This window comes from Pelodiscus sinensis, chromosome 30 (genome assembly GCF_049634645.1).
Source record: "Pelodiscus sinensis isolate JC-2024 chromosome 30, ASM4963464v1, whole genome shotgun sequence".
In the NCBI taxonomy this organism is placed as follows: domain Eukaryota; kingdom Metazoa; phylum Chordata; order Testudines; family Trionychidae; genus Pelodiscus; species Pelodiscus sinensis.
The window spans coordinates 3,122,153-3,187,152 of NC_134740.1; the positions used below are offsets into that span (position 1 = coordinate 3,122,153).

At 46.1% G+C, this 65,000-nt stretch overlaps 5 protein-coding genes and 1 pseudogene across 5 annotated transcripts; 5 read left to right on the forward strand and 1 right to left on the reverse strand.

Moving 5' to 3' along the window:
- The first annotated feature begins 9,628 nt into the window (after positions 1–9,628).
- Positions 9,629–10,561, forward strand: LOC102446052 (olfactory receptor 13G1-like). The gene has a single exon (XM_006124811.2). The coding sequence runs from the start codon at positions 9,629–9,631 to the stop codon at positions 10,559–10,561; it is 933 nt and encodes a 310-aa protein (XP_006124873.2).
- Positions 10,562–19,683: 9,122 nt separating this feature from the next.
- LOC102446290 (olfactory receptor 5V1-like) lies at positions 19,684–20,625 on the forward strand (annotated as a pseudogene).
- Positions 20,626–31,074: 10,449 nt separating this feature from the next.
- LOC102446524 (olfactory receptor 10A4-like) lies at positions 31,075–32,013 on the forward strand. The gene has a single exon (XM_006124813.2). The coding sequence runs from the start codon at positions 31,075–31,077 to the stop codon at positions 32,011–32,013; it is 939 nt and encodes a 312-aa protein (XP_006124875.2).
- A 5,061-nt stretch (positions 32,014–37,074) lies between these two features.
- On the reverse strand, positions 37,075–39,528 carry LOC102446765 (olfactory receptor 11H6-like). The gene is made up of 2 exons (XM_006124814.2): positions 39,499–39,528; positions 37,075–38,028 (listed from the first exon to the last, which is right to left on the reverse strand). The coding sequence occupies exons 1-2, from the start codon at positions 39,526–39,528 to the stop codon at positions 37,075–37,077; spliced, it is 984 nt and encodes a 327-aa protein (XP_006124876.2).
- A 10,721-nt stretch (positions 39,529–50,249) lies between these two features.
- On the forward strand, positions 50,250–51,170 carry LOC102447005 (olfactory receptor 14C36-like). The gene has a single exon (XM_006124815.2). It carries the CDS (start codon positions 50,250–50,252, stop codon positions 51,168–51,170), a length of 921 nt encoding a protein of 306 aa, XP_006124877.2.
- A 7,770-nt stretch (positions 51,171–58,940) lies between these two features.
- LOC102447264 (olfactory receptor 14C36-like) lies at positions 58,941–59,861 on the forward strand. Its single transcript, XM_006124816.3, has one exon. It carries the CDS (start codon positions 58,941–58,943, stop codon positions 59,859–59,861), a length of 921 nt encoding a protein of 306 aa, XP_006124878.3.
- Positions 59,862–65,000: the final 5,139 nt, after the last annotated feature.

A 65,000-nucleotide genomic window follows, 5' to 3' on the forward strand; every position in this document is an offset into this window, starting at 1 on the left:
AACTTGTGCTCTATAGAGTGTGGGGCACCAGAAAATTCGGGCCCAGGTTAACTTGCGCTCTATAGAGTGTGGGGCACCAGAAAATTCGGGCCCAGGTTAACTAGCGCTCTATAGTGTGTGGGGCACCAGAAAATTCGGGACACTTCTGTGCCCCAGGGTAACTAGTGCCCTTTACTGTGTATGCCTAATGCTGGTGCAAACAGCCTCCATCTTCTATCCCCACCTCCTGCTCTGCCCCCCGGCCCTGGGGGTCCAATCTCCCAGCCCCTCACCCCCTGTCTCCCTGCTCCGGCAGCTGAATCACCCGCCTCCCACCCTTGGCTTCCAGCTCTGGAGGCCCCAATCCCTCACCAGCCTCCCTGCCCGGTTCCCGCCCCCACAGAGTGGCGGCCCTGCTCCCTGGCGGGGTGGGGGTGGGGATCGGGCTGTGTAGGGCACCAGAAGTCACAGGGACGCCCGAGGGCGCTGGTCTGTGGCAATGGCCATGCGGGGTACAGCTGCCCTGGGTTGTATCACTCGCACAGCCGGGCTCTGAGCCTCGTTCTGCAAACGCAGGGGCATGGCGCCTCCTATGGCATTGAAACAACTCGGCAGAGATTGTGTCTCAGGCTGGAGCCAGGCTCTGAACACACACAGACACACACGCGCACAGACACAGACATGCAAACACAGACATACACACGCACATGCACAGGCAGACACAAACACACACTCATATGCAGACACCCACAGACACACAAATGCACACACCAACACACATGCACAGACACCCTCACAAACATACACACAAACACACGTGTACAAACACACACACAGAGACACACACAGACACACAAACACAAACACAAACACACACCTGCACAGGCATCCACACACACGCACACACTCATATGCAGACACACAAACAGGCATGCACACATGCATGCACGCACAGACACACAAATGCACACACAGACAGATATGTACAGACACACTCACAGACACACATACAAACACATGTACAGATACACACACATGCACACACACAGGCACACACACACTAACAGACACACAAATGCACATAGGCACACACACAGTCACACACACAAATACACATGTACAGACACACACACACACACATGGAGACACACAGACACACAGACCCACATACAAACACACACACAGACACGCAAATGCACACACAGATATGCACACATGTACAGGCACACACAGACACACATGTACTCACACAAAAACTAAGCAGATCCTGTACAGTCCAGCAGGGGGCAGTACCACATTGTAAGTACTCACATTGGGGCAGAGTCATACATACAAGGAAGAGGCCTCAGCAAAGGCCTAAACACACACACACACACACACACACACACACACACACACCCCTTTAGAATCTATGCCACTGCCACAGAAGAGCATTTTAAAAGGAGATCCCAGAAGTCCCCTACCCCCAACCTCCACGGACATCCAGTCTAACTCCGGTGCCTAATTCCCTTGGGCCCCATTGCAAACCCCAGCCTCATTCTTCCATGCAGCTCGAAACACCCACATTGCCCCGCATTCCCCACAAATCAATGCATCAGCCCGTTAGTACATGCAAAAACCTTCCTCAATCAATTCATTTCGGGGGGAGTGGGGTTACAATTTTCATTTACACCCAGGGCGCTCCAGGCAAAAGGAATATTTTCCACGTGTATTTTATCTCTTCTTCTCCCAGACCACGTCTGCCCTTGAAACCTCACACCTTAACCCACAAAACTAGGCCGAAAAACACCTCAGGGCAGGACCTCGGTTGGCACCGGCTCTGGGGTGTACATCTGGGGTCCGATTTGTAAAGATCTTTACACACCCAGTGTTATTTTCTAAACTCTCGAAGCACCTGATCCCCATTTAGGAGTCTGAATCATAGAATTATAGAACACTAGGACTGGAAGGGACCTCGAGAGGTCATCGAGTCAAGTCCCCTGCCCTCATGGCAGGACCAAATACTGTCTAGACTATCCCTGATAGACATTTATCTAACCTGCTCTTAAATATCTCCGGAGATGGAGATTCCACAACCTCCCTGGGCAATTTATTCCAGTGTTTAACCACCCTGACAGGTAGGAACTTTTTCCTAATGTCCAACCTGAACCTCCTTCTTGTGATACCGTTTTAGATGTCTGAGGGGCCAAGGCCCTTTGTGAATTCCCATTAGGCCCCTAAATACCTTTAAAATCTGGACAGAGGCTTTCACCCAGCTGTTCCAGCCTGGAGGTGATACGTATCTGACTTGGAAATCTCAGATCTGGCCCAGGCTTGGCCCTGGACTCCCGGCGTGACCACGAGCAGAATCTTTAAGCTGACAATTTCAACTTAAAAGGAATGGGGATCGGGTGTCCAAATCCCCTCGGCGGTCTAGAAAAAAAAAACAGACTCTAATCCTGTGGGCCATCTCCCCAGCTGGTGTTAACCTGCCTTGGTACCATGTGTGACCAAGCGAAGATTGCATTCTCCCGGTGATATTGCATGTGGGTTCAAGCATCCTTGAATAACCCCGTATGTGTGTGCGTGCCTCAGTTTCCCCCGGGCGCGGCACCGGTGCCTAGAGGCGGGTGGGAATTGCGGTGTGAGCACCTGTTCCGTGTAAACACAGCGGCTGAAGCCGTTTGCAATCTGAGCCGGGGAGGGGGTGCGATGGGGTGACCCCGTTTGCCCAGGTCGCAGGACAAAGGCTGGAGGAGGAGCATGAATGGGGGTGGCTGAGTCTCGCTGGCTTGGGGTCCACGGGAAGGGGATCAGGGCCCCCGTTTTGGGGCCCCCGTCTCCCTAAAACGGATGATCCGGGCTGCTCCTCGTTCCTGTGCTGACAAGTCTGTTCTACGCTGAGTCCCTGCGGACTCATAAAACTCCTGTTTTCCCTGCCAGCTCAGAGTCCCATCTGTGCCCTCGGTGACACCCTTAAAATCACTGAAGCCGGATCCCAACTAGCGTAAATGGGCTGTAGCGACTTTGGAGTGCACTGACATAAATCAGCCATTGCCCCATTGAAATCACGGTGCCAGACAACAGCTGATATCCACCAGGCCTACCTCCATTGGTGTAAAAACTCGAGATCCCTCAACTGGCGTACACGACCCCTAAATCCATTTGGAGTCAACAGGACCTGAGGGCGACCAGGGTGACAGCAGAAGTCACTGAATCGGCCCGTTACCTCAGTGTTCCCAGCTGGGAAATGGGGATAAAGTCTCTTCCCTTAATCTTAGGGGTGTGTTGGCAGCAAATCGTGCATGTCAGTGACTGACAGGCCCTAAGACACCCCAACGCTGAGGTATGTGGCTAGGAAAGGTGGATTTGCAGCATCTGAGGAAACAGCGTGGGTGCCTCAGAACCTCAGCTTCTGGTGGTGGAGTGATTCAGTGGCTGGAGCCCATGACCTATGAGGAGAGGTGGCAGGATTCGGGCTTGTTTAATCTGCAGAAGAGAAGAGTGAGGGGGGATTTGAGAGTAGCCTTCAACTTCCTGCAGGGGGTTCCAAAGAGGATGGAGAGAGGCTGTTCTCAGGGGTGGCAGATGGGAGAACGAGGAGCAATGGTCTCAAATTGCAATGGGGTGGTCTACGTGATTAGGAAAACGATTTCCCGAGGCGGGTGGGGAAGCACTGGGATGGGTTCCTTAGGGAGGGGATGGAATCTCCATCCCTAGAGGTTTTGAAGTCCTGGCTTGACCAAGCCCTGGCTGGGTTGATTTAGTTGGGTTGGTCCTGCTTTGGGCAGGAGGCTGGACTCAGTGCCTCCTGAGATCTCTGTCAGCCCTAGGGTTTGATGTGGGTCCTCAGACGGCTCAGAAACCATTAGCTTGACCATCTCAAGACATTGCAACCCCAACCATTGGACTCCAGAACTGATTCCCATTGGCCCCAGCGTTACCAGGATTCAGACCCATGGGCTATGCCCTCTTGTAGATTAACGATAAAAAAAAAAGCAAATCTTGGCAGTGATGGGATACTGCTATCTCGTCCAAATTCAGCAAGTCCCATTGTGGCTGGCGTGTGGAATTACCACTGACAAACGTAGTGTGGTAATAGAACAGTCGCGGATGGATCGAGGCATTTTGCGATTTCGAAATAGCGCGTCCACACTGAGTGGACCCTGAACCGAGGTTAAGGCTGGCTGGAACCAGTGCCGGCAGGGCATCAGGTTAGGACTTAGTGTGTGGGGCTGCTGCCTGAGGCTAACTGAGCTCTGTGCTTAAAGGGACCCGACCCCGGACAGACAGTTCTCCGGGTTCCCCACTTGCTTGTCTACCTCGATGAGGGACAGCAAAGCAGTCCTGGCTTGGAGTGCCCTGAGTGCCCGCACTTGGGACACCACAGCACTCGGCCACATGGAGCCAGAGCTGCCCCGGGCACGTGCATCTCGTGGGGTCGTTGCCATCAGCCCGGCTGCACTTGCTGCAGGCTGCCATCCGAGGGGGTCCATCGAGGGGCTGTCAGGATCCAGGAGGCCCTGAGGGAGAGCGTTCACCCCAAGAAGCCCTCAGAGCCTCCCCGGTCCTCCCCACCGGGGGCTCGTGCCCCATTCCTCCCTCACGTCCTTCCACTCACCCCTCCCTAGCCCCCCTTCCTGATGTCAAATAAAAGACACGTATGTTCAAAAACAGAAACTGGGTTTATTGAACAAAACTGGGGGGGATGGACCTTTGGGGAGACTGGGAAAAGGAGGTGGGAGAGGGGAAGAGAGAGGGTGGGAGAGGGGTGGGGGAAATCTGGGAGGAGAGAGCTGGAAGGGGGAAGCCAGTGGAAGAAGGGGGAGGGGAAGCTCTGGGCTTAGAGTTGGGGGGTCTCACCGGACCAGCCTGACTTTCATGCTCCTGGGTTCACATGTGGCCTTTGGTGGCCAGGCTGGCAGCTACCCTGCCATAGGCGGCCTTGTTCCTCCATCTGGGGCTGAGATCATGGAAGTTGGGGGCATCCCCCTCAAACCTGAATAAGGTCCGTGATCTCCACCCTGGACCAGGAAGGCGCCCGCCTTCTCCAGCCCCTGTCAGGCTCCTGGGAGCTGGCAGACTGCTCCTGGGGAGCGGTGGAGGGCTGGCTGCCAGTGGCTTGCTGGCTCCTGTTTTGGGGCCACTGGATCAAGTGCCCCGGTGGCCACTGCTGGCTCTGGGCTGGCAGGCTGGGAGCTGGCACAGGCCCTGTGGCCAGGGTCTACCCCTTTAATGGCTCCGGGGCTGGGGGAGAGGAGAGTAAGTTTTCCTGGTTGTGCCCAGAGTGGCCACCAGGGCTCCCTGGGAAGGGCTGGAGGCCCCCTATTTCGAATGAAGTGTCTACACAGCACTTAATTCGAAATAGCTATTTCCAATTTGGTGTTACTCCTCGTAGAATGAGGTTTACCAAATTCGAAATAAGGGCTCCGCTATTTCAAATTTATTTTGAAATAGCGGTTTGGCTTTGTAGACGCTATTCAAGTTCATTCGAAATAAAGAGTGTTATTTCAAATTAACTTTGTAGTGTAGACATACCCTTAGAGAAACAAATTCAAACCAGGCCACTAGTCTGTGAAATGAGAACGAGGAATATGAATAAAATGTATTGACCACGCCAATATAGCGTTGATGACGATGATGATGATTATACCACCGAAAGGCCCAACTTGAAATCAGGTTTCATTGGTACTCTTCATGGTGCAAAATCATGGAACACTAAAACTTCAAGGGACCTTCCAGACCAAGCACCATCTAGACCATCCCTGACAATATTTTATTGATGGAATTTTGGTGGTTCCTTTCCTTTTCTATGGTTAAATCTACTATATATTTTAGAGAGTGTGCTGTTTTTATCTCACACAGTACATTCTTCGACCACCAAATTCAGTATATAGCTTCGTCTTATCGTAACTGAAGGGAACATAAGGGTTTGGTTGTGCCAGGAAAACGGGATGTACCTAGAATGGGACTGTTCTCCTAAAACCATACAGAAAGGAGACAGACTCACCAAATCAAGGACAGTCCTCAAACTGGACATAACTGAGGAAATGCTGAAAGAGGAGGAACCAAGATTGAGACAGAAAAATAGGATATCCCTGGAATAGGAGTGCCTCTCAATAAATCTTACATACAATGGAGACATTTGGAGTAAGTAGTTAGTCAGGGTTGGTCCTGCTTTGGGCTGGAGGTTGGACCTGATGACTTCCTGAGGTCTCTTCCAATTCAGTGTTTCTGTGATTCTAGGGCTCTGTTTTGATGCAGCTAAATCAGTGTTTAAGATTTGAAAACTAGAAGTAAATGTTATCGGAGACCAAATTGTCTAGAGTTCTTTTTTTGTTAAAACATAGTGACTCATAAAAGTTTACAGGGGGAAGAAAAAAATACAGTGGATGGAATTCCTATTTTAAAAACACGTACTAAACATTAGGTGGAAAAGTTGTTACAATCCCTTTTTAAAGTATTCCAAAATAAAAATTAATGTAATCAAAATAACAGTGTTATTTATATATATATACAAGAAATTATTTAAATAAAGCATGCACATTTTCCTTGTACATTTGTATTTTACAAAAAAAAAAAAACCCACCCTTTACTTGAGTTAAGGATCCGATCAATATTGGGTAAATTTGCTAATTAGAAATACACAGAGAACTTCCACATATATTCTGCATATTAATCCAGCAAAGACAATATAAAAACAAGCTGCTGGAAGCAAAAGCTTTATACATTAAAATTAAAAATGACTGTTTAATATGGAATCTATAGGTACCAGTATATTCAGACAGAAATACATGGGTGGGGAAAAAATGCTTTCTCCTGGAAAATGCAGAAGACTATATATTTGAACTTCACTTAGGGTACGTCTAAACTGCAGAGGAACACGTCTGCTCTTGTGAAATATTTTTTCGGAAAAGCAGACACATTTTTTTCAGCATCACTGTAAATCTCATTTTAAGAGGAAGCAGGGAAGTTCCAAAAGGGTTTTTTCACATCCTTTGGCCCAGTGTAGACGGGCCAAATGTCGGAAAAGCCTCTTCTGAAAAAAGAAGCAGAAAAAGCTACGCAATTGTGGTTTGCAATGTGAGTATCTTTTCCCAGAAGAACTGTGTAGTCTAGACACAGCCTTAAAGAGGATTTTTGCAAACTTAATGTGGAAAGTTTCTTCAAACTGATTTAGGTGAGTCACATTTGACTTCTCCTTTGAGGCTTTGTTTGAGCATTAACTCTTGTTCAGATTCACAAGAGATTCATGATCTCTTTATAGAAGGCTACTATATATGAAGAGGAGTGAGTCATAAGTCAGTCTTGGTGTTTAAATTATAAATTGGTCCATTATATTAGATATTTAAGTGAAAGGCGAGAATCCTTCTCTTTCTCATTTGCTTGAGTTTTTGATTGTTCATAAGGGGCGCTTCTAACTCAAGCTTTCTGACCTTTTTAGGCTGGTATTTCAAAGTTTCTAAGGTAGGTACCTACTGCAATGCAACAAGTTGACTGATGAATCCCTATATATGCTTTCGAAAATGGAGCTCAGTTGAACTTCTGTGTTTTGTTTTAATTTTTGTTCCTTGTCCAAATGCTTTTTGCAGGAATATGCATTTCTACCGCTGCCATTACGAGCAATGAATACACTGTTGAAAATGGAACTAAGATGAATTTCTGGGTTTTGCTTTAATTTTTGTTCTTTGCCCAAAAGCTTTTTATAGGACAACACATGTTCAGCACTGCTTTGGGGAATATTGGATCAAGTTCTGATCTCCAATTTGATGAATGAAAATCTGATGTAAATTCACATCCATTAGTGGAGTTCCTTTGAATTTAATTGTCATTGACATTAATGTCCATTGTGATATAATACAGACGCTCCCCAAGTTACGAACGAGTTACGGACCAACACTTGGTCCGTAACTCGAAGTATTCATAACTTGGATCCCATAGAGTTACATGGCGACCGCGCTGTTCGTAACTTGGATCGCCATTCTTAACTCGGATCCGCATTTACGATCGCTTTGGTCCTAAGTGTGGATGGTCGTAAGTGGAGCTGGTCATAACTCGGGGAGTGGCTGTATTGTAATGCTGATTTTTGATACACAAGAGTCACCGCTTTTAGTTTGTGCCGCAAAAGTTGGCAATTGAATTCAAAATATAATGCAAAGGGTGTGGTTTCTTTAAATGACTGTAATATGCTTAGGGGCATCATGAAAGTTCCTTCAATGGAGGTATTTAAATGAAGGCTGAACAGCCATCTGTCTTAGATGTTTAGACCCAACTAATCATGTACGTTGGCCGGGGAATGTGGGAGGGAAACTAGATGAGCGATGAGGTCCCCTCAAACTCTATCATTCTATTATTCTAACTTACTCTACTACGATCTCATGCATAGTTCAATTTCTTGGCCCCGATAATTTACTGTGGGAGTGAGAGAGAAATTGACAAACAGTAAAGCAGCAATTAGGACTATAAGATCGGAGAGGTCCAAAGACAATAAATGGAGGCTTAACAGTGGTGCAGTAGGGAAGACCCTCCGTATAATTTTGTAGTGAATGGTTCCCCGCTGCTTTACGCAACTTTTATACCAATGTCATTCTACTCATTTGATAATCCACCTTCTCCATCCCCATTGACAGCAATGGAGTTATAGCTAATTGACAGTGATGTTAGTTAAAGAGGCATCAAACCTTTCATTTTGTCCACCTTGATTCCACTTAAACATGCATATTATTATGTTATTTTTTTGTATATTGTGTGCGGTGTGTACATACTGAACATCTCCCAGGTTGCAACAGGTGAAATTTGTGAAAAGAGTTTGCAAAGTGCAGTCTTGGTTTCTAAGACGACTGGCGTAGGAAAGATTGTGAAGATCATATTGTGAATTCCTATGTCTTGCGGTTTTTGTGAACAGTCCAAAAGTCTTTGTGCACCTGTAGTTGAGAGCATCAGAACAGTTCTGCCGACCCTTCTATGCTCAAATGTTGGGAGAATATAGATCCAGTTGCTGAGGTAGATTATTGTGCTAATGTATTCTAAACTTAGGTTCATTTGTTTCTATGATGGGTTAAATACTTACTGTACCTCGTCAAGAGGATCTATCTGTCTGTCTGTCTGTCCCTGTACTGACCTGTACATCCATCCATCCATCCATCCATCCATCCATCCATCCATCCCCATACTCACCTGTCCGTCCATCCGTCCATCCATTCATCCCTCCCTCCCCATACTCACCTGTCTGTCCATCTGTCCATCCTCATACTCACTTATCCATCCATCCATCCATCCATCCATCCATCCATCCATCCATCCCCCCATCCATCCATCCATCCATCCATCCATCCCCATACTCACTTACCATCCATCCATCCATCCATCCATCCATCCATCCCCATACTCACCTGTCCGTCCATCCATCCCTCCCTCCCCATACTCACCTGTTTGTCCATCCATCCATCCACCCATCCCTCCCCATACTCACCTGTCCATCCATCTATACCAATACTCACTTCTCCATCCATCCATCCACTCACCTACCTATTTACCTACCAACTTACCTGTTTGGCTAGCTAGCTATATTGCTCTGTCTAGTTGTTTCTTTTGCCATATTGCTGTAGTTTCTCATGCAATTCCTGACCAAAACGTTCATCTTCCTTGCTGCAGAAGGAGAACTCAAGCCATGGGACCCGGTAACCACACCAGGGTGACGGATTTCATCCTGCAGGGGCTCTTGGAACATTCGCACCACCAGAGGCTATTCTTTGCACTGTTCCTGGGCCTCTATACCACTGTCCTCCTGAGTAATTCTCTGATCATTGTGGCTATTGTCCTCCACCCACCTCTCCACACCCCCATGTATTACTTCATCACCAATTTGGCTCTGGTTGACATTTTGTGTACGTCCTCGGTTCTACCGAAAATGCTGGAACACCTGATGCAGGAGAAGAAAACCATCTCCTTTGGTGGCTGCATCACCCAACTCTTTGTCTTCACGGCATCGCTGGGGACGGAGCTTCTTCTACTCACTGTCATGTCGTATGACCGCTATGTTGCCATTTGCCACCCCTTGCACTATGTCAAACTCATGAGGAAGGAGATTTGCCTCTGTTTAGTGGCTGTTGCCTGGGCGATTGGCACTGGCAGTTCCTTCATCAACATCTTGCTTGTGCTGCGCCTGGATTTTTGTAGATCCCGCCTCATCCAGCATTTCTTCTGTGAGTTTCCCACCGTGCTGGCCCTGTCCTGCAGCTCCACCTACCTCAACGAGGTCATGATGTTCCTGGCGGACATATTCCTGGCCATGGGGAACTTCCTGCTGACTGCCATGTCCTACAGCTTCATCATCATCACCATCTTGAAAATCCAGAGCACCAAAGGGAAGCAGAGAGCCTTCTCCACCTGCTCTTCCCACCTGCTAGTGGTCACCTTGTACTACTCCACCCTCATCTACATCTACATCCGGCCGACCTCCAGTCACTCACGGGCTAAGGACAAGATAGTGGCCGTTCTGTACACCCTAGTGACGCCCATCTTGAACCCTCTAATATACAGTCTACGCAACAATGAAGTCAAAGTGGCCTTCAGGAAAATCCTTCCCTTCATCAGAAAATAGCATTTTTTTCCAACAGTGAACCCAATTCTTATCTTCCTTGTTTCTGCTAAGTCAGGCCCACAGGTGGTGTGAATTAATGCACAGCGATAGACTTGGAGAGACATAAATTTACCCTATCGTTCTTCCATGTCACTGTAACGACAATGATTTGCACCCTGGACAAATCTGTCATACTGACAGCAGTAGGATGGTGCCAATTTACATTAGTTTTGGACAGAAACTGTTGGAATGCATTGGTCATGCTAGCTGGGAAAAGTCATGTGGAGTCAGAATTTAAAAGATATTGGGACATTCTGTGGGATTTTCAAAAGCATGTAGGCACCTAAAACGTATTTTTAATGTATATTAAGTGACCTGGAAAAATTCTTTTGATGCTTTAATAGAAATAAATATTTGTCCCATGGTGTAGCCCTATACCTCACATGCAGTATTACTGGTCATAGAATCACAGAATAATAGGACTGGAAGGGACCTCAAGAGGTCATCGAGTCCAGCCCCCCACCCTCAAGGCAGGACCAAGCTCCGTCTACACCATCCCTGACAGATGTCTATCTATCTAACCTGTTCTTAAATATCTCCAGAGAGGGAGAATCCACCACCTCCAGAGAGGGAGATTCTACCACACTTTCCACAGTGTTCTGTTTTCTGCCTAAGGCTATATCTAGACTTCAGGCTTCTTTCAGAAGAACCTTTTTTCAGATGAGATCATCCAAAAAATCTTCTTCCAATAGAAAGCGTCCACACACAAAAGCGCATTGAAAAAGCGATCTGCTTTTTTGAAAAATAGCAGCCAGACTGAATCGACACTCTCTCCCAAGTCAGCTGTGATGTCTATGGCCTCCAGAGCACCTGTGCTTTTTCCTCTTTCTTCTTCTTGCAAAAGAACTCCCTTTTCCTGTCCGCACATGCCTTTTCCAAAAGAGCTCATTCGGAAAAAGACTTCTTCCTCGTAGAAAGAGGATTACCAATGCTGGAAAAAAAAACTGTTCTTTCGATTTACCTTCAGAAGAATACAATTGCAGTATGGATGTAACTCAGGATGTAACTCACGTTTTGTCGGAAAACCGGCTGTTTTTCCAACAAAACTCTGCAGTGTGGACATACCCTGAATGAGTAAATATGATACCAAAAAATTCAAATTTTCTTTCTCTCTGATCCTTATTGTCTTATGAGACAGTAACCCCTACCAAATCTTGCAAACACATATCTCTGAGGGTCTGCCAGTCTCCACTCCATGAGGTGTTGTTGTGATATTACTGGGAAAAAACAAACATCATTCTGGGATGCATTAACAGAAGAGGTGTGAGTAACACATGGGAAGTAATTCTTCTCTACTGTGTACTGATCAGTTCCCAATGGGAGCATTGCATCCAGTTTTGGGCAGCACATTTCAGGAAAGAAGTGGAGAAATTGGAGAAGGTCCAGAGAAGAGCTAAGAAAATGATGAAAGATCTAGACAACATGACTTATGAAGGAAGACTGAGGGTACGTCTACCTCATTGCAGGAGGAATACCAGCTAATTCGAGTTAGGGCTTTAAATCGGAATCCTGTTTCACTGCCGTGTGTAGATGCGGCAGTTACTTTGGGCTAGTCGATTTCTAAAATGGCGACCGGCCAGGAACATGAAAATTAAGCATGGGATATTTAAATCCCGGGCTTGATTTGTAATTTCGGTCACCCTCATTAGCCTCCCTAGCTCGATCTACGGGGCTAGTGTAGACGTACCCTGAAAGAATTGGGCTTGTTTTGTTTGGAAAAGAGAAGACATAGAGGGGACGTGATAGTGGTTTTCAGATATGTAAAAGAGTCTTACAAGGAGGAGGGAGAAAAAATTGTTCTCCTTGACCTCTGAGGATAGGACAAGAAGCAATAGGCTTCTTAAACTGCAGCAAGGGAGGTTTAGGTTGGACATTAGGAAAAACTTCCTACCAGTCAGGATGGTTAAACACTGGAATGAGTTGCCTAGGGAGGTGGTGGAGACTTCATCACTGGAGACAAAACTTCTGTCGACAAAACCCTGTAGTCTAGACGTACCCCAATTGTGGCCTCACCAGTGCTAAATATAGGGGAATAATCACTTCTCTAGATGTGCTGGCAATGCGTCTCCTAATGCACCCCATAATGCCGTCGGCCTTCCTGCCTTCTTGCCAGGCACAGAACGGCATGGAAACAGCCCCCCCTCCCCGTCATATCCTGCGCTAAGGGGTCACAGGCGAGACACCTGCCAGCTCCTCTATGGGGGATTTTGTGTGGAGACCAACAGGCTCTGAGCCCAAGTGAGACAGGCTGGACAACCTCTGCTTTCCGCTGGCCGGGGGATTGAGGGATGACATGGGGCCCTGGGTGCCTGAAAGCAGCAGGCCCATGTTCGGAAGCCAAAATGTGGTTGCCGAGGCAACCTGGGCAGCGAACAGTGAGGTGCCGAGTTAGGCCCCTCAGGGGTAGGTGGTCCCTCAGAGGGGTTGTGTGGCTCCCAGGGGGAGCCTAAATCTGGGATTTAAGAACTGACGTCCCAAAGTGGGCCAAGGTGTTGCTCAGAGTCCGGCAGAATCTGGCTTCAAGCTCTTAAGATGCCTCTCCCTTTGGGGTGTCATTCACCCACCCCCGGCCCCCCGACGCCAGTGAGGTTCCTCTGAAGACCTTCTCTGGAGCTTAGTTGGTGTCAGTAGAAAGTCTGCTGGGGGGAATATTGTCCTTAGAGAACCAAGGCCATAGGAAAACATAGAAGAACTAAAAAAGAGCCACCGTAGCTTAAAAAAACATGTACAAGAAGCAGAGAGAGATAAAGAGACATCTTTTAAAAAATGGAAGTCAAATCCTAGTGGAGAGGAAGTTCTTCTTCACACGGTGCATTGTCAATCTGTGGAACTCCTTGCCTGAGGAGGTTCTGAAGGCTAGGACTATTAAGGGTACGTCTAGACTACCGGGTTTTGTCGACAGAAGTTTTGTTGACAAAGAGCGTCCAGACAAGCTGCTTTGTCGACAGAACCCTGTAGTCTAGACGCAACCCTACAGGCAATAACACCTTCTGTCGACAGAACTCTGTCGACAGAAGGTGTTATGCCTCGTAAAATGAGGTATACCAGCGTCGACAAAACTGCTGAGTTCTGTCGACATTATGTCGACAGAACTCAGCAGTAGTGTAGACGCTGGTAAGGTGTTATGCCTCGTAAAATGAGGTTTACCAGTGTCGACAAAACTGCTGAGTTCTGTCGACATTATGTCGACAGAATTCAGCGGTAGTGTAGATGCAGGTATAGTTTTGTCGACAAAAGTCCACTTTTGTCGACAAAACTCAGTAGTCTAGACACACCCAGAGCGTCTAGACTACATCTAGTTCTTTGTCGATATGACAGTGTAGATGCAAAGGACGGTGTAGATGCCTTCTGTTGACAGAACTCAGGGTACATCTAGACTACATGCCTCCGTCAACGGAGGCATGTAGATTAGCCAGATCGGCAGAGGGAAATGAAACCGCGATTAAAATAATCGCGGCTTCATTTAAATTTAAATGGCTGCCCCGCTCTGCCGATCAGCTGTTTGTCGGCAGATCGGGGCAGTCTGGACGCGCCGCGCCGACAAAGAAGCCTTTCTTGATCGGCACAGGTAAACCTGGTTTCACAAGGCATACCTGTGCCGATCAAGAAAGGCTTCTTTGTCGGCGTGTCGCATCCAGACTGCCCCAATCTGCCGACAAACAGCTGATCGGCAGAGCGGGGCAGCCATTTAAATTTAAATGAAGCCGCGATTATTTTAATCGCGGCTTTATTTCCCTCTGCCGATCTGGCTAATCTACATGCCTCCGTCGACGGAGGCATGTAGTCTAGACACACCCTCAGTGGCAGTGTAGACACAGGTATAGTTTTGTCAACAAAAGTCCACTTTTGTTGACAAAACCCTGTAGTCTAGACATACCCCTTCTGTCGACAGAGTTCTGTCGACAGAAGGTGTTATTGCCTGTAGGGTTGCGTCTAGACTACAGGGTTTTGTCGACAAAGCAGCTTGCTTTGTCGACAGAACTGAGTGTGTCTAGATGCTCTATGTCGACAGAAGTTTTGTCGACAGTATCTGTCGACAAAACTTCTGTCGACAAAACCCTGTAGTCTAGACGTACCCTCTTTGTTGACAGAAGCTTTGTTGACAGGATGGGTGTGTCTCGACTACATGGCTCCGTCAACAGAGCCATGTAGTCTAGACACACCCATAGGGTACATCTAGACTACAGGGTTTTGTCGACAGAAGTTTTGTTGACAGATACTGTCGACAAAGCTTCTGTCGACAAAGAGCGTCTAGACTACATCCAATTCTGTCGACAAAGCAAGCCGCTTTGTTGACATAACAGTGTGGACGCAAAGGACAGTGTAGATGCAATAATGCCTTCTATTGACATAACTCTGTCGACAAAAGGTGTTATTCCTCGTAGAATGAGGTTTACATACGTCGACAAAACTGCTGAGTTTTGTCAACGTTATATCGACATAACTCAAAGGCAGTGTGGACGCAGGTATAGTTTTGTCGACAAAAGTCCACTTCTGTCGACAAAACCCTGTAGTCTAGACTACAAACCTAACAGCCACAGCCTACTCCCCAGAACCCTAATTGTCAGGGCAGTGAAACACTGGAATCAATTGCCTAGGGAGGTTGTGGAATCTCCATCGTTTAAGAGCAGGTTGGACAGACACCTGTCAGGAATGCTCTAGACCAGCGTTTCTCGACCAGTGAAAGGCAAATCTTTAGGGGTACTTGAGAGGAGTCTGGGGGCTACGGCCACACAACTGAAATTTTGAAAAAACTGAATTTTGGTTTTAAGTGTTATTATTTTTCTACTTTTTACTCCCAAAAATGTCATCACCAACCCGGCTACAATTAAGCTGTTGAAACAAATGTGTGGCAATGGTAGAAAAAAATGGTGTGTCTTTGAAAACTGTAGGTCCTGGGAGTTCTTAGGATATTTTTTTTAAAAGGGGTACTTTTTAAAAAATAGGTTGAGAAACACTGGGCCCAGAACAGATTTATTATGATAAGATCTAATTTTTGGATTGAAATAATGACTCCAGTTTTCCGCTGGTGTGGCTGGCGTAGTGTTTTTCACTTCATTGGTGCTTCTGTGATTTACAGTCATGCGGGGATCTGAAAACGAATCAATAAGCAAAATAAGGCAAAGTGTAGCGCTCTTTCTAGAACTGCAGTGTAAAGTGCTCCAGTACAGGGTTAACTTATTAAACCAGCTACACGTCCCAGGGGAAACCAGAACGTATTTACACTCCCTAGAAACCATCAACTCTCGGTCTCCCTGCCCGAACATCGACAAAAAGGGTTTTACCTTCCAACAGGGGAGGGGCTGTGACGTGAACCATATAGTACAATTCGATATAAATGTGATCTGCTCCCATGTAGCAACTGACCGATCAGGATAAAAACTGGAGTACCCAATGTGTTTACTCACTCTGCTTGGGAGACAGAGAGGGAGGGGCAGAAGGAAAGTGAGATATTATAGAGAGAAAGAAAGAAGACATGCTGGATGGATGGATAGATAGATAGAGGGGGTGTATGGGGATAGATAGAGAAAAGAGATAGAGAAAGAGAAAGAGAAAGAGAAAGAGAAAGAGAAAGATAGAGATAGAGATAGAGAAAGAGAGAGAGATACAGAGGGTGTATGGGGTTAGACAGATAGATAGATCCAATCCAAGCCCTAACCTAATTATCAGGAATATTAAGGTGGACTGGAAAGACAATCTTGAACAATAACATAGCAATGGAAACATTCATGCGGAGGAGTGGCACAGCCAACACAGATCAAACTCTTGTCTTTCCACTGACTTCAGCGACCTTCCGATCACGTCTTGAGTGAGATGCTCTGTCTGCCGGTCTCCGACTCATTGTGGCTGAGACGAGGTCAAAACCCCAAGCGTCTGGTAGGCTTTGCACTCCAAGACTGGGATATCCAGTCTAGCAACAGCCAAGAGAAAGCAGAAAGAGAGGACGGACTCTTCTGGTGAGTAGACATCTTCCAAGCCAAGTAATCTGGGAAGAAAATGGGGTTGGTTCCCGAGTGGGTGTAAATCAAAGCAGTTCTCTTGAATGGAAGAATCATAGAATCACAGCATCATAGAGTCACAGAATCCGAGAACGGAAAGGGACCTCGGTAGGTCACCGAGTCCAGTCCCCTGTCCTCATGGAAGGACCACCCACCATGTAGACCAATCCTGATAGACGTCCATCCATCTAAAGATCTGAATAGCTGGTTGTGCCCTGCCTAGACTATTGTGTCAAAATATATACTTGAGTGCCACTCAATGGATGGAAAATGTAAACGTTACAATTTGGTTGCATCTTACATACATTTTATGTAGCGTAGATCACTAGACACGAGGCAAAGCAGTGTAGAATCGGACCTAGCCACTTCTAGAGAAGAAGTAAGAATGAGGCTGGTTTGTCTACCTTGGACTTTCTGCCATGGATGTCAATAGCACCATGCAGACCTCGCTCTGAGCACACTAGCATTTTCGGCCAACTCAAAAGCAACTCTTCAAACAGGCAGTCCCCATATGGCCACCGTCCATATGAGAGGTAATAGCTGCAGATAGCCCCCAAATGTCACTGGCTTGCAACGTTTTTGTCTGCAGGTTTATTTTTGTTTTCTGTTTTACTTATTTTTATTAATGATTTTAATGAAGAAAAAAACAACCAAAAGCACCCCCTGAGAAACATTTTAACAAACAAGTAACATTTTGAATGTTTGTAGTGTGTTTAAATATTTCCGTCTGTCGGTCTGTGTCTATCTATCTATCTATCCCCACACACACCCTCTATCTATCTATCTATCTATCTATCTATCTATCTATCTATCTATCTATCTATCTATCCCCACACACTCTATCTATCTATCTATCTATCTATCTATCTATCTATCTATCTATCTATCTATCTATCTATCCCCATACACCACCTCTATCTATCTATCTATCTATCTATCTATCTATCTATCTATCTATCTATCTATCTATCCCCATACACCACCTCTATCTATCTATCTATCTATCTATCTATCTATCTATCTATCTATCTATCTATCTATCTATCTATCTATCTATCTATCTATCTATCTATCTATCCCCACACACACCCTCTATCAATCTATCCCCACACACACACTATCTATCTATCTATCTATCTATCTATCTATCTATCTATCTATCTATCTATCTATCTATCTATCTATCCCCACACACACTATCTATCTATCTATCTATCTATCTATCTATCTATCTATCTATCTATCCCCACACACACTATCTATCTATCCCCACACACACTATCTATCTATCTATCTATCTATCTATCTATCTATCTATCTATCTATCTATCTATCTATCCCCACACACACTATCTATCTATCTATCTATCTATCTATCTATCTATCTATCTATCTATCTCCACACACACCCTCTATCTATCTATCTATCTATCTATCTATCTATCTATCTATCTATCTATCTATCTATCTATCTATCTATCTATCTATCCCCACACACTCTATCTATCTATCTATCTATCTATCTATCTATCTATCTATCTATCTATCCCCATACACCACCTCTATCTATCTATCTATCTATCTATCTATCTATCTATCTATCTATCTATCTATCTATCTATCTATCTATCTATCTATCTATCTATCTATCTATCTATCTATCTATCTATCTATCCCCACACACACCCTCTATCAATCTATCCCCACACACACTCTATCTATCTATCTATCTATCTATCTATCTATCTATCTATCTATCTATCTATCTATCTATCTATCTATCTATCTATCTATCTATCTATCTATCTATCTATCTATCTATCTATCCCCATACACCACATCTATCTATCCCCACGCCCTCGTGGTCGAGTAGCAAACATTGCTGGATTAGGTCTGAGGGGGAAGATGCGGCTGCAGATGGCCCAGGATTCTTCTGGGCTGGTTGGGGTCGGGGCTGCAATCGGCCAGGGAGTCATCTGGTCAAGGGCAGGGTTCTCAAGGTCTTTATGGGCAAGGGATTTGTGGCCCTGGCCAAGGGAGGGACAGGAGGCCCATCGATTGTGTCCTGAGGCCCAGAATTCTTCTCTGCAGACCTCAGTGCACCACCCACTTTGGCAAAGCTTGGCTTGACACGCTACTTTAGAAGGAGGGACCACACCCTGGTTTCCACCTTCCACATTGAACTTCGGGAGCTGGAAGTGGGTGAAACACAACGTTATATCCCGCCCTCTGTGAGTGCCACTCCATGCATCTGATGACATGGTTTTGGCAACCACAATGAAGAGGGAGCTGGAGCACATGACCTACGAGGAGCGGCTGAGGGATTGGGGCTTGTTCAGTCTGCAGAAGAGAAGAGCGAGAGGGAATTCAGTCACAGCCCTCAACTACCTGGCGGGAGGTTCCAAAGATGCTGGAGAGAGGCTGGCCTCAGTGGTGACGGATGGCAGAACAAGGAGCAATGGTCTCAAGTTGCAGTGGGGGAGGTCTAGGATGGAGACAAGGAAAAACTATTTCCCTAGGCAGGTGGTGAAGTACTGGGCTGGATTCCCTAGGGAGGGCATAGAATCTCCATCCCTAGATCTTTTTAAGTTCCTGCTTGACAAGTCCCTGATTGGGATGATTGAGTTGGGTTGATCCTGCTTTGGGCAGAGAGGTTGGACTCGATGACTCCTGAGGTCCCTTCCACACCTCGGATTCTATGATTTCCTTAATAGTTTCCAGCTTCAGCACAGATCCTCTTTCAAAAGTGAGATCAGAAGAAGATATGCAAATTCTCACGGAATTTGCATATCCTCTTTCGAAAAAGAATGTCGGTTAGACGGACCCGTGGTGAGAAATATTCGAGAACAAGGAGTGGACCTCTGTGTAACTGAAGAAAATACTAATGTAAACCCTGATGTAATAAGAGAAACCTTATTTTCACGCCCCTCGGAGCATGGGATGTGAATATGGACATGGACACCGACCCGGTGGCTTTGAAAAATCTCGTTTCGATTTTCTATGTCAGAGAATTTCCAAATACGGATACGATATCGATGAACTGTAATTTTCCCCCCTCTTTCTACAGGTGGCAGAATTCACCATATGTGAATGGAATTCCAAACTAATGTGACTGAGTTTTTTCTCATGGGATTTACTCATGACCCACACCTCCAGATTTTTCTCTTCTTGGTCTTTTTCATTATTTACCTAATCACGCTGGTGGGGAACATGGCGATCATGCTGGTGATAAGAGTAGACCCTCACCTCCACACGCCCATGTACTACTTCCTGTCCCATTTGTCGTTTATCGATCTCTGCTACTCCTCTACGGTTGTCCCCAAGATGTTGGTGAATTTCTCCGCAAAGCACAAAACTATTTCGGTCCACGGCTGCCTTGCCCAGATGTTCTTCATCCTCCTCTTAGCAGTGACGGAAATTTTCCTCCTCTCTGCCATGGCGTACGACCGGTACGCGGCCATATGTCACCCGTTGCGTTATGTGGGGACCATGAGCCCACGAGTCTGCAAACAGCTGGTAGGTGGCTCCTGGATTATGGGGCTCATGTATTCATTGGTCAACACGGTCCCTGTGTTGAAGTTGCACTTTTGTGGGCCCAATGAAATCCGCCATTTCAGCTGTGAGCTCCCTCCGCTCTTACCCCTGTCTTGCTCTACGACCTTCACCAATCAAGTCGCTCTTCTTTCTTCCGCGGTTATATTTGGTTTCAGCTCCTTCCTCCCCACCCTGGTCTCCTACATCTTCATCATCTCCGCCATCCTGCGGATACAGTCTGCAGAGGGCCGCCGTAAAGCCTTCTCCACCTGCAGCTCTCACCTTGTCGTGGTGGGTTTATTGTACGGGACGGCAATTTTCCAATACACGAAACCCAGCTCGGTTTCTTCACTGGTTGTAGAGCAATTTTTCTCCGTCCAGTACAGCATCCTGACCCCTATGTTAAACCCCATCATCTACAGCCTGAAAAACAAAGACGTGAAAAGAGCTGTGAGGAAAATACTGGTAAAAAATCCTCTTTACCTTAGATAAGAACATCAGAACGGCCAGACTGGGTCAGATCAAAGGTTCATCTAACTCAGACTCCTGTCTTCCAGGTATCCCAGAGAAAGTGAAATGAAACTAATGGGCAGCAGGTTTAAAGCAAATAAAAGGAAGTTCTTCACAAAGCGCATAGTCAGTCTGCGGAACTCCTTGCCTGAGGAGGTTGTGAAGGCTAGGACTATAACAGGGTTTAAAAGCGAACTAGATAAATTCATGGAGGTTAAGTCCATTAATGGCTATTAGCCGGGATGGGTAAGGAATGGTGTCCCAAGCCTCTGTTTGTCAGAGGGTGGAGATGGATGGCAGGAGAGAGATGGCTTGATCATTATCTGTTTGGTTCACGCCCTCTGGGGCACCTGGCATTGGCCACTGTGGGCAGACAGAGTATTGGGCTGGATGGACCTTTGGTCTGACCCAGTATGACCGTTCTTATGTTCTTATGCGTGAACAGAACAGGGATTCATCCACCAATCCATCCCGTTCCTAGTTTCTGACAAACAGAGGCTAGGCACAGCATTCCTACCCATCCATGCTAATGGCCATTGATGGACCTAACCTCCATGAACTTATGTATAATTTATTAATTGTGCACTTTGTCTTATTTTATGTTTGACTCATTTTTTTAGGGTAGCATCTATATTGTTGTACAGCCCCTGATGCTGGTGTTCAGCCACACCTCATAAGAAAACTCCTCAGTAGAAGTGATAACACAATACAAAGTTTTCCCACCCAATACATAATGGCCAATCTGCTTCTTTTCATATCAGCCCACAGTTGAATCCTTTTGCTTTTTTTATATTATCAACAATTTTACCATGTCCATCGAGTAATAAGTCTGCACCATTTCAATGACTTTTTTCCAGATGCTTTTGAAAATGTCCTTCTTTTTCTTTGCCCGTGGATGGTGTTGACCATGATGTCTTTAGCTTCCCTAATCAATGTTCTACACTTTATAGCATCTAAGGATACATCTACATGCCATAGCTATTTCGAGATACCAGAGCTATCCCAAAATAACTACCCCACGTCTATGCAAGCTTCCTGTTATTTCAATATATGATTCTATGATTTAACTTCTTTTCAAAGAGCAGAATTTATGCAATTCACATCAAATATATGATAGAAAGACTTTGGAAGAGAAGATAGATAGATAGATAGATAGATAGATAGATAGATAGATAGATAGATAGATAGATAGATAGATAGATAGAGGGGGGTTGTGGAGATAGATAGATAGATGATGAGGGCTGTAAGGGTGTGTCTAGACTACAGGGTTTTGTCGACAAAACGATACCTGCGTCCACACTGCCTTTGAGTTATGTCGACATAACGTCGAAAAAACTCAGCAGTTTTGTCGATGTATGTAAACCTCATTCTTTGAGGAATAACGCCTTTTGTTGACAGAGTTCTGTCGATAGAAGGCATTACGGCATCTACACTGTCCTTTGCGTCCACACTGTTATGTCGACAAAGTGGCTTGCTTTGTCGACAGAACTGGCTGTAGTCTAGATGCTCTTTGTCGACAGAAGCTTTGACAAATCTTCTGTCGACCGACAAAACCCTGTAGTCTAGACGTACCCTAAGAGACCTCAGGAAACCATCTAGTCCAACCAATCTAGTCTATTCAAAGCAGGACCAACCCCAAATAAATTATCCCAGCCAGAGCTTGGTCAAGCCGGGACTTAAAAACCTCTAGGGATGGAGATTTCACCCCCCTCACCTAGGGAACCCGTCCCAGTGCTTCCCCACCCTCCTCGGGAAATCGTTTTTCCTCATCTCCAACCTAAACCTCCCCACTGCAACATGAGACCGTTGCTCCTCATTCTGTCTTGTGTCACCCCTGAGAACAGCCTCTCTCCATCCTCTTTGGAACCTCCCTTCAGGGAGTTGAAGGCTGCTCTCAAATCCCCCCTCACTCTTCTCTTGTGCAGACTAAACAAGCCCAAATCCCTCAGCCTCTCCTCGTAGGTCATGTGCCCAGCTCCTGAATCATTTTTGTTGCCCTCCGCTGGACCCTCTCCAATGCGTCCACATCCTTTCCAAGAACTGGACACAATACTCCAGATGTGGCCTCCCCAGTGCCGAATAAAGGGGAATAATCACTTCTCTGGATCTGCTGGCAACGCTCCTCCTAACGCACCCTAATATGCCATTAGCATTAGACTCTCTCCAATTCGTCCACATCCTTGCTGCCGTGGGGGTGGGTGGGGCAACTCTGGCCTGGCTGAAGGGTTGCAAATTAAAGAGCGTTGGCAAATCTGCTGGAGCCATGGACCATTGTCCACCGGAAGCAGGCCTGTGCCTCATTGCGCATGAGTCATGGCGCAGCCAAAGGAGTCGTTCCTGCCAAGGAAATTCCCATCTCTCTCCTGGACAGAACTGAACTGTTGAGCTAGAAATTCCTCCGGAGCTGCCGTCCCTTGGAGGAGGCTGTCCTTGGCTTCGAAGAGATCCGATACGCCCTGGGAATGCCTGTGCATTTGCCTTACACCCATGTCTTACCATTGTGCTGGAATGCTGCCTTCTGGGCATGGGAGGGGTACTGGGTATTCTTAGACCCCATCCCATGACAGAGGATCTAAGCCAGGGTTGGGCAAGAGGTTCCCAGCGGGTTGGATCCGGCCTGCGGCTGCCTCGCTGGCTCCCTTAAGCCCAGCCCGGCGACCGCCACTTTAAATGGGGCTGCTGGATTCTGGGAGCGAGGTGGGAGATTTTATGCTGTGCCCCGCCCCTCAGCAAAATCTCTCAGCTCCCATTGGCCCGTTTCTGACCAATAGCAGCTGAGAGATTTTGCTGGCGGTGGGGGCTGCCAATGAAGCCTCCTCCCTCCCTCCCACGTCCCTTCACCCTGCTGGATCAGAGCCAGGTGGAGCAACTTGTGACCGCAGCCTTCAGGTTCCTGCAGGGCTGCTGGCTGGGAGCTGCCGAGGTAAGCTCTTCTCAGCCATAGTCTGCCTCTGGTACCCCCATCCTCTCTCCCCCCACCCAACTACCTGCCCCAGGTCATTGCCACGAATCATGAGCAGTGTGAATGGTTGGCATGAGTGAATTAACAGGAAGGGTGTGTCTAGACTACAGGGTTTTGTCAACAAAAGTGGACTTTTGTGGACAAAACTATACCTGCGTCCACACTGCCTTTGAGTTACGTCGACATAACATCCACAAAACTCAGCAGTTTTGTCAACATATGTAAACCTCATTCTACGAGGAATAACGCCTTTTGTTGACAGAGTTCTGTCGATAGAAGGCATTATTGCATCTACACTGTCCTTTGTGTCCACACTGTTATGTTGACCAAGCGGCTTGCTTTGTCGACAGAACTGGATGTAGTCTAGACGCTCTTTGTCGACAGAAGCTTTGTCAACAGTATCTGTCGTCAAAACGTCTGTCGACAAAACCCTGTAGTCTAGATGTACCCGAAGTGAGCTGAAGAGAGGCTGTACTATAGTTCGAGTCAGTGCCCCGAAGGATTATGACCTTGTTTACAACTTTGAGAGAAAGAACTGTGTGAAAGAAGAGACTGGGTGTGCCGAGGAGACAATACGGTACGGAAGGAGGTCACGTTCCCAGATAAGAAGAATTAACAAGGGCGAAAGCTGACCAAGGACATTCCGTTGCTTATCACGCGTGACGAGGCAAGCAGATTTCGGTGGTGCGAACGGCGTGCTTCACGATTGGTCGTGAACACACCAGTGAGAGGAGGGGGTGCCGCTGACAGATATCACCCCACCCAAACTGTGTGAAACCAGTGGATAATATGCCACCTGACTGGTCACCGCCGAGGGGATATATACCACACCGTTTTGCCCCACAAGTTGGAGTCCATCAATTCGGCATATTGGGGTGACGTGCACGTCAGATTTCCACCTCAACCAAATTAATTAACGTTACCCGGGGTTTGGCCAGTGCCAGAGGGTGAGTGGTATGTGTGAATATGTTTGTGAGAATGTGTGTTACAATTGGATTAAGAATTAGGCTGCTAAAATGGGGTTAAGGATTAGACGGAGACTGTTAAATAATGTTGAATTGCTAATTACTAGATATATATAGAATCAGAGAATCAGAGAATATTAGGACTGGAAGGGACCTCGAGAGGTCACCGAGTCCAGTCCCCTGCCCTCATGGCAGGACCAAATACTGTCTAGACCATCCCTGATAGACATTTATCTAACCTGCTCTTAAATATCTCCGGAGATGGAGATTCCACAACCTCCCTGGGCAATTTATTCCAGTGTTTGATCACCCTGACAGTTAGGAAATTTTTCCTAATGTTCAACCTAAACCTCCCTTGCTCTGCAGTTTAAGCCCATTGCTTCTTGTTCTATCCTCAGAGGCCACGATGAACAAGTTTTCTCCCTCCTCCTTGTGACACCGTTTTAGATACCTGGAAACTGCTATCATGTCTCCCCTCAAATCTTCATTTTTCCAAACTAAACAAGCCCAGTTTTTTTCAGTCTTCCTTCTTAGCTCCTGTTCTCTAGACCTTTCATCATTCTTGTTGCTCTTCTCTGGACCCTCTCCAATGTCTCCACATCTCTCTTGAAATGTGGTGCCTAGAACTGGACACAATCCTCCACCTGAGGCCTAACCAGCGCAGAGCAGAGCGGAAGGATGACGTCTCGTGTCTTGCTCACGACATACCTGTGATATATATCTATATCTTTTAAAATTGCTCCTGAATTGCTTGCAATAAAACGTGTTAAAGGTATATTTGGGCCACTGTGGATTTTTTGTTCTGTGATGCTGAACAAATGCCCCGTCCTGTGACCTGATCAACCGTACAACATCGCCCTCTTGTGACACCTTCACCCAAACCCTCTGTACACCTTTCCCCCAGCTCACAACTCCCTCCCAGACTCTGCACCCCCTCCTAGAGTCCCTCTCTCAGGCCAGAATCCTCTCCTGCACCCATACCCCCTCCCTGACCCTGCACCCTAAGCCTCTGCCCCAGATCACAACCCCCTTCTTCACCCAAACTGCCTCTCCGACTCCACATTCCCTCCTGCACCTCAGTCCCCTATTTCAAGCTCTCTTCTGCACCCAGTCTCCATCCCAGACCTCAACCCCCCTCGGTAGAAATGTGGCCCGGACCACTTGCAAAATCTTGGAGTGCCCCTCACCTAAAAATTATTGTCCGCCCCGATCTAAGCTCTTGTCATCATTGGCAGAGATCTCTACATTTTTTGGTTGTGAAAAATGTCAAGATGCAACTCTTACACCGTTCTGCCACGTCCTTTGGGGTTTTATTACTCAGAAGCTGAGAAATTCTCCTTCAAAATCAGCACCGAATCCCGCAGAGACGGACGATATCGTCATCAGGATGATGGAGGTGACTTTTTCCAATGCTTGTGTGATGGCCATGAGACCAATATTCCTGGTCTCGATCAATAATTGCCCCGGAGGTAATCGACTGGATGAACCCAGTTTCAAGGTAGTTTCTGTATCGTTGAGTTCATCGGCGTGTTTATCAACAGACATGCAATGGCGAATTCTCGCAGGAGGCTAGAGTCGGAGAGGGTCCTGGGGATTTTATCCCAGGGGTCACTGAACAGTGTAGAAAAGACCCGTCTCTTAGGGTCAGCTGCAGACAAGCTTCTGAGCCAGAGGTAAGTGAGTTGCTGAAAGAATGGGCTTGCTATTTTGGGGAAGGGTTGACTGTTCAGAGATATTTACGAGACCATTTGAGATGTTTTCCTGATTCACGTGTGCTTCATCTGGAGCCGTCCTCAACTCTGCCATCTCCAAGAGTGAACAATTTATCTCCGGGTCTTTCCTTTTCACCTAACGATTCCATGTAATTTACTGGTATCCATCTAACCTGTAGAACGGTCCCTCATCTCTCCTTCTCTCCATCTTCTCAAGGATACTGGGCATCCTGTATCCACGCTCACTAAACTTAGGGAAATTCAGAGGGGTAGCCGTGTTAGTCTGAAAGGCTATATCTATTGAAAGATGTACTGAAATTTCAAAATTTTTTGAGGAGTACAGGATCTTTCAAAAAAGGCTTTTCTTTTCAAAAGAACCATGTCCAGTCTGTGGCGTCACTTTCGAAATTCCATTTTTCGAAAAAAACGCCCTGATGCGATTAGGCATATGAAGCACAGGAAATTCAAATGCTGGCTTCATTTGCAATTTTGATATCTCTAATTTACATCCCTCTGAAAAAACTTAAGGAATAATGAATGGTCTTGCTGCACCTTGAGGTACGTTTAGACTACAAGCTTTTGTTGACAAGCTTCCGTTGACAAAGAGCGTCTAGACTACAGCCAGTTCTGTCGACAAAGCAAGCCGCTTTTTTGTCATAACAGTGTGGATACAAAGGACAGTGTAGATGCAATAATGCCTTCTATCGACAGAACTCTGTCAACGAAAGGCATTATTCCTCGTAGAATGAGGTTTACCACTGTCTATAAAACTGCTGAGTCCTGTCGATGTTATGTCGACAGAACTTGGCGGTAGTGTAGACACAGGTATAGTTTTGTCCACAAAAGCCCACATTTGTCGACAAAACCCTGTAGTCTAGACACACCGTTAGGTGTGTTTTGTCAACAGAACTGGCTGTAGTCTAGATGCTCTTTGTCTACAGAAGCTTTGTCGACAGTATCTGTCAACAAAGCCTCTGTCGACAAAAGCCTGTAGTCTAGATGTACCCTTAGAGTATGTCTAGACTACATGGTTTTGTCGACAAAACCGGACTTTTGTCAACAAAACTATACCTGAGTCTACACTGCCGCTGAGTTCTGTCGACATAACGTCGAGTGAACTCAGCAGTTTTGTCGATCACGGTAAACCTCATTCTAAGAGGAATAACGCCTTTTGTCGATAGAGTTCTGTCGACAGAAGGTGTTATTGAATCCACATTGTCCTTTGCGTCTACACTGTCATGTCAGCAAAGCGGCTTGATTTGTCAACAGAACTGGATGTAGTCTAGACGCTCTTTGTCGACAGAAGCTTTGTCGACAGTATCTGTCGACAAAACTTCTGTCGACAAAGCCCTGTAGTCTAGACATACCCCGAGAGACTAACAAAAAACGTTGATGGTATTGTGAGCTGTCATGGGCATAACCCACTTCTTCAGATGTGACTTTCCTTGTTGTGTTGACTCTATACATTGAGGCTGTCATTTTCCAAGACATCTAACAGGTGTGAATCGACAGGATTGTCCCTCATCGAAGCCAGACTTGAAAGTTTAAATGAAAATAAATTGGTCAAGTTATGTTCATCAAATCCTAGGGTTGGAAGAGACCTCAGGACTCATCAAGTCCAGCCCCCTGCCCAAATCAGGACCAACCCCAACTCAATCATCCCAGCCAGGGCTTGGTGAAGGTGGGACTTCAACACCTCTAGGGATGGAGATTCCACCCCCTCCCTAGGGAACCCATCCAAGTGCTTCCCCAGCCTCCTAGGGAAATCGATTGTCCTCATCTCCAACCTAGACCCCGCCCACTGTAACTTGAGACCATTGCTCCTCGTTCTGCCTTCTCTGCCAACACCTGCCATCTCCCACCACTGAGACCAGCCTCTCTCCATCCTCTTTGGACCCTCCCATCAGGTAGTTGAAGGTTGCTCTCAAATCCCCCCTCACTCTTCTCTTCTGCAGACTAAACAAGCCCAAATCCCTCAGCTTCTCCTCGTAGGTCATGTGCTCCAGCCCCAGAATCAGTTTGGTCACCTTCCGCTGGACCCTCTCCAATGCATCCACATCCTTTCTATAATGTTCGGCCCAGAATTCTTGTGGTGGTTTAAGAGGGAAACCAACCTAAATTAGCTCACAGTGAAATGCAATAGAGGACAACACAAACCGTGCCCCTCAGCTGTGTGTTGCTTTAAAAGCTGCCTCGCTCCAGTGTTTTGTACCTTAGCAGTTTCATATCGCATGGTCCTGAGTGGCAGGAGACTGAAAGAGGTAGGGAAGTTGTGAGAAAGTTTGGGGTGGGGGGGGCTCTCTAATAGTGTATCTGGATCTGTGCACCTCACACTATAAGTGTTGCAACTGCATCACTGTTGTGTAGACACTGGCTACAGCACCAGGAAGGGTTTCTTGTTGTTGTTGAGAGACAGTGGATAAGATGACAGAACCCTCCACTGACCTAGCTGGGCTTGTACATGGCTTTGCTAAGTCCCCCAAAGGTGTGAATTTTTCACACCCCTGAACAATAGAGTTAAGTTCTACGGGAGGGATTTGAGCTTGTTTAGTCTGCAGAAGAGAAGAGTGAGGGAGATTTGAGAGCAGCCTTTGACTCCTTAAAATAATAGCCACCTGTGGGCTAGATGTCTATAAAATCATGACGGGTATGGATAGAGTGAATAAGGAAAAGTTATTTACTTGTTCCCGTCACGTAAGAACGAAAGGTCACTGAATGAAAGTAATAGGGAGCAAACAAACCAACACAGCAAACAAATGGGGTGTATTTTGTCCTTTAAAAATAAACCAAAGGCAGTATTTCTTCACACAATACACAGCCCAACCTGTGGAACTCCTTGCCTGAGGATGCTGTGAAGACCAGGACCTTAACACAGTTCAAAAAAGAGCTAGATAAATTCATGGAGGGAAGGTCCATCAATACTTATTATCCAGGATGGGTAGGAATGGTGTCCCTCGCCTCTGTTTGTCATTGGCTGGAAATGGATGACAAGTGAGAGATCACTTGATGGTTCCCTGATTTATTCACTTGCTCTGGGGCACCTGGCTTCGGCCACTGGGGCAGACAGGACACTGGGCTACATGGGCCTCTGGTCTGATCCAGTCTGGTAGTTCTTATGTTCACTGAGAAAGAGGAAAAGGGAAGAGGGATGTGTCTGATCTCCTACCACAGGGAAGCCCTGGAATGCCAGCTCATCCACAAATTCAATTCACATGCTAATGGACTCAATGGTGATATGGGCTGGTAGGGACTCTACCTACTTCATAACCACTGAAGGAGCTAACAGCTGTCTGAGTGGTACCCTTCCTGATTTAGGAATCTATCTATTGACTTTGATTTGTATCTGCTTAGGTTTAAGTACCCATTCTCCAGATACTTAATGATGCTCTCTCTCCCACCCCGCTCCCTTTTTCTCTTTCTCCGCCCTCCCCTTCCCCTCTCCTATTTCTTTCGAATGTTCATATCCCCAATTCACAACTCCGGTCATCTGAAGAAGTGGGCTGTGCCCACGAAAGCTCATGATACCATCTACATATTTCATAGAATCATAGAATACTAGGACTGAAAGGGACCTTGAGAGGTCAACGAGTCCAGAACCCTGCTCTCATGGCAGGACCAAATACTGTCTAGACCATCCCTGATAGATGTTTATCTAACCTGCTCTTAAATATCTCCAAAGATGGGGATTCCACAACCTCCCTGGGCAATTTATTCCAGTGTTTGACCACCCTGACAGTTACAAACTTTTTCCTAATGTCCATTCTAAACCTCCCTTGCTGCAGTTTAAGCCCATTGCTTCTTGTTCTATCCTCAGAGGCCTAGATGAACAAGTTTTCTCCCTCCTCCTTATGACACCCTTTTAGATACCTGAAAACCTCTATCATGTCCCCCCCTCAGTCTTTCAGCCTTCCTTCATAGCTCATGTTCTCTAGACCTTTCATCATTCTTGTTGCTCTTCTCTGGACCCTCTCCAATTTCTCCACATTTTTCGTTAAATGTGGTGCCCAGAACTGGACACAATACTCCAACTGAGGCCTAACCAGCACACAGGCTGTGTCTACACTGGCAAGTTATTCCGGAAAATCAGACGCTTTTCCAGAAAAACTTGCCAGATGTCTACACTGGCCACTTGAATTTCCGGAAAAGCACTGACGATCTAATGTAAACTCATCCGTGCTTTTCCAGAAAAACTATGCTGCTCTCGTTCGGGCAAAAGTCTTTTTCTGGAAAACTGTTCTGGAAAAGGGCCAGTGTAGACAGCTGGGATTTGTTTTCCGCAAAAAAAACCCTGATCGCGAAAATGACTATCGGGGCTTTTTTGCGGAAAAGTGCGTCTAGATTGGCCACGGACACTTTTCCAGAAAAAAGTGCTTTTCCGGAAAAGCGTCCTGCCAATCTAGATGCGCTTTTCCGAAAATGCTTTTAACGGAAAACATTTCCGGAAGCTCATGGCAATGTAGACATAGCCTTAATGTATCTCAGAATCATGTTTGCAACAGCATCACACTGCTGACTCATATTCAGCTTGTGGTCCGCTATAACCCCCAGATCCCTTTCTGCCGTACTCCTTCCTAGACAGTCGCTTCCCATTCTCTATGGGTGAAACTGATTTTTCCTCCCTAAGTGGAGCACTTTGCATTTGTCCTTATTAAACTTCATCCTATTTTCCTCAGCCTTCCTTTTGTTAGTCTATAAAGTGCTACCAGACCATTTGTTGTTTTTGTCTATATAATTATGTCGTCTTAACCCCTAAGGAATGACAATCCGTATGTGACCCCATAGAGATGCAGACATGGAGGGGAACCTCACTGCCATCACAGAGTTCATCTTTCTCGGCTTCTTCGACCTCCAGGACCTGCGACCTCTTCTCTTCATCTTGGTCTTACTCATCTACCTCGTCACCGTGATAGGAAATAGTCTCATCGTCGCCGTCACGGTGGCGGACCTGGTGCTCCAAAGCCCGATGTATTTCTTCCTCAGGAATTTATCGGTCCTGGAGATCTGCTACACCTCGGCCGTCATCCCCAAGACCTTGTCCGACCTCCTCTCCGAGCGCCAAGCCATTTCCTTCCTGGGCTGTGCCGCCCAGATGTACTTCTTCCTCCTCTTCGGCAACTCGGAGTGCTGCTTGCTGGCCGTGATGTCCTACGACCGTTACGTGGCCATATGCCGCCCCTTGCGTTACTCCCTCACCATGAGCCGGAAAGTCACCGTTAGCTTGGCAGCGGCGGTGTGGATAGCAGGCAACATGGTGGCCCTTGAGCAAACGGTGGCCATCTTCACGTTGCCCTTCCATGGTCCAAACACAATTGAGCACTTTTTCTGCGACGTTATGCCCGTGCTCAAGCTGGCGAGCTCCGACACGTCCCTGAACGATATTATTAATGCCCTGCTCACCGTCGCATTCATCATAGTCCCCTTCCTCCTCATCATTGCCTCCTATGTCGGCATCCTCGCCGCCATCTTGAAGATGCGCTCAGGGGAGGGGAGGCACAAAGCTTTCTCCACCTGCTCCACACACCTCATCACGGTTACCTTGTTTTACGGCAGCTGCTTCATCACCTACATGAGGCCCAGTTCCAGCGGTTCTGTGGACACCAACCGAGCGATCGCCCTGTTCTACACCGTCGTGACGCCAATGTTCAACCCAATCATATACAGCCTGAGGAACAAAGATGTCAAGGAAGCGCTGAAGAAACTCCTGGGCTGGAGTAGGACATCTGAGTGCTAAGCAAATTAAGTGTATGTTGGTGATTGTTGAGACACAGTAAACCTGTGGAACTCCTTGCCCCAGTATGTGGTGAAGACAAAAACTTTAACAGGGTTCAAAAAAGATTTAGATAGATTCATGGAGGGTAGGTCCATCAATACTTATTATCCAGGATGGGAAGGAATGGTGTCCCTAGCCTCTCTTTGACTAGAAACGGTGACAAGGGAGGGATCATGTGAGGATTACCTGTTGTGTTCCCTCCCTCTAGGGCATCTGGCATTGGCCACTGTTGGAAGACGGGATACTAGGCTAGATGGACCTTTGGTTTGACCCAGTATGGCCATTCTTATGTTCTTATGAAAGCCTCTCATGAAATGAGAGGAAGAGACCAAGTGGAAAAATGTCTACATAATGTCATACAAATATTATACACAGTTTAAGTTCCCTGTTCAGGTCTATACTGAGGTGTATGTCTACACAGCAACATTATTGCAAAATAACTAACGGTATTTTGAAATAATTTAGTCGGCGTCCACACTGCAGACAGTTATTTCGAAATAATATCGAACTCTTGTCAAGCCGGAGGACTTGTTATTCTGACTTCTGTAGCTCTCAGGCTGTGTCTAGAATGGCCAGTTTTTCCGGAAAATCAGCCGCTTTTCTGGAAAAACTTGCCAGCTGTCTACACTGGCCGCTTGAATTTCCGGAAAAGCACTGATGATCTCGTATAAGATTGTCAGTGCTTTTCCGGAAATACTATGCTGCTCCCGTTCGGGCAAAAGTCTTTTTCTGAAAGACTTTTGCGCAAAAGGGTCAGTGTAAACAGCTCAGATTTGTTTTCCGCAAAAAAGCCCCGATCACGAAAATGGCGATCGGGGCTTTTTTGCGGAAAGCACGTCTAGATTGGCCATGGACGCTTTTCCTCAAAAAGTGCTTTTGCGGAAAAGCATCCTGCCAATCTAGACGCGCTTTTCCTAAAATGCTTTTAACGGACAACTTTTCCGTTAAAAGCATTTCCGGAAAATCGTGCCAGTCTAGACGTAGCCTCGGAGGAAGTCGGAGGAAGCGTGCTGGATTTCAAAATAACTGCCTGCTGTGTAGACACTCCCAATTCCGAAATAAGCGTCGCTCAATTTTCATAGCTTATTTTGAGTGAAGCCCCATTGTGTAGACTTGCCCTGAATGCATAGAGTCCAATTAAAGAAGGGGTAAAGAGGGGGTTTTAAGGAAGTTAAGAAATGTACGCAAATAAATTTGGTGTTTCTAAGGATTGAGGATTGAACCTTTCTAGTCTGGCACCCTTGGGACTTGACCAGTTCTGAACCAGAGAATCTTCTGGACTAAGGAGGTCAATATTGTCTAGCAACGTTACCAACACTTCCACTGTTTACTAGGCTGGTAGAGGACATCGAGGGGGATTGTGGGAAACTTGGCTACTCCCCTGAAATGTCGATATCTGGCTAACTCAAATCATTCTGGATGACGGAGGTTCCCAGACAAGAGAGTTCTGGACCAGAGAGGTTCAACCTGTATGAGTCTTAGAAGGGTAGCCATGTTTGTCTATATCTGAAAAACCAAACAAACTATGACGAGTCGTATGGCCTGTTACACATTTATTTGGTCATATGCTTTTGTGGTTAAAAAACCACTTTGTCAGATGCATGGAGACAAGATGGTTTTTACCCGTGAAGGCGTGTGCCTAAATAAACCTCTTCGCGCTCGTCTACGCTTTGGAGATAATGGACTCTCCAGAGGTCGATCTTCTAGCGGTCGATGTGGCGGGTCTAGCGCTGACCCGCAAATTGAATGCTGGCGTTATGTTCTCCTCATTCTGTGAGTAATAAGTGTTGATGCTGGGGAAGCTCGGCTTAAGGTAGGCTGAATCCAGCTCTGCATTTTGTACACCTTGGATGGCAGACCTTAACCCGACCTGCCTGGTCTAGTGTAGACCAGGCCTTAGTCCTTAAGTTGCCACAAGATTTCTGGTTGGTTTTTTTTCAGGATTTTTAGTGATGATTCAGGCCTATTTCTTTACCTGAGATAGGGTTTTGGGTTTCGTTTCCCTGTATCCCTTTTGATAATTTGCTATACTCTGATATTTTTATGGACTTGAGGACCTCCTGAGATCTCTTCCAGCCCAAGGAAGCTATGGTGCTATGTTTACTCATATGTGTGAACAAAGATCAAAGCTCTTGAACTTCAAGAGCGGAGCTCTCGAACATCAGCCTTAATAGTGCAGCAAACTCCTCAGCCAGCTCTTTTAAAACTCTTGGAAGCAAACTTGTCCAGACTGATGACATTTAAAATATAGAGTTTAGCACTGGAGTGGCAGGCACTTTCCAAAGCCAGGGCCAAGAAGAAGAGGCATGTTGCTTCTGCCTGGCCAGATGGGTGTGTTGGTGTAATGAGAAGAGATAAGGGATGGGTTAAAAGTGTCACAGGGTGTGGTGATAGTGTGATATAGAAGCACACACTGCCTGGCTTCTCTCTCAAGCCAAGGTCAAGATGGGGGGAGACGGTCTAAGAAACAGCAGGAGCCAAAGAAAAGCCAGTCCTCCATTCACTCCTTACCATGGGATAGAAAAGACAGGGCACAAAGTCCCCAGTCTCACTACCCCCCAAACATGGGTGGCGGAGTGTGGGTGGAGTCGTCCCTGGCTGTGGGGGGTGCAATTCATTCACCAGGATTATCTGGCTGTCTCCCACTTAATAATTTCCCATCCCTTCATCAGAATAATACCTTGGTGCCTCTTCTGAAAAAAAAGGTGGCTCATAAGGTTGGCGATATTCCAAGCTTAGCCTCATTTGCATATTACTCGCGCAAGAAGCCGCGAGGGTAGACATAGCCTAGATGTGTGGGTTACATCTACATTACATAATAGCCCAAATTTAAAAGATGTTTAATATGTGACACGAACACTATGATTAGAGAATAAACACGAGACCCAGGAGCAGATGGGGGTAAAAAGAACTGCTTTGTTGCCTATCAATCACGTTTACCTCGGACATTCACACAAAGTCCGAGTGACAACAACCTAGTGTTAATCACACTCTTTGATTTATTTTAGTATGTTAATTCACATGTCTAGCACTACTTCTCCTAATGCTTCGTTTAGTCATGTTAACTCCTGTACAATGCATATTAATAAGCAAATAATGAATGCAATTATACCCGCCCCAATTACTACTTACAGAATTTCTATTTAAATCAACACATTCCTGAGCTACAAACTAACAGGTTACAAACATTACAAAGAATTTGACCCTGAAGATGTTATGCAGAGCCTATGGGGATAAGCAAAAGACACAACAAAACAGAGCAGTTCCATACTCATCTGGATTCCTAGGCAGCAGAACAGAGAGAGAGAGAGCAAGGTTATATATCAAAACATAATACTGGTCTCAACTGGACCCTATCATCCCAAACTACAAATACAAAAGGAAAAACATGCCCAAGGGTAATTTCCACTGTGGATGAATTCTTAACCACTAATACAAAAAGTCCATTCCAAACCTATTAATTCTTTCACCCCCCAACACATAGGACATTAACGTCTAAAAGGGTGTCATAGGGAGGAGAGGGGAAAATTGTTCTCCTTGGCCTCTGAGGCTAGAACAAGAGGCAATGGGCTTAAATTGCAGCAAGGGAGGTTTAGGTTGGACATTAGGAAAAACTTCCTGCCTGTCAGGGTGGTGAAACACTGGTATAAACTGTCTAGGGAAGTTGTGGGATCTCCATCTCTGGAGATATTTAAGAGTAGGTTGGATAGACATCTATCAGGGATGGTCTAGATCGCGCATGGTCCTGTCGTGAGGGCAGAGATGGGACTTGATGACCTCTCGAGGTCCCTTCGAGATCTCGTGTTCTATGATTCTATGAAAATATGACTCAGAGAGGTGGCCATGTTAGTCTGCAACTTTAAAAACAATGAAAAGGCCCGTGGCACCTTAGAAACCTTATAGGATCATGAGCTATCATGGATAAAACCCTCAGATAAATTCATGGGACTTTTCAGTTTAGAAACGAGGAGACTGAGGGGGGATATGATAGAGGTATATAAAGTCATGAGTGGTGTGGAGAGGGCGAATAAAGAAAAGTTATTTATTAGTTCCCTAAATGGAAGAACTAGAGGACACCAAATGAAATTAATGGGTAGCAGGTTTAAAACTAATAAAAGAAAGTTCTTCACACAGCGTGTAGTCAACCTGTGGAACTCCTTGCCAGAGGAGGCTGAGAAGGCTAGGACTATAATAGAGTTTAAAGAGAAGCTAGATAATTTCATGGAGGTTAGGTCCATAAACGGCTATTAGCCAGGGGATAAAACGGTGTCCTTGGCCTCTGTTTGTCAGAGGCTGGAGAAAGATGACAGGAGACAAATCGCTTGATCATTGTCTTCGGTCCACCCTCTCTGGGGCACCTGGTGCTGGCCACTGTCGGCAGACAGGCTACTGGGCTAGATGGACCTTTGGTCTGACCTAGTATGGCCGTTTTTATGTAACTTATATGTAACTTATGTCTCTCTATATATTTTTAGAATCGCAGAACACTAGAATGGGAAGGGACCTTGAGAGGTCATCGAGTCCAGTCCCCTGCCCTCACGGCAGAACCAAGCACTGTCTAGATCATCCCTCATAGATGTTTGTCCAGCCTGCTCTTAGGTGCCACTGGACTTCTCGCTGTCATGAAAATACGATGTTGCCCAGATCTAGAGGGTTCCCTCAGCAGGGTTGGTCCGCATTGACCCCAGAGAAAAGTAGCATAGATGTTTGCTTGCTGGATCTAAGCATTTGGTGGCGCATTTATCGGGGTCACAGTCTTCGAACAGCGCTCGCCTCCCCCACCGACCGTCAACTTGCTCTCCTCCCCACTGCAAACCCACATGCTCAACAGGGATCGATTTCTCAGTCCAGGACACATACATACACCCTGCCTTCTTTGTGGTCTGGGGGTATCATCGGGCATTTCTTTTCACAGTGGTCATGCAAAAATGTGGGGTGTGTTCTGCCTGCCGGATCGGTGCCAGCACTCCCCCGAAGGAGACGTCCCTGTGCCCTATTGTCCATTCTCCTTCAAGGTGGGGGTCACAGCCGAACCCCCTGCTTCTCCCCCATCAGGATCCTCCTCAGGGCTGCCTTCATCTCCTTGTTCCTCAGGCTGTAGATCAGCGGGTTGAGCAGCGGGGTCCCCACCACGTAGACCAGTGTCACCGCCTTCCCGCTGGCCGCCGCCGCTGGGATGACGTAGTTGGCCGCGCCGGCTCCGTAAAACAGGCCCACGACGACCAGGTGGGAGGAGCAGGTGGAGAAGGCCTTGCGTCGCTCGGGCCATGTGGGCAGCCGCATCACGGCCTTGAGGATCCGCCCGTAGGAGGTCAGGGTGAGGAGGAAGGTGGTGAAGATCAGGAGGGAGCTTGTGGCAGAACAGACCTGTTCCGTCCGGGGATCTGGGGTGCACGAGGCTGCCAGCAACGGGCCTGGGTCACAGACAATATGGTCCAGGGTGTAGGGGCTGCAGAAGGAGAGCCGGGAGATGAGGACGATGGGCGTTATAAGACACAGGAAGCCGGTGAGCCAGCAAGAGGAGGCCAGCACCCAGCATCGGCGTAGGGACATGAGGACAGGGTAGCGTAGAGGGTGGCAGATGGCCAGGTACCTGTCCCAGGCCATGGCTGCGAGAAGGAGGCATTCGATGGCCCCCATCGAGATGAAGAAGTAGACCTGCACGAAGCAGGCGTGGAAGGAGATGGGGAGGCCGGGGGACAGCAAATCGCAGAGCATCCGTGGCACCGTGGTGGTGATGTAGCACACCTCCAGCCAGGAGAAGTTCCCCAGCAGGATGTACATGGGCAGGCGCTGGAGGCGGGGGTCCCGCAGCACGGCCCACACGATGCAGAGGTTGCCAGCTAGTGTCCCGGCGTACGCCGAGGAAAGAAAGACCGAGGTGAGCGCACGGCTCTGGCGGTCCAAGGTGGTGAAACCCAGCAGGATAAACTTGGTCCCTGGGGTTGTGATGTTGGCCAGATTTTTCGGAGGGCCCTGGAGTCAAAAGAAAACGATCAACAGGACTCCAAGTGGCCACCCAGAGCTGCGGAAGGGGAGGAGGGTCATAAGAACATAAGAACAGCCAGAGTGGGTCAGATCAAAGCTCCATTCAGCCCAATCTTCTGTCTGTTGACAGTGGCCAACCTCAAGTGCCCCAGAGGGACTGAACTGACCAGATAATGATCAAACAGAGGCTAGGGACAACATTCCTTACCCATCCTGGCTAATAGCCATTAATGGACTTAATGAATCTATCTAGTTCTCTTTTAAACCCAGTGATAGTCCTAGCCTTCACCGCCTCCTCAGGCAAGGAGTTCCGCAGGTTGACTGTGCACTGTGTGAAGAAGAATTTACTTTTATTTGTTTTAAACCTGCTGCCCGTTCATTTCATTGGCGGCTCCTAGTTCTTATATTAAGGAAAAGTTATTTGCTTGTTCCCATATTCACTATCTCCACACCATTCATGGTTTTATAGGCCTCTATCCTATCCCCCCTCAGTCTCCTCTTTTCCAAGATGAAAAGTCCCAGTCTCTTTAATCTCTCCTCATATGGGACCTGTTCCAAACTCCTCCTCATTTTAGTTGCCCTTCCCGGAACCTTTTCCAGTGCCAAGATATCTTTTTTGAGATGAGGTGACCACGTCTGTACTCAGTATTCAAGATGTGGGCGTACCATGGATTTATTAAGGGCAATAAGATATTCTATTGGTCTAGTGGTTACAGTAGTATGGGCACCCAGGCAAAGTCAGCCTCTCACATTCTTGTACATGCCACATTGTGAATTCTGCCTGGAATCTGTCGCCCCAGCTGGGTTTATTCTGCCCTTGAAAACTCTGCATTGGATAAAGTTCCCACACTGGAGGGAATCAGTCCACTAGCCTGGTTGGGGAATGAATGCTTTGCTCTTGCTTCCACTGGTGGCATGGCAGAGGCTGAACGGGCCGAGTTAATAGCCCCTCCTCCCTGTTCTTCAAGGCTAATGTTAAATTAACCAGGCTAGGGCTGTGACTTTTGGTACCTAGAGTTTCCCTCGTGTGCGAAGAACTCTTGAACATCAGCCTTAATAGTCCAGCAAACTCCTCGGACAGCTCTTTTAAAACTCTTGGAAGCAAACTTATCCACACCGATGACATTTAAAATATAGAGCTTAGCACAGGAGTGGCAGATGTCCAGGTACTTTCCAAAGCCAGGGCCAAGAAGAAAAGGCATTCAGTGGTCCTGACAGATAAGAAAAGTAGAAGAGAACTCAAGTAGAAAAGTAGAACTCAGGGAGGGAGAGGCAGACACTCAAGAATACCAGATCACAGAGCCTCTGTGGCCCTGTGGTTGTAACTGATCCTAAATCCCTTTGGGAAGTGGGATTAGACTTCTATGCCAATAAAGCCCCTTGGCAAAATTTAGCCCAAGCTTTCTCCCTAAAGAGTCACCCAGAAATGAATCTAAAAGACTTTTTAAAATTCCTCACCTTGAATTCGTCCAGAGCTAAGGACACCATCAGTCACGGAATGGCCTTAAAGATTCAGAAGAAGGAAAATCTAGAGTGAATCGAGAAAAATCTATATTAATATGCCAACATGGTTAAACTCCGAGGCTGTTACTCATGAAATGAATGTATAGCATCAACCGACAATAATGTTATTGATGGATAATGTTGGTATTTATCATTGACCCTCATACCAGACTTCATTCTGTTACGAGCAGCGCAAACACAGAAGAAAAATTAAGTCTCTTCCCCAGACATTTTAAGCACTCTTATTTTCCAAATCAATTAAACTGGCAAATTAAGACACAGTTTATATTAATGTTGAGACTCCAAATGTGCCTATAGACTACTTTAATCTCCACATTTGATTAAAAGAAACATGATTTATAATTTTGATTTTCAAATCTCGAGTCCTATTTAATTCAAATAATTCAGTAATAATATCTGATATTAATTGTTACCTCCTATTTCAATAATCAATAAATGACAACGTATTTCATGAATTGCCATTTTGATTAATTTAAGAAATTAAAACCTGATATCGAAATCATTCCTCCTTGATTCTAAGACCATACTTTATTGATTTCACATGGTAACGTAATATTTCGTTATGTTAATTTCTAGATTTGATTAAAACATTATAGCAATAAGTATATTTGGTGTTGATTTCCAGATTCATTAAAAATCTTGCATTAATAATATAGGATATGAACTCTGATGATCATTAACACACTAAGATCTGGTCTACACCAGGGAGTTATTTTGAAATATTTTCCTAATGTGGACATGCCTTTACTGCAGATGTATTGTTCGTTCTCGTTAAACAATGACATCTGGGCACACGTATCAGCAATTTTTTCTTAAACTACCAGGTTATTTCTTAAACTACTGATTAAAATAGTAATAATCAGATATGGCATTTTGCTGTCATGGTTAAAATGTTAAACTGATATATGTATATAAATGTCTAGCTTTTATGAAAAAAAATAAGATTTGCATATACGTTTATATTTGTTGAAACTATTACATTTGTAATTCTACATTTTTAACCTGCAGCACCAATTAAAATATGGAGGCCATCAAGTATCCCCATTCATACTATTTGCATAAGAATTAAACTTGTGAATGAAGTTGAGTTCCAATCATTCTCTGTGTATTTGGCTTGTGGAATTGGTCTGAAACAAAAGGGTGACTTGGAGATCCATTAATGAGTGTTCAGGGAGATTAAAGTGTTCTCCGACCGGTTTTTGTGTGTTGCCTTTTCGGATATCTGATTTGTGTCCATTCATTCTTTCCCTCAGAGACTATCCAGTTTGGCCAATACCCACAGCAGTGGAGCATTGCTGGCATTTGATGGCACTTACTTTTCAGTTTATCTAGCAAACAGTCTAAATAAACCGCTCTTTGCTAAAGAACTACGGGGCAATAAGAGAAAGGTTCCTGGATGTTCTTAATAACTTATGTCCTAGCAACTTGAATCGGCTTTGAAATGGGTATCGTGACACCCGTGCATGGACACACTGGCTGCGTCTAGACTAGCAAATTTTTCTGCAAAAGCACGTGCTTTTGCGGAAAAACTTGCCAGCTGTGCTTCTTGCGGAAATACTATTCTGCTCCCGTTCAGGCAAAAGTCCTTTTGCGCAAAGCTTTTGCGCAAAAGGGCCAGTGTAGACAGCTCAGATTTGTTTTGTGCAAAAAAGCCCCGATGGCGAAAATGGCGATCGGGGCTTTTTTTTGTGGAAAAGCGCATCTAGATTGGCCACAGACGCTTTGCGCAAAAGTGCTTTAGCGGAAAAGCGTCCGTGCCAATCTAGATGCGCTTTTCCGCAAATGCTTTTAACGGAAAACTTTTCCGGTAAAAGCATTTGCGGAAAATCATGCCAGTCTAGACGTAGCCACTCAGTTTGGTTTCAAAGAGGCTGATTTCAGTGTCGCTGAAATCGATGCCCCACTGATTTCAGCTCAGTCGAAATGATCAGGTGTCGACTGGATTAAGACAATCCACGTCAGCTTGGGCATTCAGTTCACTCCAGGGGTTTAAATGCATTGTGTACGTGACACGGGAGAATCATAGAATCATAGAATAATAGGACTGGAAGGGACCTCGAGAGGTCATCAAGGCAGGACCAAGCTCCGTCTACACCATCCCTGACAGATGTCTATCTAACCTGTTCTTAAATATCTCCAGAGAGGGAGATTCCACCACCTCCCTTGGCAATTTATTCCAATATTTGACCACCCTGACAGTTAGGAATTTTTTCCTAATGTCCAATCTAAACCTCCCCTGCTGCACTTTAAGCCCATTACTCCTTGTCCTGTCCTCGGAAACCAAGAGGAACAAATTTTCTCCTTCCTCCTTGTGACACCCTTTTAGAGGAGGCTGAATGCTCCGCCTAAGGCACCCCAAAATGCCATCAGCCTTCTTGGCTACAGGGGTGCCTTGTTGACTCATCTCCGGCTTCTCAAAGCTGTCACCCCCAGGTCCCTTTCTGCTGAACTGCGGCTGAGCCTGAAATTGTGCCCGGTTGAGTGAGGGGTAGGAGCAGGGAAGGAGGGAGGACAGAGGAAGAAAGAAGGACGTTGGCTGTGAAAACCCACCTGCCTTTGAATTCCTGTTCTCCTCTCGCCGTCTCGGCTGTGAAGGAAGCTGGGCTAGACCGGGGCTGATATCGGCTCTCTGAGAGGCTGGGTCCTTGGGATTTGGTCTCTGGGGAGGCCAAGTCTGGATTTAGTCCCTTAATGATGTATGGAAATAGATAGCAGTACCAGGGACATCTTCCAATCCTCCCCACAGCCAACCCCCCCCCCCCCAGCCGACCCCCTTCCACCCAACATGGTGGACATCAAGATGGTAGCACTGGGGAGGCCACATCTGGAGTATTACATCCAATTCTGGGGCCCCCACTACAGCAAGGATGTGGGCTTGTTGGAGACGGTCCAGTGGTGGGCCCTATCTTGGGCAGGGGGCTGCACTTGATGACCTCCTGGGGTCTCTTCCAGCTCTAGGATTCTATGATGCGGGGGCTGGAGGACATGACCTATGAGGAGAGGCTGAGCGATTTGGGCTTGTGTAGTCTGCAGAAGAGAAGAGCGAGGGGGGATTTGAGAGCAGCCTTCAACTGCCTGAAGGGGGGTTCCACAGAGGCTGGCGAGAGGCTGTTCTCAGGGGTGGTCAATGGCAGAACAAGGAGCAATGGTCTCACGTTGCAGTGGGGGAGATCTAGGTTGGAGAGTAGGAAAAACAATTTCCCTAGGCGGGTGGGGAAGCGCTGGGTTGGGTTCCCTAGGGAGGGGGTGGAATCTCCATCCCTAGAGGTTTTCAAGTCTCGGCTTAACAAAGCCCTGTATGGGATGGTTGAGTTGGGTTGGTCCTGCTTTGGGCTGGGGGCTGGACTTGATGACTCCTGAGGTCTCTGCCCATCCTGGGATTCTCTGATTCGAAGAGGTGACCAGTTTGAAAGTCCCAATCCCTTGGGCAGATAGCGAATTCTGTCTAGTAGGAAGGCCGGGTCTCTGTCTCCAGCTGGTGCTGAGCTCTCTGATTTTCTTTTCCCACTTTCTGAAGATGGGACACTCGCTCCGTCCCCCACGGCACATGGTGGCCACAGGTTAGCGCTGGGTGGGCTCCACCCCAGAGCTGGCTGTATCTGTGCACACCGAGTCGCCCAATTAGACCTCACGCTGTGCGGGGAGGGTGTGTTTCTTCTTTGCCAAGCCCGGAGATGAGCAAAACTTTGTCTGGGGTACCCATGGTGTGGGCCCTGTGCTCAGCCGCCAACTCGTTAATCCTTATTAATTCATTAGTCTGTCACAGGCCCCCTTGGCTTCTCTAGGCCAATCTGTTCACCCGCTATGGCCTTCCCTTCTCCCCCACTCTGGTTGCCACCCAATGGAGAAGACTGAACTTCAGAAACTGGAAAATATCGGGTTTTTCCATTTTCACCAAAATAGGGTATTCTCCTGGGGGCTGGAGAGGTCGTAAGGGACCTGGAAGCGAGGGGTCTCCAAACTGAGGGGAGGAGACAAACGTTCCCTGTAATTGTTCCCATCCATGTGCGGAATAAATGTTGTTCTACGCACCGAGGGATGTGCACCACCAATAGAAACACAGACGGCGGGCCCTGTGGGTGAAGCATTTCTCCAGCTTCAGGTCAGGCAGTCGAATGTCAAGCTAGCCTGACCCACCGATCTGGCTGCACATTTTTCAACCCGACATCTTCTGTGAAAAGGTCATGCTCGCTCGGACGTCTCCGCACCATTCCCTGATGTCCTGGAAAGTTGAATATTTTGGGAACATGTGCATGGCCACCTAGACTCCTCCCAAAACTTTTTTCTGGTCATAAAATCATAGAATAGAATCATAGAACTGGAAGAGACCTCAGAAGGTCATCAAGTCCAGCCCCCTGCTCTAGGCAGGACCAATCCCAACTAAATCAACCCGGCCAGGGCTTTGTCAAGCCGAGACTTAAACACCTCTAGGGATGGAGACTTCACTACTTCCCTAGGTAACCCATCCCAGTGTTTCACCACCCTCCTAGTGAAATAGTTGTTCCTAATATCCAACCTGGACCTCTCCCACCGCAACTTGGGACCATTGCTCCTTGTTCATGGGATGTATGTGAGAGAAGGTATCCCAATGGGTCAATACTGGGCTAAAATAGTTCCGTTTTCACAGTGGAGAGCACGACCCTCTCAGGCATCTGTACTCAAATTAGTGCTGGTCAACATAGAATCATAGAACCCTAGAACTGGAAGGGACCTTGAGAGGTCATCGAGTCCAGTCCCCTGCCCTCACGGGAGGGCCAAGCACCATCTAGACCATCCCTGACAGGTGTCTGTCCAACCTGCTCTTAAATATCTCCAGAGATGGAGATTCCACAACCTCCCTGGGCAATTTATTCCAGTGTTTCACCGCCCGGATAGGTAGGAAGTTTTTCCTAATGTCCAACCGAAACCTCCCTTGCTGCAATTTAAGCCCGTCGCTTGTCCTAGCATCACAGGCCAAGGAGAACCATGTTTTCTCCCTCCTCCTCATAACACCCTTTTAGGTACTTGAAAACCAGGATCTCAACATCTTTCAGTTCCTGAAAGCAGGCGTGTGGTGAGCAACCCACGAGAAGTCATTCTTCCGCTCAACCTTGCGCTGGTTAGGCCTCAGTTGGAGGATTGTGTCTCGTTTGTGGGCACCACATTTCAAGAAAGCTGTGGAGAAATTGGAGAAGGTCTAGAGAAGAGCAACAAAATTGATGAAAGGCCTAGAGAACATGAGCTGTGAGGGAAGGCTGAAAGAACTGGGCTTGTTTAGTTTGGAAAGGAGAAGACTGAGAGGGGATGTGAGAGCAGTTGTCAAGTCTCTAAAGAGGTGTCACAAGAAGGAGGGGAGGAAATTGTTCTCCTCGACATCTGAGGAGAGGACAAGAAGCAATGGGCTTAAATTGCAGCAAGGGAGGTTCAGGTTGGACATTAGGTAAAACTTCCTGCCTGTCCGGGTGATGAAACACTGGAATAAATTGCCCAGGGAGGTTGTGGAGTCTCCATCACTGGAGATATTGAAGAGCAGGTTGGACAGACGCCTGTCAGGGATGGTCTAGATGGTGTTTGGTGCTGCCATGAGGGCAGGGGACTGGACTTGCTGACCTCTCGAGGTCCCTTCCAGTTCTAGGATTCTATGGTTCTCAAGGAGCTCTCATGTCCCCTCTCAGTCTTCTCTTCTGGAAATTAAACAAACCCCATTCTTCCCGTCTTCCCCCGTAGCTCATGCTCTCTAGACCATATTCATAAATAATGTGGGGGAAAGCAGAGAGGTGGCAAAACTTGCCAGTTACCAAATTCCAAAAGTTGGTTGGGTCCAAAGGTGACTGCATTGACTCCAGTGGGCGTACAAGAGATTCACAGTAGACGCGGGTGCGACCTTTTGTATTTGTTCAGTCTCTCTGAAAAGATTGAGAGCCCCCATGAATCAAACACTTTTAAGGCGTCATGTGATACAACATAGGCCACATGTGCCTTTTATTTTATTGTTGTCAGCAGATAGAGAAATTATAATGGATGAAGAAAGAAAGAAAGAAAGAAAGAAAGAAAGAAAGAAAGAAAGAAAGAAACGAGGAACTAACAGGTGAAAGAAAGAAAGAAAGAAAGAAAGAAAGAAAGAAAGAAAGAAAGAAAGAAACGAGGAACTAAAAGGTGAAAGAAAGAAAGAAAGAAAGAAAGAAAGAAAGAAAGAAAGAAAGAAAGAAAGAAAGAAAGAAAGAAAGAAACGAGGAACTAAAAGGTGAAAGAAAGAAAGAAAGAAAGAAAGAAAGAAAGAAAGAAAGAAAGAAACGAGGAACTAAAAGGTGAAAGAAAGAAAGAAAGAAAGAAACGAGGAACTAAAAGGTGAAAGAAAGAAAGAAAGAAAGAAACGAGGAACTAAAAGGTGAAAGAAAGAAAGAAAGAAAGAAACGAGGAACTAAAAGGTGAAAGAAAGAAAGAAAGAAAGAAAGAAAGAAAGAAAGAAAGAAAGAAAGAAAGAAACGAGGAACTAAAAGGTGAAAGAAAGAAAGAAAGAAAGAAAGAAAGAAAGAAAGAAAGAAAGAAAGAAACGAGGAACTAAAAGGTGAAAGAAAGAAAGAAAGAAAGAAAGAAAGAAACGAGGAACTAAAAGGTGAAAGAAAGAAAGAAAGAAAGAAAGAAAGAAAGAAAGAAAGAAAGAAAGAAAGAAAGAAACGAGGAACTAAAAGGTGAAAGAAAGAAAGAAACGAGGAACTAAAAGGTGAAAGAAAGAAAGAAACGAGGAACTAAAAGGTGAAAGAAAGAAAGAAAGAAAGAAAGAAAGAAAGAAAGAAAGAAAGAAAGAAAGAAAGAAAGAAAGAAAGAAACGAGGAACGAAAAGGTGAAAGAAAGAAAGAAAGAAAGAAAGAAAGAAAGAAAGAAAGAAAGAAAGAAAGAAAGAGAAAGAAAGAAAGAAACGAGGAACGAAAAGGTGAAAGAAAGAAAGAAAGAAAGAAAGAAAGAAACGAGGAACTAAAAGGTGAAAGAAAGAAAGAAAGAAAGAAAGAAAGAAAGAAAGAAAGAAAGAAAGAAACGAGGAACTAAAAGGTGAAAGAAAGAAAGAAACGAGGAACTAAAAGGTGAAAGAAAGAAAGAAAGAAAGAAAGAAAGAAAGAAAGAAAGAAAGAAAGAAAGAAACGAGGAACGAAAAGGTGAAAGAAAGAAAGAAAGAAAGAAAGAAAGAAAGAAAGAAAGAGAAAGAAAGAAAGAAACGAGGAACGAAAAGGTGGAAGAAAGAAAGAAAGAAAGAAAGAAAGAAAGAAAGAAAGAAAGAAAGAAAGAAAGAAAGAAAGAAAAGAGAAGTTGGTCCTTCCATTCCAACAGAGTTGAAAATCAGTTAAAGTAAATCCAAGCAACACTGAATTCCTCCACAGTTCTTTCCCCAGTGGGGATAAATGAGTCCTTAGCAATTAAAAGTTCCTCTCTTGCAATTAAACCACAGGGCTAAGAGCTGAGTAAGTGAAAAGTGGCAGGAAAGTTTCTCTCCACTTCAGATTCGCTGGCCAAGAAAATGATTTCGAAACTCTGTCGCGGGCCCGATCCGAGCTGCTGTCAATCAGCAGTTCACCCCAGGGGCGTTAGGGAGGCCAGAAATCTGACCTTGCTCTAGCAGCGTCCTAGGGACGAATCCATACCCATGGACATCCAAGTAGCTTTCTTGCAATTACAGGGCCATGTCCCCCCTTTGTCATTGGCTGTGTCTGTGGGACCCACATTGGGCCTCCGGGCCAGCCGGAGCGGTGGGATCATCTCGGGGCCACGTCCCAAGAGCTGCTGGTGCAAGGCGGGAGACCAAACATCTCGGCTGCCCCTGAGCGAGCTGTGAGGGGTTCGTGAGGGACCAGGCTGTCCCAGGCCAGCTGAGGCTCGGGGCCCACCGGGCTCTGAGCTTTCTCAGTCCCGTGTCTGCACCACCGATATACACCGTGTCCTGCTGTCTCCGTGGGGCACCATCGGGAACTCGGCTTGGCCTCGACAGCCACCCAGAGATGCGGTCCCCCTTTCTGGGGCGGGCATTCACTCGGGCCAGCTGTCGGGGCGCTTAGCTCTGGAGGTGAGATCCGAGCTCAGCCCCGGAGACTGGATTCGGCTTCTTCCCGCCAGGCTGGGACCACCCCAGGCTGTGAGTGTTGTGAATTTGCCGAAGCTAGGAGCAGCCTCGCGGCTGGAAGAGGGTTTCTCGCTCCTTTATTTTGCCCTGGCACTGTCAGCCCAGCCTGCCGGAGGAGCGGAGGACGTGCCGTGCCCATCTGCGGTGTTGGATGTCAGCGAGACCCAGCCACTCACGAATGACGGTAACGGGGGAGGAAAACTTTTCCAGCATCCCACCAGAATGGGGCTGTATTAATTGGTGGCTGTATTAATAGATGAGGAATGATGAATCCAAGCAAGCAACAGTCCAAAGGCCAGCCTGGTAAGTGTGCAGATTTCAATTCGACTCTTGCTCTACTGTAGAAATGTAATAATAGACTTCAGAGTTACAAGAGAAACTCTTTACGATCTTTGCTATCCCATGTCTGGAGCTAGTTAACATCCCCCCCCCCCCCCCCCGTAGGAATAAAAAAAATCAGGTTTCATAGAAGGTGTGATGAAAAAATGAGAGAGAGTAACAACCCAAACAATTGCTGTTAAAAATGGAGGAAAAATGCTTTTTAAAAATTTTCCAATACGTATGTTTGGCTAGATTGACCTGGCATTGCTCGGATCCTTAAATCAATTAAGGATATTTTTTTTAAGTAAAGTGAAGAAAATGTACAGGCATTATTGAAATGACTGTAGTTTTTCCAAAATTAAGGGAAAACACAGTTCATATTAATAAAAGACTTAAAGGGATTCAGTTATTAGATACACCTTGTTGGTAGACAATATTTGATTTTTTTTTTGGTTATGGGTTAATTGCGAAAATAAACAGGGATTTTTCCATTAGTTGGGATGGTTTAGTTGGGATTGGTCCTGCTTTTCGCAGGTGGTTGTACTCGATGACCTCCTGAGGTTTCTTCCAACCCAAAGAGTGGATGACTCTAGGATATAGCAACATACAGTTGGCCATAGAATCAGAGTTGAAAGAAACCTCAGAAGGTCATCAAGTCCAGCCCGCAGCTCGAATCAGGATCAGCATGTCCAAAAGAATCGATTTTCAACTTCGTTCCTGTAATTTTGAAGGACTGACCCTGCTCTCTGTTTATTGTTATCGCGAAAGCAAGTCATGCTGAGAATTGATAGAGGTCTATAAAATCATGGTGTGGAAAAAGTGAATAAGGAAAAGTTATTTTCTTCTTCACACAGTATAAGAGTGAGAAGTCACCAAATGAAATGAATAGGCAGCAGGTTTAAAACAAACAAAAGGAAGTTTTTCATCTCTCAGTGCACAGTTCACCCGTGGAACTCCTTGCTAGAGGATGTGGTGAAGGCCAGGACTTTAACAGGGTTCAAAAAAGAGCTAGATAGATTCATGGAGGTTAGGTTCATCAGTGGCTGTTAGCCAGAATGGTTGGGAAGGGTGTCCCTAGCCTCTGTTTCTCTGGAGGTAGATATCAGGGGAGGACTCAAGTGAGGATTACCTGTTCTATTAACTCCCTTTCTTGATGTGAGTGTCCACCGACCACTAGTGGTGAGCATGTTTAAAAGTTTTAAAAGGGGTGGTCTGTGTTATCTGTGAGGGTACATCTACACAACAGAGATGAAGTTGAATTAAGTCGTGGAACTTCAGCTGAGGTCGAAATGGCTTCACGCGACTTTTGGCGCTGTCTACGCAGCAGGAAGTTGAAGGCAGAACCCTCTCCCTCTGATTTCCCTGACTCCTCGTGAAATGAGGGTTACAGAAGCCAGAGCATGAAGTCCTCCAGCGCGCCAGTATTTCGAAAGAACGGCATGCAGTGTTGACGCTCACGCTGGCTACGTCTACACTGGCATGATTTTCCGAAAATGCTTTTAACGGAAAAGTTTTCCGTTAAAAGCATTTTCGGAAAAGCACGTCTAGATTGGCAGGATGCTTTTCCGCAAAGCACTTTTTGCCGAAGAGCGTCCGTGGCCCATCTAGACACAGTTTTCCGCAAAAAAGCCCCGATCGCCATTTTCGCAATGGGGGCTTTTTTGCGGAAAACTACTCTGCTGTCTACACTGGCCCTCTTGCGCAAATGATTTGTGCAAGAGGGCTTTTGCCTGAACGGGAGCAGCACAGTATTTCCACAAGAACACTGACGATCTTACATGTAATCGTCAGTGTTCTTGTGGAAATTCAAGCGGCCAGTGTAGACAGCTGGCAAGTTTTTCTGCAAAATCAGATGATTTTGCGGAAAAACTTGCCAGTCTAGACACAGCCATTGTGATTTCAGAATAATGTCCATTATTCTAAAATAACGCTGTCCTATCTCCCCTTAGTCTCCTCTTTCCTAAACTGAAAAGTCCCCATCTTCTTAATCTCATTTCATATGGGACCCGTTCCAAAGCCCTCATCATTATGTGCACCGAGGCATGTGCGGAGATGCACCACCAGGAGAAACATATGCAGCAGGTATGGCTGGCTGTGGGTGCCCTGCCAGTCACCTGGGTGACCTTTGAATCTCTCCTGGGTGACCGCCCAAACACACGGCTTAGAGAGAACACTGATCGTGAGCAAGACACGGGGCCGTTCTCTTTCTCACCGTTATGCTAACGATTGCTCTTCTCCTTCCATCTCCAGATCTCCCACAGTTTGCTGGAGAATGCTCAACCATAGCACCGTGACTGAGTTCCTTCTCCTGGGTTTCTCTGACATCCGGGAGCTGCAGATTCTGCACTTTGTGATGTTCCTGGTGATTTACGTGGCTGCCCTGATGGGGAACCTTCTCATCATCTCAGCCATCGTCCTCGATCATCGTCTTCACAGCCCCATGTACTTCTTCCTGTTGAACTTGTCCATCCTGGATCTCGGCGCCATCTCTGTCATCATCCCCAAATCCATGGCCAACTCCATCATGGACACCACGGTGATCTCCTATCCTGCGTGTGTCACCCAAGTCTTTCTCTTTGTATTCTTCTTTGGAACTGATCTGTCCGTTCTCACCGTGATGGCCTATGACCGGTATGTCGCCATCTGCCAACCGTTGCACTATGAGCAAGTGATGACCAGGAGAGCTTGTGTCAAGATGGCCACCAGCGCCTGGATGGCTGGAATTATCTACTCTTCCCTGCACACCGGGAATACCTTCCGGTTACCCCTCTGCCAGTCCAACAACATTGACCAGTTCTTCTGTGAAATCCCCCAGCTCCTCAAGCTGGCTTGCTCCGACTCCTACCGCAGTGAAATTGGGGTGATTGCTGCGAGTGCCGTTTTATCCACCACCTGCTTTCTTTTTATCATCATAACGTACGTTCAGATCTTCAACACGGTGCTCAGAATCCCCTCGGAGCAGGGCCGGCACAAGGCCTTCTCCACCTGCCTCCCTCACCTCGCTGTCATCTTCTTGTTGCTTTGCCCTGCCATAATTGGCTACCTGAAACCCAACACGAGCTCAGCGTCAAATCTGGATCTGGTGGTGGGTGTCCTCTACGCCGTGGTGCCTCCCCTGATGAACCCGGTCATCTACAGCATGAGGAACAAGGAGATCAAAGCAGGACTGAAGAAACTGCTAGGCAGGAGGTGATTCACAAAGAATTCAAGCGTGCATCGTGACAACGTCAATGCGATTTCTTTCTGAGCTTGTTTATGGATATAGTGAACTGATGACGAATCTGTCTCCTTGGTAAGGTGTAATCTCGTTATGAAGTCATAAAATTGGGCTTGCTCCACTGAAGTCGAATAAGTGAAGAATTACATCAGTGTGAATAAGATCAGAAGCAAACTAAAATTATATATACACCTATCTATCAATTAATCTGTCAATCAGTCCATCCATCCATGCATCCATCTGCCCATCCATACATCCATCCTTCCATGCATCTATGTATACATCCATCCATCCATCTGCCCATTCATCCATCCATCCATCTGCCCATCCATCCATCCATCCATCCATCCATCCATCCATCCATCCGCCCATCCATCCATCCATCCGCCCATCCATCCATCCATCCATCCATCCATCCATCCATCCGCCCATTCATCCATCTATCCATCCTTCCATGCTTCCATCCATCTGTCTGTCCATCCATACATCCATGCTTCCATGCATCCATCCATCCATCCATGCATCCATCTGCCCATCCATCCACGCCACCATCCATCCTTCTCTCCATCCTTCAATGCATCTATCCATCCATCCGTCTGCCCATCCATACATCCACCTACCCACCCACACACTACCTGAGCATGTGAAACAGAAAATCTATAGACATTGGTTGCAGCTAGACAGCAAATTGTGTAGCTTATTCTGAGTCTATGTTGAAAAAGCTTATTTTGAAATTTGGCATGTGTAGATAACACCAGATTTCAAAATTAGGCCCTATTTCAACAACTCCCTTAACCGTCATGGAACAAAGGTCGCAGGATGCCAGAATAGGAGTCCCACTATTTCAGGAAATAGCAGGAGATTTTAAAGATGCGGCATTGCCATTTTGGGATACTTCCAGTATCCTGAAAGAGTAACGCAGTCTAGACATATCCATAGCTAAATTGAAAAAGGGCTTTCTGAAGTGTCTGGTTTGTCCCCTGTTTTGGGGTCTATATCATGCTTGGGGTATGAAAGGTTTTTAATGTATGTTTCCTTGATTGTTTCTATTTTGCTTATTGGGTACTTGATTTGGGGGAGATAGGAGTGTGGGGGGGACATATATTGGATTAAATGTGGTATCAGTCATTTTGCCTTCTGCGGAAGGTATCAACGTCCTAATCTGTTTGAGAAACACGACATTTTGCTTTCCCCACTGATGAACAATTGAAAAAGTTCTTTTTTCCCTAATATTTGGATAAGAACATAAGAATGGCCAAACGGGGTCAGATCAAAGGTCCTTCTAGCCCAGTGTCCTGTTTGCCAACAGTGGCCAATACCAGATAACCCAGAGGGAGGGAACACAACACGTAATCCTCATATGATCCCTCCCCATCACCTACCTCTAGAGAAACAGAGGGTGGGGACACCATTCCCACCCATCCTGTCTAATAGCCTTTGATGGACTGAACCTCCATCTATCTATGTAGAACTTTTTAAAAACCCTGTTAAAGTTCTAGCCTTCACCACATCCTCTGGCAAGGAGTTCCACAGGTTGACTGCACTGAGGCTGTGTCCAGACTCAGGGGTTTTTTCGAAAAAAGTAGCCTTTTTTCGAAAAAACCTCACCTGCGTCTAGACTGCAGCCGCGTTCTTTCGAAATTAAATCGAAAGAATGCGGCTTTTCTTTCGATGGCGGTAAACCTCATTTCACGAGGAAGAACGCCTTCTTTCGAAAGTTCCTCTTTCGAAAGAAGGCGTTCTTCAATGTAAATAGGGCTTCTTCAAAAGAGATCATCCAGACTCACTGGATGCTTTCTTTCGAAATAGCAAGCCGCTTTTTCGAAAGTTCAACGTGCAGTCTAGACGCTCTCTTTCGAAAGAGGCTCTTTCGAAAGTATCTTTCGAAAGAGGCTTGCAGTCTAGACATAGCCTGAGTGAAGAAAAACTTCCTTTTGCTGATTTTAAACAACAAAACAAATAGCTGAGTTCTTGATCAAAATATTATTTAAATGCTTATGGGATACTATTGTGCTGATTATGCTATATTAGAAAACATAGATCTTTATATAATTATGTGAATTATTTTGTAATTTAATATGTAAATCCTGTGTTGTTCTCACTGGGACACAATGTTTTTGGAAGAGAAAGCTCTGTCAATGTTTCCTAAATTAGAAAATGAGCCTGTATTAAAAGATCCAATTGTTATCCTACCCAGCAATTGCTATGATGGATCTGAGGTGCTGTCTAATATTGTCTCGTATGTTACATTTGATGCCTGCTGTGATAAATCAACTGTATGTTGAGGAAAACCGGCTAGACATCCTCAACTTATCGCAGGTCACAGCGCCAGTGGGAAAACTGCCTGTACCAAAGGGAGAAGAAATCACTATTGGTACCACTCAACCCAACTTCTGTGATCTATGCTCATTGCTGTGGTTTTAGATCCTGTCTAGGAAGGAGCCCTGTAGACAGGGATCTGAGGGCCATACGGGACCACAATATGAGTCAACAGTATGGCTATGTCTAGACTGCAGGCTTCTTTCGAAAGAGGCTCTTTCGAAAGCATCTTTCGAAAGAGCCTCTTTCGAAAGATCGCGTCTAGACTGCAGGCGGATCTTTCGAAAGAGGAAATCCGCTTTTTCGAAAGAGAGCACCCAGTGAGTCTGGATGCTCTCTTTCGAAGACGGCCTCTTTACATTGTAGAACGCCTTCTTTCGAAAGAGGAACTTTCGAAAGAAGGCGTTCTTCCTCGTGAAACGAGGTTTACCGCCATCGAAAGAAAAGCCGCGTTCTTTCGAAATAATTTCGAAAGAACGCGGCTTGAGTCTGGACGCAGGGGAAGTTTTTTCAGGAAAAGGCTACTTTTCCCAAAAAAACCCCTGAGTCTGGACACGGCCTATGATACAGTTGAAAAAAGAAAAAGCAAGCATCATTCTGGGATACATTAGCAGCAGTGTTGTAAGAGAGGCTGTCGACAAAACTGCCACATTCTGTCGACTTACTGTCGACAGAACGCAATGGTCGTGTAGATGCAGGTTTAGTTTTCTCTACAAGGGTACGGCTAGACTACAGGCTTTTGTCGACAGAAGTTTTGTCGACAGATACTGTCGACAAAGCTACTGTCGACAAAGAGCGTCTAGACGACATTCAGTTCTGTCAACAAAGCAAGCTGCTTTGTCGACATGGCAGTGTAGACGCAAAGGACAGTTTAGATGCAATAATGCCTTCTGTCGACAGAACTCTGTCGACAAAAGGCGTTATTCCTCGTAAAGCGAGGTTTACCAGCGTCGACAAAACTGCTGAGTTCTGTCTACGTTATGTCGACAGAACTCAGCGGTAGTATAGACCCAGGTTTAGTTTTGTCGACAAAAGTGGACTTTTGTCGACAAAACCCTGTAGTCTAGACACACCCCAAAAGTCCACTTTTGTTGACAAAACCCTGTAGTCTAGACACACCCTCTGTTACATCAGTGGTGGGCAGTATCCAATCCGCGGAGTGGACACGGTTCACCAGGGTAAGTAAGGAAGGAATGAAGGAAGGAAGGAAGGAAGAGGGGGTGTGTGGGGATAGATAGATAGATAGATAGATAGATAGATAGATAGATAGATAGATAGATAGATAGATAGATAGATAGATAGATAGAGGGAGTGTGGGGGGATAGATAGATAGATAGAGGGAGTGTGGGGGGATAGATAGATAGATAGAGGGAGTGTGGGGGGATAGATAGATAGATAGATAGATAGATAGATAGATAGATAGATAGAGGGGGGTGTGGGGATAGATAGATAGATAGATAGAGGGAGGTGTGGGGATAGATAGATAGATAGATAGATAGATAGATAGATAGATAGATAGATAGATAGATAGATAGATAGATAGATAGATAGATAGATAGATAGATAGATAGATAGATAGATAGATAGAGGGGGGTGTGGGGATAGATAGATGATACCAAACTGGGTGGGGTTGCAACTTCTTTGGAGGATAGGGGCATAATTCAAAATGACCTTAGCAATTTAGAGAAATGGTCAGAGGTAAACAGGATGAGGTTTAATAAAGAGAAATGCAAAGTGCTCCACTTAGGAAGGAACAATCAGTTCCATACATACAAGATGGGAAGGGACTGTCTAGGAAGGAGCATGGCGGAAAGGGATCTAGGGGTCATAGTGGACCACAAGTTGAATATGAGTCAACAGTGTGATGCTGTTGCAAAAAAAGCAAATATGATTTTAGGTTATATCAACAGGTGTGTTGTAAGCAAAACTCGTGAAGTCATTCTGCCGCTCTACTCTGCACTAGTTAGGCCTCAGCTGGAGTACTGTGTCCAGTTCTGGGCGCCAGATTTCAAGAAAGATGTGGAGAAATTGGAAAGGGTACAGAGAAGAGCGACAAGAATGATTAAAGGTCTAGAGAACATGACCTATGAAGCCAGGCTTCATGAACTGGGCTTGTTTAGTTTGGAAAAAAGAAGATTAAGGGGGGACATGATAGCGGTTTTCAAATATCTAAAAGGGTGTCACAAGGAGGAAGGAGAAAATTTGTTCCTCTTGGTTTCTGAGGACAGGACAAGGAGTAATGGGCTTAAAGTGCAGCAGGGGAGGTTTAGATTGGACATTAGGAAAAAATTCCTAACTGTCAGGGTGGTCAAATATTGGAATAAATTGCCAAGGGAGGTGGTGGAATCTCCCTCTCTGGAGATATTTAAGAACAGGTTAGATCGACATCTGTCAGGGATGGTGTAGACGGAGCGTGGTCCTGCCTTGAGGGCAGGGGGCTGGACTCGATGACCTCTCGAGGTCCCTTCCAGTCCTATTATTCTATGATTCTATGATAGATAGATAGATAGATAGATAGATAGATAGATAGATAGATAGATAGATAGATAGATAGATAGATAGATAGAGGGGGTGTGGGGGATAGATAGATAGATAGATAGATAGATAGAGAGAGAGAGAGAGAGAGAGAGAGAGAGAGGAGGTGTGGGGGGATAGATAGATAGATAGAGGAGGTGTGGGGGGATAGATAGATAGAGGGGGTGTGGGGGGATAGATAGATAGAGGAGGTGTGGGGGGATGGATAGATAGATAGATAGATAGATAGATAGATAGATAGATAGAGGGGGTGTGGGGGGATGGATAGATAGATAGATAGATAGATAGAGGGGGTGTGGGGGGATAGATAGATAGAGGAGGTGTGGGGGGATGGATAGATAGATAGATAGATAGATAGAGGGGGTGTGGGGGGATGGATAGATAGATAGATAGATAGATTTCATTTATCTCAATTCCAATTGAAAAGAACTTACAAACATCTTAGGAACCTTGAGTTCCTCTGAAGTTCTGCTCCCAGAGGGAATGACTCGCAATTAGGCCCCTGGGTCTAAGACGTAAGAAAACACAGACACAGTTTGGAACTTTTGTGTTCTCCTTAGTGGAGATCCCCGGCAAAGTCCATGGGTTTCGCCCGGTTCAATGGCCCAAATCGTGAGCTGGGAAATCGTCAGTTGCTTGTTAACGAGGCCAAATGCTGACAATGGACTTAGCTCTTTGGCGTCCCAGCGACAGACCTCCCTCCCAGTCGATGGAAATCAGCCGGCTTCACTGAAATCACAGAGCCACCTTCGCACAGGGCAGAACTAGCCCTGAATGTGCTGCCCAATGGAAGTGTGTCCATTCCCACCAGTATGGGACACAGCTCAGAGCCCCCCCTCCCCCCGTTGCCTCCGGCTGTGTCTGCAGGACCCACGTCGCACCCCGGGCCAGCTGGAGCTGTGGGATCCTCTGAAGGCCGCATCCCAAGAGCTGCTGGTACAAGGCAGGAGACCAAACATCTTGGCTCCACCAAAGTGGGTTGTGTGGGGTTCATGAGGGACCAGGCTGTCCCCGGCCAGCTGGGGCTCTGGTGCCACCGGCTCTGAGCTGTGATAGGTCCCATGTCTGCGTCACCGATATACACTGTTCTGCTGTTTCCGTGGGACACCATCAGGGACTCGGCCCGGACTTGTGTCTAGCCCCAAAGCCTGCCAGAGATGCTGTCTTCCAGCGAGATCCAGGGTAGGTCGGGGTCCCCCTTTGTGGGGCGGGCATCCGCTCGGGCCGGCTGTAGGGTGCTTCGCTCTGGAGGGGAGATCCGAGCTGAACCCCGGATACTGGATTTGGCTCCTCCACGCCTGGCCGGGACCTCCTGGGCTGGGAGCAGTTCTGAATCCTACCTAAGCCAGAAGCAGTCTCCTGGCTAGGAGAGGTTTTCTCTGTCCATGATTTGCCCTTTGCCTTCCCGAGGAGGAGAGGACGTAGATCCTCATCTGCAAGGAATTGCAGTGAGACCCGGCAAGTCAGGAATGATGGTTCAGGAGCAGGGAAACTTTTCCTGCATCCTACCAGAACGGGACCATTATGGGCAGCTGTAGGAAGTGGCAGTGAATGAAAAATTCATGCAGGGGACTATCTAATTCCTTATGCAGGGGGGAAAAATTCCGAAGACCAACAAAGTACGTTTTTTCATGTTTGCATCTTAGAATAATGCAGATATCGAGAAAGCTCTAAATTTCAATGGAAACTCCTTAAACTGTTGGCTCTTACTACAGCTAGACTTCACGCCTTTTTCGACAGAGGCTTTGTCGACAGATACTGTCGAAAAAGCCGCTGTCTTAAAAGAGCGTCGAGACTATATCCAGTTCTGTCGAATAAGCAAGACGCTGTTTCGAAAAAGCACAGTATACATGCAATAGCGCCTTTTTTCAAAGGAGTACTTTGGAAGAAAGGCGTCCTTCCTCGTAAAACAAGGTTTTACTGACGTCGACAAAACTGCCGTGCTCTGTCGACTTACTGTCGACAGAACGTGGTGGTAGGGTAGATGCAGGTATAGTTTTGTCGACAAAAGGCCACTTTTCCCCAGCAGGGAAAAAAATCAATTTGCGAATAAACCATGAACACAACAATAACAAAATCCTCTTCACTGAACACCAACTGTTGATGTAATAACCAAAAGAAAATCACTTTTTTTAAACGTGTCCTAGAAATATGTTATTTCGTAACAATGCCCCAATAATTTTCTTGAACATTTCTTTAATTGCAAGCGCACGTTTCTTTGGCAATAATTTAAACTGAATATATCCGAGTTGCCCAGATTGCAAACGATAATGAAGCCTGGTTAGTGATTGTGACTATGAAATGCTAAGGGAGATTAGCAAGGCTATAAAATAAATAATAATAATAATAATAATAATAATAATAAACCCTCAATATAGTGGGGGATTTCAACTATCCCCATATTGACTGAGTACACATCATCTCAGGACGGGATGGAGAAATAATATTTCTTGACATCTTAAATGACTGCTTCTTGGAGCAGCCAGTTCAGGAACCCACAATGGCAGAGGTTATTCTTGATTTAGTCCTAAGTAGAGCACAGGATGTGGTTCAAGAGGTGAATATAACAGTTCTGCTTGGAAATAGTGACCATAATGTAATCAAATTTAGCATCCCTGTGGTGGGAAAAACACTGCAGCAGCCCAGCACTTTAATTTCAGAAAGGGAAACTACAGGAAAAGGAAGAGATAAGTTAAACAGAAATTAAAAGGTACAGTGACTAAAGTAAAATCTCTGCAAGCTGCATGGAAACTGTTTAAAGATGCCATAGATACTTCTGAGATGTCTAATCACAAGAGGAGTCAAGAAGAGCCCTTTCCTCGGTGACTCGAATCCCTTCCATTGTCTTATTCCTTCCCTCCGCAGCTTTCACATCACCTGCCGATGAAGGAAATGCCCAACCGAAGCACCGTGACCGAGTTCCTTCTCCTGGGCTTCTCTGATGTCCGGGAGCTGCAGATTTTGCACTTTGTGGTGTTCCTGGTGGTTTACTTGGCTGCCCTAATGGGGAATCTTCTCATCATCTCAGCTATCGTCCTCGATCATCTTCTTCACACCCCCATGTACTTCTTCTTGGTGAACCTGTCCATCCTAGACCTTGGCTCCATCTCCGTCACCCTCCCCAAATCCATGGCCAACTCCCTCCTGAACACCAGGTTGATTTCATATCGTGGATGTGCTGCCCAAATCTTTCTCTTCGTCTTCTTTGCTGAAGCCAATATCACCTTGCTCACCGTGATGGCCTACGATCGGTATGTCGCCATCTGCCAACCACTTCACTATGAGCGAGTGATGAACAAGGGGGCTTGTGTCAAAATGGCCACCGGTGTCTGGATGGCTGGTATTGTCTACTCTGCCCTGCACACCGGGAACACCTTCCGGTTACCCTTCTGTCGGTCCAATGTCATCCACCAGTTCTTCTGTGAAATTCCCCCGCTCCTCAAGCTGGCCTGCTCCGACTCCTATCGCAGTGAAGTTGGGCTTCTCACTGCTAGTGTGTTTTTATCTTTTGTCTTCTTTGTTTTTATCATCGTGTCGTATGGGCACATCTTGAAAGCTGTGCTGAGAATCCCCTCGGAACAGGGCCGGCACAAGGCCTTCTCCACCTGCCTCCCTCACCTCGCCGTGATCTCTTTGTTGATGTGCACGGCTGTCTTTGAGTACCTGATTCCTACCTCCAGCTCGGCCTCAAAGGTGGATCTGCTGACGGGAGTCCTTTATGCCGTGGTGCCTCCTGTGATGAACCCGGTCATCTACAGCGTGAGGAATAAGGAGATCAAAGCTGCGCTGAAGAGATGCACTGGGTGGAGGTGATTATCCAGGAAAGAATGAGTCCTTCATTTCATTGACTGTGATTTCATTCTGATTATCTAGATTGCTATTGTCAACCTGATGACAAAATTGTCTCATTGAAAACGTAAGAGAAAGTCCAGCTATGAAGTCAAAAACATGGGCCAAGTCAAATAAATTGGTAAAGTATGTGAATCAGATCAGAATCAATTTAGCAATCCACAAATTACATCTATCTATCTATCTATCTATCTATCTATCTATCTATCTATCTATCTATCTATCTATCTATCTATCTATCTATCTATCTATCCCCATACACCCCCTCTATCTATCTATCTATCTATCTATCTATCTATCTATCTATCTATCTATCTATCTATCTATCTATCTATCTATCTATCTATCTATCACAAATTTGCTGGTTGTGTTTTACTTCATCTTATGATAGATTAGATAGATAGATAGATAGAGGGGGTGTGTGGGGATAGATAGATAGATAGATAGATAGATAGATAGATAGATAGATAGATAGATAGATAGATAGATAGATAGATAGATAGATAGAGGGGGTGTGTGGGGATAGATAGATAGATAGATAGATAGATAGATAGATAGATAGATATTGATGTATTTTGAAAAATGGGTGACAATGGATTATGCATCTTTTTGGCATTCCATGCCTGTGGATGACCAAGTCATGATATTCCTGGAAGTTTTTATTATTTGCTGTTTTGTCTTTGAATGTTTCCGTAACGTTGGTATATGCAGTGCACAGGTCAAGACAAGAGTGACAGAGGGAATGGTCCTCATTCCTCTCTCTACAATACCTTGTGGCGTGACTATCAATAAAAGTCGAATCTGACTGTCGGAACTAAGAAAAACCCGCATAAGATCGGCCATACTGGGTCAGACCAAAGGTCTATCTAGACCTGTGTCCTTTCGGCTGACAGTGGCCAATGCCATGTGCCCCAGAGGCAAGGAACACAACAAATAATCCTTACATGATGCCTCTCCTGTCACCGATTCCCTGCTTCTGACAAACAGAGGCTAGAAAAACTATCTCTGCCCATCCTGTCTAGTGGCCATTAATGGATCTAACCTTCATGAATTTATCTAGCTCTTTTTTATTATATTTGTGGCCCTCACAACATGGTTGACTGAGGGACGAGTGACAAAACACTTCCTTTTGTTTCTTTGAAACTATAATAAAGAATAAAATTATCAGACACATAGACTACGTCTAGACTGGCATGATTTTCTGCAAATGCTTTTAACGGAAAAGTTTTCCGTTAAAAGCATTTGCAGAAAAGAACGTCTAGATTGGCACGGACGCTTTTCCGCAACCTCCCTGGGTAATTTATTCCAGTGTTTCACCTTCAGGGAGGTTCACTCCCTGAAGAGCTCAGAAGCTGAGGCCTAGGGGCAAAAGTTCGTTGAATCCAGAATTTTAAAGCCAACCGGGACCGAAACCGAGGTCTAGTCTGCCATGGGTCCTGGGATCTCCTCAGAAGGCCCCAATTCCAGTCCCTTTTCTTTGGACCAGAATTACAAAGGGATTCAGGGACCTACAGATGGGGACAAGAATGTTAATAGGATTTAGCAAAGTTCCTAGGTATGCTGCTTTACAATGGGAGTTAGACACTCACTCTCTTCATTTCAACCCCACTAGGATCGTAAGAACATAAGAATGGCCAAATTGGGTCAGGCCAAGGATCCATCTTGCCCAGTGGCCTGTCTGCCAACAGTGGCCAATGCCAGGTGCCCCAGAGGGAGTGAACACAACAGGGAATCATCACACGATTCCTTCCCTGTCACCCATTTCCAGAGAAACTGAGGCTAGGGACACCGTTTCTACCCAGCCTGGCTAATAGACATTGATGGACCTAACATCCATGAAATATCTAGCTCTTTTTAGAACCCTGTTAAAAGTCCCGGTCATCACAACATCCTGTGGCAAGGAGTTCCACAGGTTGGCTGTGGGTTGTGTGAAGATATACTACCTTTGGTTTGTTTTAAACCTGCTACCTGTTCATTTCACTTGGTGCCCCCCTAGTTCTTGTGTTATGGGAGCAAGTAAATAATGTTTCCTACATAAGAACGGCCAGACTGGGTCAGACCAAAGGGCCATCTAGCTCAGTGTCCTGTCTGTCAACAGTGACCAATGCCAGGTGCCCCAGAGGGAGAGAACTGAACAGGGAATCATCATGTGATCCCTCCCCTGTCACCCATTTCCAGACACACAGAGGCTAGGGACACCATTCCTACCCAGCCTGGCTAATAGAGATGTCATCCATCAATGGAAAAAAAGAGCCCAATCTCATTAATTTATTTAGCTTTTTTTTTTCTGAACACTGTTAAAGTCCTAACTTTTACAACATCCTCTGGCAAGGAGTTCCACAGGTTTTCCTATCAGATGCAAAGGCCAGCACGCCTTTGTAATCATGGCCTTGTGCCTATCTGATTAAGATGGACCTACGGGACTTCTCTCAACGTTCAGAAAAAGACTCCATTGTACCCAGGAACCTAAGGGATTCTGGCACAGACATGTGAGGGACGGACGCCCTTGGACTCCCTGAGAAAGTCCAGATGAAGATGGTCACAAACACAGATGGACAGAGGGGTGTGATGAGAAGCGGGGGACAAGACTGCATGAGCTTCTGCCACCGAAGCCCGGCTTAGCAGCCAAATTGCCTGCCAACTTCTGTGCCTCAGTTTCCCCATCGGTAACATGGAGGACAATCACTGAGCTAAGATTTTGTATTGAATCCTGCAGTTAGCCGGGATCCATGGTTTGGACGCTTAATGCATTTTCATAGATAGGTGCAGATTTTCGTCACGTTTTCTTTAAACAGATTTTGCTCTCCTCCCCTCGAGGAAAGTTGGAATTCCCTCCTCTCGTGGTGAGTGAGAGGGGTCAGCCCCAGATGGGAAGCACCCACCGCTGGCACCAACAGCTGGAGGTGGGGGTGGGGGAGCTGGTTTTAATGTAGCCATATGCCTGAGTTTGCAGAGAGCCTGAGTCGACAGGACCGGGGGAGGGGAACGATTCAAAGCTTCTCCATGGAGTCACCTCCCCGGCCCCATTGCTCTCCAACATCCCTGCCCCAGCAGGGGGCACTGTGTTCAGGGGGAGCACAGCCAGCCCCACCCCTCCCGCATGCCGAGGCCTGCTTCCAAGGAACTGTCTATGGGGCAGCTGGCTGAAGCCACGGGGTCAGGGCGGAGTCACCTGTGGCATTGTCTGGGAGGGAGCAAGGACCCTCCAGCTGCCCCACATGGGGCAGGACCGAGGGGGCAAAGCCCCAGGCCTGGCTCTGGAGGGTGGGCCCCCCGCCCTCAGCTCTGGCAGAGCCGGTGGGGACGAAATGCAGCTCCGGCCAGTGACGGGAATCGGGGCCCTGGAGCAGCCCCGTCAATGAGGTCCCCGGGTCCCTCCCTCCGACGGAGTCACCCCCCCCACACACCAGAGAAACCTCCAGCGCCACCCGTCAGTCAGAGACACTCCCCAGCTAGTCGCAGCCCCACCCCCGCCAGCCTGGAGTTGCCCACCCTGACCACTTGGCTCTACCAGCACCCTTCCCAATGGGTGTAAAGAATCCAGGTTTAAACCCTTTCTTGGAAACAGGAAAAAACACCCCTTCCCCAGCCCCGACGGATGTGTGTCAGGAATTTCCAATCAGAACGAGAGAGTTTCCCAAAACCTGGGAGCAAACCTTAACCATCCCAGAAAATCCATCCTTCACCCAGGAAACATCCCTGATGAATGGGAAATCAAACCCCATCCATTCCTGAGAAAACTGTTTGGTTTTGACACATCCGCCGTTTCTGCCTCCACCCCTCCAAAAATCAGCCCAATTCATATCCCACCTCAGTAGAGTTTCTTAGAGGGGGATCATTTATCATAATGTCTTAATGCTTGTGCTGGAGTAAGCCATTCCAGATGACTTCAATGGTATGAAACTCCTATGGACTTTGGAAACCATGCACATCGAGACATTAGCTTCATTTTTTCATGATCTCCGTTTGTCTAAATTCTATCTATCTATCTATCTATCTATCTATCTATCTATCTATCTATCTATCTATCTATCCCCACACCCCCATCTATCTATCTATCTATCTATCTATCTATCTATCTATCTATCTATCTATCCCCACACCCCTATCTATCTATCTATCTATCTATCTATCTATCTATCTATCTATCTATCTATCTATCTATCTATCTATCCCCACACCCCCATCTATCTATCTATCTATCTATCTATCTATCTATCTATCTATCTATCTATCTATCTATCTATCTATCTATCTATCTATCTATCCCCACACCCCCATCTATCTATCTATCTATCTATCTATCTATCTATCTATCTATCTATCTATCTATCTATCTATCTATCTATCCCTACACCCCCATCTATCTATCTATCTATCTATCTATCTATCTATCTATCTATCTATCTATCTATCTATCTATCTATCTATCTATCCTCATACACCCCATCTATCTATCTATCTATCTATCTATCTATCTATCTATCTATCTATCTATCTATCTATCTATCCCCACACACCCCCTCTATCTATCTATCTATCTATCTATCTATCTATCTATCTATCTATCTATCTATCTATCTATCTATCTATCTATCTATCTATCCCCACACACCCCCTCTATCTATCTATCTATCTATCTATCTATCTATCTATCTATCTATCTATCTATCTATCTCCATACATTCCCTCTAACTATCTTTGGCTACATCTAGATTACAAGCCTTTTTCGAAAGAGACTTTTTCGAAAGATACATTTGAAAAAGCCTCTTTCGAAAAAGAGCGTCTCAACTACAACCAGTACTTTCAAAAAAGCAAGACGTTTTTGCAAAAGAGAGCACCCAGGCTGTCTGGATTCTCTCTTTCGAAAAAGCATTTTCGAAAAAAGACGTTCTTCCTCGTAAAACGAGATTTTCTGTGGTTGAAAAAACTGTTGCGTTCTTTTGAGTGACGAGCCATTTTCCTTCAAAGTATCATTTATTTAGTACAACGGGAGCAAAGGGAAAAACAAGACAAAATATTGCAGAATGTTGCCTTGTCCGTCACACCCCAAAACATCAATGGGATCTAAATGTCGCCTCATTAGCTAGGGTTTGATTCACC

Bases quoted from the DNA above. Each gene is read 5' to 3' on its own strand.
- LOC102446052 (XM_006124811.2), top strand. From the start codon at position 9,629: ATGGGACCCGGTAACCACACCAGGGTGACGGATTTCATCCTGCAGGGG.
- LOC102446765 (XM_006124814.2), bottom strand. From the start codon at position 39,528: ATGGTGTCCTTAGCTCTGGACGAATTCAAG. The intron at 38,029-39,498 runs GTGAGGAATTTT...TTTTGACTCCAG, and splicing joins TAGCTCTGGACGAATTCAAG to GGCCCTCCGAAAAATCTGGC.
- LOC102447005 (XM_006124815.2), top strand. From the start codon at position 50,250: ATGCTCAACCATAGCACCGTGACTGAGTTCCTTCTCCTGGGTTTCTCT.
- LOC102447264 (XM_006124816.3), top strand. From the start codon at position 58,941: ATGCCCAACCGAAGCACCGTGACCGAGTTCCTTCTCCTGGGCTTCTCT.
- LOC102446524 (XM_006124813.2), top strand. From the start codon at position 31,075: ATGGAGGGGAACCTCACTGCCATCACAGAGTTCATCTTTCTCGGCTTC.